The sequence below is a fragment of the Ochotona princeps genome, chromosome X (assembly GCF_030435755.1).
Source record: "Ochotona princeps isolate mOchPri1 chromosome X, mOchPri1.hap1, whole genome shotgun sequence".
NCBI classification, from domain to species: domain Eukaryota; kingdom Metazoa; phylum Chordata; class Mammalia; order Lagomorpha; family Ochotonidae; genus Ochotona; species Ochotona princeps.
Genome location: NC_080865.1, coordinates 9,213,313 through 9,283,305, shown reverse-complemented (window position 1 = coordinate 9,283,305; position 69,993 = coordinate 9,213,313). Strand labels below are relative to the sequence as shown.

Genomic DNA, 69,993 nt, shown 5'->3' with positions numbered 1-69,993 from the left:
GTTCATTGTCATTGGGACACAATGACTGAGAGTGACAGGAGCCAGAGCCTGTAGGGCTTTGTGGGTCCTGGAGAGCTCAGAGCAAGCCAGGAGCGATGCCAGGAGCGATGCCAGGATCTCTCAGGCTACTATGAGTAGGGAGAGGAGCAAGAGTGGAAGCAGGGGGCCTCAGGAGTGGGCCGCTGCAATGGTCAGGAGAAGCTGCAGGTGCTTTGAGAGCCAAGCTGATGAGTTTTATTACTGACTGGGATGCGGGGATGAGGAGAGGACTGACTAGGGGCTGGGTATGAGGATGGAGACTAAAGGTCCCTAATAGGGTTTTTAGCCCAAAGTACTGAAAGGAGCAGATTTGGGAGGGGAGCTGAGTTTGGTTTTAGCCCTGTGGGAGATGGGAGTCTGCTGGATGAAGCTGCAGATTGGGGCAGCCATGTGTGCGGCAGGTAGACATGGCAATACGACTTACCCATGAGGTGCTTTGCAACTGCTGAGGGTTGGCAGCTCTGCCTAGGCAGGCAGTGGCAAGCTGCAGTTGCATCCAGAGCCTTGGCAGGAGGGAACCCCCAAAGTGACATTTTCCAGCTATTCTAAGTGGCAGCATAAGAAGTCACCGGGCCCCCTAACACTGTTCCTCCTACTGCAGTCACTGGTCTCCATGATGTCGATGAGTATATGCAGGCCCAGCTCCTCCTAGCAGTGAGTAACCTTTGCAGTCCCCGCCCTCCTTCGCCCCCGCCCCCCCCCCCCCCCCCGGCTGCCTCCGCCTCCATCTCAGCTATCTGTGCTGCCCACAGGCTCTGAATATTGCCACGCATGTCCTAAAGCCGGGAGGCTGCCTTGTGGCCAAGGTAAGATTCAGGACAGGGATAGGGGATTTTGCGAGCGTCCCCACAGAGTGGAGCATGAGGTCCCTGTGAGCTACCCTCACCACTCCCTCCCTCCCACCCTTCCCCTCTCACCCCTCCCCCAGATATTCCGAGGCCGGGATGTGACACTAGTATACAGTCAGCTACGCATCTTCTTCTCCAGCGTGCTCTGTGCCAAGCCCAGGAGCAGCCGGAACTCCAGCATCGGTCAGTGTAGGGCAAAGCAAGCCAGGGCGGAAGCTGGGTTGGGGAGGTGGGCAGAGGCAATCTCCCAGGGCACAGCCTGCATGGGATGGGGATGGCAGCAGACACCCTCACTCCACATTCCTCCTTCCCCCCACCATACAGAGGCGTTTGCTGTCTGTCAAGGTTATGACCCTCCTGAGGGCTTCAAGCCAGACTTGAGCAAGCCCCTGCTGGACCATGCCTATGGTAAGAGCCAGATCCACGTGCTCCGTCCCTGGGCAAACTCTTGTGTTCCCCCCCCCACACACACACACACACCCAGCTACTCATTCACTTTATCTCACCCATGTACCCCCGAGTCTACCCTTTCTGGATATTTGATCCCAACAGGCTCTTGAACCCAGTTAACTCTCCTTAGGGGTAGTTCTTAAACCTAGTGACAGTTCTCTCCCTCAGAAACACCCAGGGGTTTAGAAACCTCAGCCCTCTATGGAAGGTTTGCCCATGTAGGGTCTTCGTCTCACCCCCTAGTAGAAGGAGATAAGGTCCTGACAACTGACAATAAAATGGCAGGTGGACATAAATTGCCACGAGAAAGCAGCAGATGTTTTTGAAGGGGTAAAAGCTTTCTGATGAGGAGGGATGGGGTGGACTGGTAGACACATGGGGAGGACGTGACACCTGTGACTGGCCCCTGGTGTCCTGACCCTGTATTGAGTTTGTTTGTGCCTATTCCTAAGACCCAGATTTCAACCAATTGGATGGACCTACCCGCATCATTGTACCTTTTGTGACTTGTGGGGACCTGAGCGCCTATGATTCAGACCGGAGTTACCCACTGCACGTGAGTGCCCAATCCAATCGACAGGAATTGGTGGGGATTGGGGACAGGGAGCTGTTCTAGGTTCCCAGGTCCTCATCTTCTTCCCTTGTCTTGCATCCCTTACAGTTACAGGATGGCTCCGAGTACAAGTACACGCCCCCCACCCAGCCCCCTATCTCACCCCCGTACAAGGAGGCCTGCACATTGAAGAAGAAGGGACAGCTGGCCAAGGAGATTCGCTCTCAGGATTGCCCAATCAGCAGAGTGGACACTTTGTCCCAGCCCCTGGCCACTCCTCAGCGCCATACCCTGCTTGCTCCTGAGGTCTGGAAATGGGGTTCTGAGCCCATATTGACTGCTTCCCAGTATGCCTCTGTCTGCCCTGAATCACTTGGTTCTAAGGCCAAAATTCTCTTCCTTGTCTCCCATAGCTGTAGAACTCAGTATATAAAACCAAGCATAGGAATAGAAACATTGGAACCAACTTATATGAATCCCATTTCTTTGTCCTGCGTAGGTAGAAGAGAATGGAATTGAAATTAATTGTTCATATTAAGGTGGGTAAGTTCACCTTTATTTTTTCATCTCTGGGTTTGCATAAGGGTACCTGTGAAGAAAAACATTCAAATATTATCTTGGAGATTTCTCCACCAACTCCTAAGATTACAGTGACCCCAGCTTTGCTAAGCATCTCTTAGGGTGTGCCAGGGACTACTAGGAGCATTTTTTACAAATTGAGGCAACAATTCGTTAAACACCAAGCACATACTGTGGGCCCAGGCATGGTTCCAGGCTTGGAAGTAGAACAAAGGACAAAGCAGACACAAGTCTCAGCTCCGGAGCTGCTGACCTGGGTAAGGGGTCTGTGAAGGTGTGACATCTATGCATTCTTTTAAAAATGTATATTTTATTTTTGATATTATTTACATAGTTGAAAGGGATGCTTGCCCACGTGGGCCTCCAGTGAGGGTTGGGAGGGTTGAGGTACAGAGGAAGCTGAGTGGGACAACAAGTGTTTCAGTTCTGTTCTTTTTTGTCTCCTGTATCTGCTGGGGAGAGAGAGGGAAGGGGCCGCTTCTTGCTGTCAGACTACATCAGCGTGTGGGGAGGGAGGCGATCACTCCATTAACACCTTAGAGACCCTGATATGAGGAAGAGTGTTCTCAATTGAGTGGTTTGGGGGGTTTTTTAAAAGATTTATTTTATTTTTATTGGGAAGTCAGATATACAAAGAGGAGGAGAGACAGAGAGGAAGATCTTCCGTCCATTGATTCACTCCCCAAGGGACTGCAATGACTGGAACTGCGCCAATCCGAAGCCAGGAACCAGGAACCTCTTCCAGGTCTCCCACACAGGTGCAGGGTTCCAAGGCTTTGGGCCGTCCTCAACTGCTTTTCCGGGCTACAAGTAGGCAACTGGATGGGAAGCGGGGCTGCTGGGATTAGAACCAGCACCCATATGGGATCCCAGCGTGTGCAAGGCGAGGACTTTAGCTACTAGGCTACCACACCAGACCCTTTTGAGTGTCTTTGAAAGTTCTGAGACATGATTGGCTTCATGGTACCAGGGTTGAAAAAATCTTGCCAAGGTCTATAGGCTTAGTGCATCCACAGACCCAGACACTTGTTGCAAAGCTTGGCCAGGAGAATTGTCCAACCTATTCTGATTTCATTCTCTTACAAGGCAGTCGATGTGCCTGCTGGCCTAGTTGAGCTGGCTGTCATGTCCCACATGTGCTTCTGGCCGTGCTGTTCACTGCACAAGCATCCATAGTCATCCTTTTGTTAATAGATAAATACACATTTTCCATGAACATCTTCAAGACCACTTGTATGTGTGCATTTCACAATATTCTGCAGCAAAATAAGCTTACCCTTCTTTCTTTTTTTAAAGATGTATTTGATGTTTATTGGAATGGCAGAGTTACAGAGAGAGGGGAAGAGACAGATAAATGTTCTGTCTGCCAGTTCACTCCCCACATGGCCACAATAGCCAGAGTAAGTTGATCAGGAGCCTCTTCCAGGTCTCCCACATGGGTACAGCAGTTCAGGCACTTGAGCCATCCTCCATTGCTTTCCCAGGCATAAGATCAGGGAGCTGAATTGGAGGTAGAGCAGCCAAGACACGAACCTGTGCCCATATAGAATGCTATCGCTACGGGTAGAAGCTTAGCCTACTATGCCAGCATGCTGGCATGACAAGCTTATGTTTCAAATTCATTTTTTGGGGGGCCCAGCATGGTGACCTAACAGCTAAAGTTCTCACCTTACACATGCTGGGATCCCTTATGGTCACTGGTTCTAATCCCTGCAAACCGGCTTCCCATCCAGCTCCCTGCTTGTGGCCTGGGAAAGCAGTCAAGGACGGCCCAAAGCCTTGGGATCCTGCACCCATGTGGGAGACCCGGAAGAAGCTCCTGGCTCCTGGCTTCGGATTGGTTTGGCTCTGGCCATTGCGGCCACTTGGGGAGTGAGTCAACAGATGGAAGATCTTCCTCCTCTCTGTATACCTGACTTTCCAACAAAAATAAATAAATCTTTAAAAATTCAGTTTCCCCCTGAACTTCTTGAAGTACCCTGATACATAATAAGTAAAAGGAGTATGGGATAAGTAAAACAAGGACCAAGGACTCGAGGCAAAGTGTTTGTAGTGTTGTGATTAGTGGTTGAGTAAAGGACTGGAAAGGCTGAGACAAAATTGATGTTGCTAACCGCGCTAGGAAAAAGTACTTATACCCTAGTATATTGTATCCTTAGTATTAAAGAAGTCTTCTAAATCAATAAAGGGAAAAATAGGAAAGTAAGGGGCAAAGTTGGGGCAGGGTAGGTTAAGCCGCCATTTGGGTTAATTACATCCTACATCAGGCAACAGTTTGAGTCTCAGCTGCTCAGGATCCTATCCAGGTCCCTGCTAATATATGTGCCTGGGAAAGCCTTAAGTTGTTTTGTTTTAGATTTATTTATTTTTATTGGAAAGTCAGATATACAGAGAGGAGAAACAGAGAGGAAGATCTTCCATCTACTGATTCACTGCCTAAGTGGCCACAACAGCTAGAGCTAAGCCTCTGCAAAGCCAGGAGCCAGGATCTTCCTCCAGGTCTCCCACACATGAGCAGGGTCCCAAGGCTTTGGGCCGTCCTCGACTGCTTTCCCAGGCCACAAGCAGGGAGCTGGATGGGAAGCCGGGCGGCCAGGACACAAACCAGTGCCCATGTGGGATCCCAGCACGTGTAAGGTGAGAGCTTTAGCCACTAGGCTACCATGCCGGGCCCATATTTTTGTTTTGTTTTGTTTTAAGATTTATTTTATTTATCGGAAAAGCAAGAGTTCCAGAGAGAAGGGGAGACAGAGATGTTACATCTGCTGGTCCACACTGGCCAGGGCTGAGCCAAACCAAAGCCAGCAGCCAGGAACTTTATCTGGGTCTCCCACCTAGGTTCAGGGAAACAAGAACTTGTGTCATTCTCTGCTGCTTTCCCAGGTCACAAGCAGGGAACTGGATCAGAAGTGGAGCAGCTGGGACTCTCAGTGGTGACCATATGGCATGGTGGTGCTTGCAGGCTGCGTCTTAACCCACTATACCACAATGGCAACCCTCTTCCTTGAGTTCTTGTCACCCACATAGAATACCCAGATGGAGCTTCTGGCTCCTGGTTTCAGTCTGGCACAGCCCCAGGTGTTGGCCCTTTGGGGAGGAGTGTGCCACTGGATGAAAGAGCTCTCAGTCTTTGACTCTTCCTTTCACACGAACAGATGAATACTTTTTAAGAAAGATAAGAATGGCCAGTAAGCTGTGAAAAAGCTGCTCAAAGGGGAAATACAAGCTAAAATCAAGTGTTTGGAACGATGTGTAGCCATTAGAATCATCTTACTCACTGCTACAAGTGTAAAGATATAGCCAGTGTGCAAGCTGTTGAATGTTACCTATTAGAGCTCTATGTATGCCCATTCATTCCTGAGAAACGAGCTACAAGGCTCCTAAGCAATGCTGTCTGTGTCTTATGAAATGCCAGAGGATGCTAGAATGTTCTGACTGGTACTATATCCCCTTGAAATCGTAGTATGTGTCGAGACCACACCACAGAGTCAATGAACACCTACCTTATGGGTAGAATAACACCTTGGCATCTTTGCTCATTAAACTGAACACATTTCATGCATTTCTCTTTCTCCACATCGGAGAGAGGACTACAAACTGTTGGCAATTCGGTGAACAAAAGTATTACAGTGAAAGCAAATAAGCATGTATATTTCTGTGGTTTATTACTGTTTCTTTCCCCTTCAGGTAAAAATGAACAGGCTGCCTAATATCAGGGATGCCAGAACTTGAGTTGAAGCTATTTTCAATATCATGTCAGCCATGGGGCCTAAACAGGCAAGCCATGTCATTGGAATCTGCAAGAGCCACCACAGAGACAACAAGGAACAAATCCGAATGTGAGGTGATGAATTCTTGACGGAGGTCCTACCTCTTCTCTAAGCCTCTCCCAGGGATGCCCTAATTATTTCCAGTTTCCCCCCTGAAACCTGAGGGTGTTCACTTGCATAGAAATCAGGGAATCTATATATTCATGCCACATAGTTTCATGAATAACTGATCTTGAACTTGATTCCCAGTACTGAATACTGGCAACAAACCACAATAGAAAACACTGTACCTATGATTTTCTCATGGATGCAAAAATACCCTTTTAATGTAATATTACAGTTGGAGGCATATGGCAATATTGTTTCTGTTTGTCACCACTGTGAATGATAGCAGATTTTTAAAATCCACTGTTTTGATTAAAAAGCCCCAAATGTTACCACACCCCAATTTTTTTCAATTTCATATATAGCAATAATTAAATTTCAGTGTAATGGAATCCCATTTTAATATGGAGGGGTTCTTCAAGAAGTTCATGGAAAGTAGAATTGGAAATAAGTTTCTTTGAGCATAGACATTTTTGAGATTTGTGCATAAGTGAGGAGTCTTCCCCAAAGTTTGTCTGAAATACATTTTATGGGAAAACTGCATAGATTTCAATCTGTAACAAAATAAACTTAATTCCATCTTTTCAGGACCTTTTTTAAATGCCCTGATCTTTGTGTATGTGAGTACTCATATGGACAATGTGCAATTTTTTAAATATTCTGGAAGCAAGCATTTAGCCTGGGGATTGAGACAACCCACACCCTTTATCTGAAGTACCTGGGTTCATTTCCAGCTCCTGATTCTAACATCCTGCCATTACAGACCCCTGGAGGCACCAAGGATGATGGCTCAAATAATTGAGTTCCTGCCACTTGTGTGGGAGACCTGGAATAAGTTCCTGGCTTCCAGCTTTGGCCCCAACGTTGTAGACATTTGGGAGTTCTCTGTCTCAATAAAAAGTAAAATTTTGTTTTGTTATCTTTTTTAAAGATTTATTTCTTTTTATTGAAAAGTCAGATATACAGAGAAAAAGACAGAAAGATCTTCCATCCACTGATTCACTCCCCAAGTAACCACAATGGCTAGAGCTGAGGCAATCTGAAGTCAGGATCTCAGAGCCTCTTCCAGGTCTCCCACACGGATGCAGGGTCCCAAGGCTTTGGGCCATCCTCGACTGCTTTCCCAGGCCACAAGTAGCGAGCTGGATGGGAAGTGGTGCTGCCGGGACACGAACTGGTGCCCACATGGGATCCCAGCACATGCAAGGCAAGGATTTAGCCACTAGGCTATTGTGCCAGGCCCTATTGTGTTAGTTTTTACAAATCCATGAAAGGGTACACAGATCTAAGCAGTTACCAAATAGTTCCCCAGAATTCATTCTCTAGGTGAACAAACCCCTCAGGAGTGTTGGAAAGTCAGTCGAAGTCACCCCTGTTTGCAGTCTTAAAGCGGAACAGCTGAACAAGGAGCTGACAAACTCCCCAGCTAGGCAACGAGAACCAATTTAATCCTGTGTATTCAGAAACATGTTCTCTGGGACTCAGAGGCTTTTTTCTTCACCTGACTGACCCAGGAATTGTCGAACGGCTGTCTGGGTGATCCCTAAAGAATGCATAAGTCTATGACAGCAGGTACCAGTGCCCAGTCCAAAGTGGTGTCACACTCTGAAGGGTATGTTTATAGGGGTGTGGCTATGCCCTAGTCTGGCCACAGCAGTAACAATACCCGCCTGTGCGTCCAGGGCTAAGAATGACCCAAATGTTCATGCAGAAGGCTGTGTGGCCATGCATCCCAAAAGCGGAATCTATACCACTAGGGCTGAGTCCACAAGTGCCTGCATTGAGTCTTTGGGACCCTAGGGATGGCCTTCCTGCAATTTTTATGACTCAGAGAGCCATCAACCCTCCTTCAGTGACCCCACAAGTGTCCACGTCATCAATGTGGACCCACAGGGGTGGCTATAGCCAAGCTTGTGCCAATCCAGGGATGCCCCTGTCTTATTTGCCATCTGTTCCCTATTCGTGTTTTTAGTCCTGTTCTTATCTCCATCTGGGTGACTCCAAATGGTCACATACCTCCATATTAGGTGTCCTCAAGAGTATATCTCCCAGCTTGGTGTGCTTTAAGAGTGCCCACTCTGAATTCTGTGTGATCACACAGACACGGCACCCCAAGGCGACCCCAACATTGTCCACACTGTGACCAGCATGACCCTGGGACTGCTTACCCAAAATGTAGCAACGCATGTGTATAAACGGATTGTCAGAAAGTTCATAGGAAATGTGTTATGAAAAACTAAAGCAAATTTCAAGTATTTTTTCAAATGAAATAAACATCTTTGAATTGCATTTTTCCACAAACTCATTGATGTCATTTCATATATACCCTCATGTGTTTTACCCCAGGATTATAATGTCCACACCCTGGTTCAACGTAGCCCTAGTTTACTCCCAGACTAGTGACATTGGGAATGTATGCCGTGTCATCTGTGTAATCCCAGGAGTGCCCAGACCCCAGACTCTGAGACCTAGAGGGATCCATACAGCAGTCAGAATGACCCAGGAAGGCTGTGGGGAGGAAGTGGTCCAGGCAATGGGGAAAACCTGTGCAAAGGCTCTGAGGCAGGAGTATGCCTGATACAACTGAGAAACAAAGAGGATACCAGTGGGGTAGAAACAGAGTGAGGAGTCATTGGTAGATGAGATCAGGGATGCCCTTTGGAGAGCAGGCCATGGAGCCTGGAGGGGCCTGGAGCCCAGAAGGGCTCTGAGCTGACTTCGGTTGTAACAAGATCCCTTGGGCTTCTGGAAGAGTGTTATGGAACCACTTTTGTTGGTCAAAACTGCTTATGTACTAAAAGAGTGAGTTTCATTGTGTGTTAATTGAATCTTAAAATTTATAACACTATAAAAAGGTACAATACTTTGCAATATAACAAAGAGTTCTATGTCAAGAAAAAGAAGAGGTGGTGGGCACAGTAGTTGACATGCTTCTTAGGACACCTATATCACCTATCGGAATGCCTGGATTCGAGTCTCAGCTCCACTTTGTTTCCCCAGCTAATGAGTATCTGAAATGCAGTAGGGGATAACTCAAGTACCTGGGTCCCTGGCACCCACCTGGAAAACCCAAGTAAAGTTCTGGGTTCCTGCCTTCAGCCTGGTGCAGCCCTGACCACTGTGGGCATTTGAGGAGTGAATCAGAGGATGTAAGATGTTACTGTGTGCCTGTCTCTATGAAATACATTAAAAAAAAAAAACCTAGGGGCTGGTGTGGTGGCTAATCTTCTACCTGTGGTGCTAGCATCCCATATGGGCACCGGTTTGAGTCCTACCTTCTCCACTTCTGATCCAGCTTCCTGCTAATAGCCTGGAAAAAGCAGTGCAAGTACTTGGTTCCTGGCACTCATGTGGGAGACCCAGAAGAAAGATGCTCCTGTCTCCTGGCTTCTGACTGGGCCAGCTCTGGCCATGATGGCCATTTGGGGGAGTAAACCAGCAGAGAGAAGATTTCTCTCTCTCTCTCTCTGCAATTCTGACTTAAAAATAAAATAAAAAGAATCTCTAAAAAAATTAAAGACTGACTTACTTATTTTCAAAAGCCAGAGTTACAGAGAAAGGAAAATTTTTCCATCCACTGGTTCACTTCTCATGGTCACAATAAGCAAGCTTGGGCCAAGTTGAAACCATAAGCCAGGAGCTTTACCTGCTGTGTCTCAATCGCAGCCCTTATTTTTTTTTAAGTGTTTAAAAATATTCCCTAGGAATAAAGTCACAGATCAGTGAATTAGCCTACTATTTGAGTCCTATATCAGAGTGCCTGAAGTCCCCCCTCCACCTCTGATCCAGCTCCCTGCTAATGCAGACTCTAGGAGGCAGTAGATGATAGCTCAATTCTTGCCATCCATGTGGGAGAGTCCAAATGAATATCTGATACTGGTTTTGGCCTGGCCCAACCCTACCTTTCTGGCTGGCTACTGCTGGCATTTGGGAAGTAAACCAGTAGACGGAAGACTCTTTGTTTCTCTCCCTTTAAATAAATAAATGAATGAGTAAATCTTAAAAAAACTGTCTACAAGAGAAGTTCAAGTTGCCTGCCTGTTGTAACTCCTCCCCCCACATACTTTGTGCACAGAATTATATGGGCATATCCCTGAGCAGAAGGTATCAACCTGCCACTTCTCATCCTGCACCCAATAACTGTTGTGTCCGTGGCAGATTAGATTAGGATTTCATCATATTGATACTTAAATATGGAAGCCTTAACCTCCAAGGTGACTTACAGCTTTCCATTGATGTACTCAGCAGGGCTGGTCCCAGGACCCCTCCCCCCTTGGATGCCCAAGTCCACAGATGCTCAAGTTCCTTCTATTACATGGTGTCATATTTACACAAAACCATGCACACTCTCATCTATACTTTAAATCCTGTCTAGATTACCTTTAATGCCCAATACAAGGCAAATGCTGTTTGAATAGTTGTCGTACTGCATTGTTTAGGGAACAAAGACAAGGGGGGGGGGAAGCCTGCAGCATATGTTCAGCACAGGTGCAATTGAAAAGATATTTCCAATCTGTGGCAGGTTGAATCCGAAGATGCAGGATCTGAAGATAAGGAGAACTGACTGTATTGGATATAGGGCCTTTATAGAGGTGATAGGGGTTAGATGAGGTCAAAGGAGTAGGGTCCTAGCTCGACAGGACTAGTGTCCTAAGAAGACAAAGGGGCACCAGAGCTTGCTCTCTCCACGTGTGTGCACAGAGGAAAGACAAGTCACAGAGGAGCCCTCACCAAGGAACTAACCCTGTAAGCACCTTGACCCTAAACTTCCAGCCTTCAGACTGTGAGAAAATAAACGCCTATTGTTTAAGGCCCCCAGACTGCGGTATTTAGTGACGGTAGCATGAGCAACTAACTCTCCCATGTGTGGATTTTATGTGTTTGTGCCCAAAATAAGCATCTTTGAAGTTCATTGTCTATGAAGTTTGTGCAGCACCCTTGTCCGTTGCCTAAGCTTTGGAGTGATTTCAGCAGGCTCATTTTACTGGGTGTGAGGGGAGTGGGCGTTTGAGTGAAGGAAAGACAATGTGTTGTCCCTAGAATGTGTTGAAAGAGTTTCTGGAACTGACAAAGGACATGAGCAGCCCAGAGAAAGCCAGAGATGAAGCCCCCCCCCCCCCCCCCGCCGCCCACACACACATACATACACACCCCTTGAGTGGCCACTGTTTGGGATGGCAGCATCCCATATTGGGATTGAGTCCCAATATGCATTACAAGCTTTTCAATCCAGCTTCCTGTTAATGTATATTACAAGACAGGAGGTGAAGGCTCAAGTACTTGGGCCCCAGCCATCTATATGGGAGATCCAGATAGAGTTCCTGGCTTCTGACTTCAGCCTGTCTCAGCCCTGGCTGTTTTGGACATTTGGGGAATGAACCAGCAGATGGGAAGATAAATCTTTTTTGCTCTCCTTTTTAAGAGATGAAAATAAACATTTTCCACAAAAAAAAATAAGAGAATCCATGGAACCATGTCCATGGGCCATGCTTTGCCACACTGCAGGATGAGTAATGCTTGTGGAGTTTCCAGAACATGAGTGCAGGCCTTGCTTCAGGAGAGTGGGTGGAGTGGGATGATCTCATGCCTGGTGGCAGCCCCAGGGAAACAGTGAGTGTCTGGGTCTTTCTAGATGATACAGGGGCTTTGAGGAAGCTTGGATGAATCATTGGTCCCCGCCTATGCCACAGGAAAGTACTGCCAGATGCAAGGGAAGGGAGCCATGATCAGCCAGGCAGAGCTGCTGGAAGGGCACCTCAAAGAATGGTGACAGGTGGGACTGGTGTCATGGCATAGAAGATTAAGCTACTACCACTGATGCTGGATCCCATATGAGCAACAGTTCGAGTCCTGGCTGCTCCAGTTCTGATCCAGCTCCCTGCTAATGCACCTGGGGAAGCAGCATATGGCCCAACTGCTTGGGCCTTTGTCACCCAGGTGCATTCCAGGCACCTGGCTTTTGCATGACCCAGCCCTAGCCATTGCAGCCATTTGGACAAAGGAGCAATGGCTACAAGTGTTCTCTCTCTCTCTCTCTCTCTCTCTCTCTCTCTCTCTCTCTCTCTCAATGGCTACAAGTAGTGTTCTCTCTCTCTCTCTTTCTCTCTCTCTCTCTCTCTCACACACACACACACACACATACTGCCTTTCAAAACAAAATCTTAAGGTGCCAGCATTGTAACAGTAAGTAAAGCCACTGCCTGTACTACCTACATCTCATTTGAGCACCAGTTTGAGTCCCAGCTGCTCCATGTCTGATCCAGTTTCTGCAAATTAGCAAGTTACAAGTAACAAAGATGATCCAAGTGCTTGGCTCCCTGTAACCACATGAAAGATCTGGAACAAGCTTCTGGCTCCTGGCTTTGACCTGGCCCAGCCCTGACCGTTGTTGCCATTTGGGGAGTTAACCAAGTAGATAGAAGATTCTCTCTTTCTCTCTATGTAACTCTTTTTTTTAATTGTATAAATTTTATTTTTGATAATTTTTACATATTTGTTTAGGGTGGGAAAGGTTAAGGGCTAGAGGAAAGTGGGTGAGACCACTGTTTGACATTCTTTTTTCCTTCCTGTATCTGAGGGGAGGAGAAAGATAAGGGGAGAAGCCACACCCAGCCTCCCAACCATCCCAAAGTCCTCAATGTGAGGCATACGCTGAGGGTCTAGCTCAAGTGGTTTTGATAGTTCAACAGTCGTATATTGCTGCGTATCTTGCCACTCCAATCACGATGAAATCTCTCAAGACTCCACTGCCTGACATACTCCACCTTAGAGTCTCTGTTTGCCCAGATTTTCACTGCCAACACATAGCTGGGGTAGTTGATCGATTTGTTCTGTCCTCCATCCTCTGCCATAGTACCAAGTGTCCTTTGCAGGTTCTGATGGACTGCCATATCCTCCATGTGTGCCTGGATATGTTGTCCACTGCTCTGTCTGAGCCACTGAGGAGGCCCAGCTCTGACACATGCACTTCATGGTCAGACCATGGAACCTGCACTTCTCTTCATGGTTGGGGTTCTGAGATCAGCAGTTCAGTTGGGGGGATTCCCAAAGAAACTTCATATCAGGTGATCCCAGACCTAATTCTTGTGTGTGCACGCCAATACAGGGTCTGGCACAGTTTGTTGCCCAAATTGGCTTACGTGCACACTGTTAGTTGCAATTGCTGGGTCAGTTCTGTGTCTAGCACTGTCTTCCACACAAACCAATGGGCATTGCAGCCAACCCGATCCTGCCTACTGCACACTCGGCCCCCACGCAAACCAGTGGAAGTTGCAGCCTAGTCAGAACAACCCGCAATAACTCCCACCAGGCCCACTCCCTGCTCTGGTTCCCATGCTTGCCAGTATGTATAGCAGATGGTTCTGTCTGTCCCACATCCCATTCAGCTCTTACACATGTCAATAGGCATTGAAGCCCAGTTCAACCCAACCAGCCCTACTATCCTGCCCACACACATACTGGTGGGTGCCATTCTCTGTCTAGCCATGCCTGTCCCAGTCCTGGTTCTCATGCTCACCAGCTGGAGTGGCAGCCCAAGAGGGAGGAGCCCAATGTTTCCCTACTGGGTGCACTCCCACTCCCGGATCTTGCACTCTTCCAGGTGGTACTATAGTTTGGCTCAACAGAGTTTTCCCCCTGTGCCAGCATCTTCCAGCTAATGCTCAGCAAAACCCAACCAACCCTCATCCCCTCTGGCTTATGCACGTACCAGTAGGTACAGTCCACCAAGCCTGGTATGTCCCAGATTCAACTTACATGTAGGCCAACCAGGGGTTGTAGCCCTTCCTGGTCTGGTCTGCCCCCAATCCCAGCTCCCACACTCACCAGTGGGAGTAATGGTGCAACAGGGGAGCCCCCTGCAGCCCCTCTACTGGGTTTACCCGCTCACCCCCGGGTCTCATGTGTGCTAGTTCGGTGCTGTGGCCCAATCTGGCATGGCCCACCTCACTTCAGCATTTGCCAGTGGGTGCCGTAGCCTGGCCCGGCCCACCCCCAATTCCAGCTCACAGTGGGGGGGCACTATAGCCTAGCCAGCCCAGCCAGCCCCCAGTCCCAACCCTAATGTGAACTGGCTGGTATTGAGGCCTGACCTGGCATGACCCACACACCATTCTGGCTCTCAGACTTGCCAGCGGTTGATATGAACTGGCCCAGCCTGGCTTGCCCCAGACCTGAGCCACAGGTAAGCCCATGGGAACCGTAACCTGGCCTGGTCTGGGCTTCTCCCTTTCTTGATTCTTGTACTCACCTGCAGGGACTGTGTCCCAATAGAAGAGTTGCCAAGCTCCTCCATCACAACCTCTCCCAATGCCAGATCTCATGCACACTGGTGGGTCCATGTGCCAGCCCTACTTAGTCCACCTCCTGTCCTACAGGAACAGTGGCCTTTCCTGACCAGCCCTCATCCATTCCGGTTCTTACTATTGGGTGCTACAGCCCAGCCAAGCCTGGTCCATATTCAGACACAGCTCACGCATGGCTCAGCAGGTACAGAGACATAGCCCAGCCCATCCTACACCCATCCTGGTTCTCACGAGCTCCAGTGGGTGCTGGAGTCTAGCCCAGTCTTGCACGCCCCAGACCCAGTCCACACCTGTGCTGAGGGAGACTACATCCATGTCCAGACCAGACCACAGCCCCTACTCTGGCCCCTGTGCTCACCAGTGGAACCCACAACCCAGTCAGGTTGTCCCCTTTGCTCCCCAGCCAGGCCTGATCTTGCACGTGTCAGTGGTTTCTCTGACCCAGCTTAACATAGCCCCTCACCTGTCTTGGCTTTTGCTGTGGATGCTACAACCTGGTCTACCCCAGCTGGCCCCCAGTCCCAACTCACGCTGGCGGGTGTGAAACTTGGCCCTGCTCAGTCTGCTTTCATCCCCAACTCATGCAAACCAGGAGGTGTGGTAGCCTAGCCCGGCATGACCTGCACTCCAGCCTGGTTTCTGCACTTGCCAGTGGGCTATGGTTTGCTCAGCCCTGTCTGCTCTGCCCCTTCCAAAACCAACTCACAAACTTCTGATGGATGGAGCTACCCTGCCCAGTCGTCTCAAGACCCAGGCCTCGACCACATGCCCCTCAGTGTGAGCTATGACCCACTAGGAGAGTTTCCCAGGTTCCCCCATTTGGGCCACTCCCAGACCCAGATGCTAGTGTTGCAGCCTGAACCTGCTCCCCTTGTTCCCAGCCCCAGTACTGGTGAACATCAGTGAGTTCCATGGTCATGCCTAGCTCAACCCATCACCATCCCAACTCTCAAGCTAACCAGCAGGACTTGTAATTCCATAGGGTTGGACCCACATATCCCCCCACAGACTCCAACCTCAGTCCTGTTTCTCTTGCGTGCTGATTGGTGTCATGGCCCAGCCTAATGTGACCTGTCCCCTGATCCGACACTCACTGTCAGGTACTGGGATCTAGCCCTGCCAGACAGGCCCCCAGCCATAGCTTGCGTGTGCACTGGCATGTGGTAGTCAGCCATATTCCATGCTAACAAGCCCAACCCAGGACTCCCATGTGGGCTGGTGCATCAGTCTGACCCATAAAGATCTTCAGGTCTCTCGCCTCCAAACCCCAGGTCTCACTCAGTCCCCTTGCTTACCTACAAGTACAGTGTCTCTGTTGTTGGGTGTCCCTCAGGATTCATTTCTCACCTACACATACAGTGGCCTTATGGATGTCCCATGGATGTCCCGAGGCAGTAATTCCATACCCCCAAGACTCCAGAGCTCACCACAAGGCAGCCAGTAGGCAAAACCCTGCACTAGTTGGCGCTCTGGCTGCCCACAAGCCCAGAACCTGCCCCCACCTAGCACAGATGGAATAGGAGCCAGGATCCCTAGCAGGAAGTCTGGACCAGCATGGGTTCCCCCAGCCACTCAACACCCACACTGCTGCTTAGGCTTACCTGCACTCCACCCACCAAGATGGTGGCTGTGAGCGGAACCATGGTCCTGAGCATGCCCAGAGCCGTCCAAGATCTATTTCCCAGCATGGTCTCTGTGGATGGAGGAAATTCTTGGACCTTGAGCCTGGACAAGCCCAGGATCCTACCACTGCCTAGCAGTGGATGGGGAGCCAGGATCCCCAGCAGGAAGCCTGGGCTGGCAAGGGTACCCCCAACCACAGCCACGTGGCTGGGGGATCCAGACACCCGCACTGCTCAAACTTACCTGGACCTAACTCTGTCTTTCAAATAAAATTTAAAGGGGCCGGGCATGATAGCCTAGCAACTAAAGTCCTTGCCTTGCACGCACCCGGGATCCCATAAGGACACCGTTCTAATCCCAGCAGCCCCGCTTCCCATCCAGCTCCCTGCTTGTGGCCTGGGAAAGCAGTCAAGGACGGCCCATAGGTTTGGGACCCTGCACCCTTGTGGGAGACCTGGAGGAGTTTCCTAGTTCCCGGCTTCGGATTGGCGCAGCACCGGCTGTTGTGGCCACTTGGGGAGTGAATCAACAGACAGAAGATCTTCCTCTCTCTCTTCTCTCTGTATATCTGATTTTCCAATAAAAATAAAATAAATCTTTATTACAATATATTTTGAGTTGTCTTAAATTCTTGAGTTTCAGAGTGTCCAAAGTAAACTTCACTCACCTTACTTTTTAAAATTTCCACGTAAAATATAAAGATTATAGTGTGAAAATGTATTAGAGAGGGTACTTGTGGAAAATATATTCTTAAAAATAACTATGCTTTTTACTTCTTTAATAAGATTTACTTATTTATTAAAAAAGAGTTAGAGAGAGAGGGAGAGAGACAAAGAAAGCAATCTCCTATTAGCTGATTCTTCCACCAGATAGCCACAACATCCAACGCTGGGCCAAGTCAAACCCAGGAACCAGGAGACGCATCCGTGTCTCCCACATGGGTGACAGTGGCCTGTGTAAGTGCTTTGGCCAACCCCCACTGCATTCTCCAGGCAAGTAGTAGGCAGTTGGATGTGGAGCACCCAGGACACAGGAGGGCACTCATATTTGATACCAGCATTGCAGGCAGCAGCTTCATCCACTTTGCCACAATGTAGGCCCCAGGAAAGAGATTTAGATGATGCTTATGTGTTCATGTACTGTGTGCTTACGTTTGTGTGTGCACATGTCTATGTGTGCACATTGACAACACATTTGTAGGCATACATGGCATAAGTGTGTACATTCAGATTTTGCTGTTTTAGATACAGATGTGATCAAATGTGCATATGTGCCACACAAGCCTAAGTGTGAGATGGCAGAGTTCAGATGTGCTCAGCAACCACATGGATGCTGGCACCCTGCTGAGAGTGTTTGTAGATATATATGAGGCTGTGCCTATGTGGAAATCCACATGCAAATCCATATGGCCATGGATGCTAGCCTATTTGTAGTCTGTACATGTGTGTTCCAGGTGCACACATGACTAATGTTTGAGTGTACCGCTGTAGCCCAGGCTAATGTGTCTAATGTCTATGCGTGCATATTCTTTGGTACCCATGCCAGATGCATAAACAGGTCTGGGCCTGGATAGCCACACACCAGATCCTGTGCACAGAGCCTGTGCACAGGCATGTATATGTGCGTGTCTAACAGGGAGTTCCATCAATTTGAACCCGTGCATCTGTGCATTGGGACCCTGGAGTGCCCTTGAATACTTGTGTGAATGTGTCTGTGTGTGTGTGTGCAGAAACACAAGTGTCCAAGCCTGTGGCATCAGTACATAGTTGCCACTGGGCACTGTGCATACATGTGTGCATGAGTACAGCTGTGCCCATGGGTTCAGATCTATGTAGTTAGGTACATGCATCCATGGGTGCCCATAAACATGTGTCTGTATGTGTACATGGGTACATATTTGCCTACAGGCCTAGGTCTGGGTGCATGTGTACATATACTCTGTGTGAATGTGTATGTGTGTGGAAATGTGATGAGGTATGCTCCTGGACCTTTGGTGTCTGCACACATATACTTCTGGGTGCTCATGCATGTGTGTGCACCAGTTCAAGTATGCCTAGAAGCCTAGGTCTGTGTGTATCTGCATGTGTAACTCTTGGGTCATATATGTGCGTGAGTGTATTGTGCGGCTTCACACATGGCCATGAGCCTGTTCTGGGCATGTATGTATATGTGCCCCTAGAGGCTCATGCATGGGTATGCTTGTGTGTTCAGCTGTACCCATGGCTTGGATCATGGTGTCTGTGCACATACACTCTTGGAGGACCATGTATTGCACATGGGCATGCATGCGTGAGCTATACCTGGCTAGTGGTCATAAGCGAAACAAAGGAGTGAGCTTCCTCTAGGAACTGAGATTTCAGCAGAGCCAAGGGGGTAAAACTCTGGAATAATTTTGCTTTTCTCAAACTTTGTTATGTAGGACAAAGCTAGAATGGGGAAAGCACCATTCAGCCCTCTCCCCTTGAATTGCCCACTAGCTGAGCTCTGTGGACACCTAAAGACAAAGTAACTGGACTCCAGCAGGCTAGAAAGGCTCAGAAGCCTGGGAATAAGAAAGCAGCTGGATCTGGCTCTCTTATCCCTTACTGAGGCCAAGTGCCCAGGCCTAGGAGAAGCCCAGAGATTTATAGCAGTTTGTCCCTGGGGACAGCTGCTATCAGTCGCTGGGATAACTTAGGTTTAAACAGCTGCTTAGGATTCCACAAACAGCTGGGGCCCAGGATAAGCTGGGTTTCAGAACTGTCCCTTGTCAAATGGCCTGCCTGTCTGCAGCCCCAGCCCAGGCTGAAAGAACAGCCTGCGTGCTGACAAGATTGGGCCCCACCTTCTGCTCCCTTGACACTTCCAAGTCCTCACACTTTGTCCCCAGTAGCAAAGCCTGGTATTAGGCTGAGGGAGCCAGGCCTCCAGGCCTGTCAGTTCTCAGGGAAAGCAGGGACTGGTGACGTCATATGCATGGCCTGGGAGGCTCACCTGCACTGCTAAAGCTGGTACCCCACCCACCAAAATGGGCACAACAAAGAAGGCACTGGGACCCCCAGCTCTCTTCCTGGCCTGGCTGAGGAAGGCTGAATATTTCTGAATTCCACATCTAGTCCAAAGAGAGAGCAAGTCTGGAGAAGACAAAGGGCTCTCCCCTCTAGGCTCTGCACCACCCCCACCAACACACATACACACACAAAAAGCCCTCTTCCCATCCAACTCCCTGTTTGTGGCCTGGGAAAGCAGTCAAGGAGGGTCCAAAGCCTTAGGTTCCTGCACCCGCATAGGAGACCCAGAAGAGCTTCCTGGCTCCTGGCTCTGGATCAACACAGCTCCAGCCATTGCGACCGCTTGGGGAGTGAATCAATGAACAGAAGATCTTCCACTCTGTCTCTCCTCTCTATGTATCTGCCTTTCCAATAAAAATGAATAAATAAATATTTTAGAACGTTTTTAAAAAGCCCTTGATGCCAAGAATGTCTTGGTGGGGCTGCTGCTGTGGTATAGCAGGCAAAGGTGCTACCAAAGGCACCAACAATCCCTATGGGCACTGGTTTGAGTCCCGACTGCTCCACATCAGATCCAGCCCCCTGCTAATGGCCTGGGAAAGCAGTGGAAAGATGGTCCAAATGCTTCAGTCCCCGACATCTTCAGGAAAACCTGGAAGAAACTCCTGGCTTCTGGCTTCAGCCTGACCAAGCCCAAGCCATTGTGGCCATTTAGGGATTGAATTAGTGAGTGGAAAATCTGTCTCTTTTTCTCCTTCTCTGTGCATTTCAAATAAATAAGATAATCTTTAAAGAAAAATTAAAAGAATTTCCTGTGTCATCCATATCTCACCCCTCCCAGTTCAAACCAGTAGTGTTCCTCCAGTCTCTCCAGGAGATCAGGCATCAGTGGACTGGTGGACCACTGTGTGGGCTCTGCCCCAACAAAGGACCCCTAGATAAGACAGACAGGTGAAGACAGAAATTCAGCCAGGGCCTCTCCAACATTCCTGGCTCCTGGTTGGGAGCTGAATGCATCAGGAGGAAGAGGCAGGCACCCTTAGCAAAGGTTCCCAAAGGCACTCCATGAGCAGGTGACACCCTTCAGCATCCAGATCCTTCAAAGCAAAGGAAGCCTAGAAAAAATGCCCAATGAACATAGCTCAAGGGATCAGCAGTCCCCAGCCCCAGGGATGTCTCTCAGCTAGAAAAGTGTTCAACCCTTGGGCAGAGCTACAACACTGGTTATTCTGCATGTGAACTGGGTTACAGGAAGAGACAGGCTGGACTGAGCAACCATATCCACTGATGCATGCATTAACCAGAGTAAGTGCAGGCTGGTCGGCAAGTGCTGGGAATGGGGGCAAGTCTTTTCAGGCTAGACTGCAGTACCATCTGGAAAGTACAAGATCCAGGGCTGGGAGTGGGTCTAGTAGGGAGTGGGCACATCTCTGATTGGCTGCAGCTCCCACCAGTGACCATGAGAACCAGGGCTTGGGGTGGATTTGGCTGAACAGGTGGTAGCATTTGCCAACATAAGTGTAGGCTGGATAGTGCTGTTGGTTGGGCTAAGCTAAACTGCAGCACCCACTGGTGTGTACAAAAGCCGAATGGGATGCGGGACAGATCAGACCAATCTGCTGCACATACTGGCATGCACAGGAACCAGGGCTGGGGGCAGGAATGGTGGGGGTTTTGGGGGGTTGCTCTGACTATGCTGCAGTTCCCACCAGTGTATATGAGGGCCAAGCGTATGATCAGTAGCAGTAGGCGAGGCTGCAACATCCATTGGTTTGCATTTGAGATGGGGCTGGAGACAGAACTGACCAGACAACTGCAACCACCAGTGTGTGTATAAGTTGACGTATGGATAAACAGCCGGACCCTGCACTGGCTGGCATTCACAGGAGTCAGGTTGAGGTCACCTCTGGTGATATTTCTTTGGGGACACAACCCACACACACACACACTGGACCACTGGACTCAAAACTTCAATAATGGGGAAGATTACAGGATCTGTGCTCTGACTGTGGAATGCATGTGTCAGAATAGGCTTCCTCGATTGCTTAAGATGGTGCAGTGGACAGCATGCCCAGATGCACATGGGATTCATGACAGCTCACTGAGGCCTGCAGGGGACGTCTGGTACAATGGCCAAGGATGGAAGGCAGAACAAACTGGACAACTCTCCCAACCAAGCATTGACAACAAGTACCTTGGCAAATGGATACTCTAAGGTGGACTGCATCAACCAATGGATCTTGGAAGGATTTCCTCAACCTTAGAGCAACAAAATCAAAAGTATCTCAGAACTATTGAAACCACCTGAAGCAATACCCTCTGAACATGCTCCACATCGGGGATCCTAGGACGACACCGAGTGTTCATCCTCCATCCCTGGGTACCCACAGATACAGGAAAAAAAGAAAATTGGAAGCAATTGTCTCATCTACTTTTCCTCATTCCTCGACCCTTCCCGCCCTACTCAGTGGTCTACATGGGCATGCATCCTTCTCAACTATGTAAACATTATAAAAAATAAAATAAATTTCTTTTTAAAAAAGTGCTCAACTGGGCCCGGCGGTGTGGCCTAGCAACTGAAGTCCTCGCCTTGAACGTGCCAGGATCCCATATGGGCGCCGGTCCTAATCCCAAGAGCTCCACTACCCGTCCAGCTCCCTGCTTGTGGCCTGGGAAAGCAGTTGAGGACAGCCCAAAGCCTTGGGACCCTGCACCCACGTGGGAGACCCAGAAGAGGTTCCCGGCTTCGGATCAGCACAGCACCAGCCGTTGCGCTCACTTGGGGAGTGAATCATCAGACAGAAGATCTTTCTCTCTGTCTCTCCTCCTCTCTGTATATCTGACTTTGTAATAAAATAAATAAATCTTTAAAAAAAAGTGCTCAACCCTACAGACTGCCAGGGGAAAATGTGTTAGGCTTTCCAATGTGTGAAACCACTGCCAGGAGTCCTTGAAGTGGAACCCAGTTTGGAGGTGGGGGCGACTAGTAGACCCCTATTGCTTATCTAATGGTCTAGGAGCTCTACGTATATTTACGAAGAGACCAAAACCACACATGCAGGAGCCAAGTGAGGTGAGTCTATATTAGTGGGATTTAGCCCACTGTTACAAAAGCACCTCCTTGGGAAGGAAGATAAGCACATTGGGAAGGAAGGAGCCTGATTTTGGCTTATGGGCTTGTGAGTTTCACAGTGCACTATGAAACAGAACACATGGTTTAGCCTTCTGGGAAAGCTGGAAGACAGAAATGGCAGAGAGTGGGTGCAGGAGCAAGCCAAGGGTGAGCCTGGCAGCAGACAGCCAGTCGCTAACCCAACTTAGGCTTACATTGTCTTGAGAACTAGCCCATCTCCCTAAGGACCTCACACTTAAGCCTACCTCCCAGATAACATAACTGGATTAAGTCTCCACCCCATTGACCATTAACTTAGGACTTGGGGACTCAGCTTGTCACATGTGGGGCTATGGGGGCACCATGAACAGCATCACCAAAAACAAACAGACAAACAAAAAAAGGGGGAGTGGGGTGGGCTGATGTTGTGGCGCAATAGGTTAAGCTACCACACGGGACACCTCATTCCCTACCCAAGTGCTGGTTTGAGTTCTGACTACTCTGGGACTTCCAGTTAATGTATCCTGGGAGGTAGTGATGACTGAATCGCTCAACCCTGTCACTTATGTGAAAAATCCAGATAGAGTTCCTGGCTCCTCACTTAAGCCTAGCCCACCCTAACTGTTGTGGGCATTTGGGGAATGCACCAATAGATCAAAGGTTCCGTGTGTGTTTGTGTTCATGTGTTCTGTTTCCCTCTCCCACCCTTGAAACAGATGAAAGGCAAGTGGAACTTGCTTGCTATTATTGAAGATGGTATTTAGTAGAAGAAGGAAGGAATTCTGAGTTACTAAGAAGCAAGGTAGATCACCCCTGAGTCACTGAGTAAAATCACCAGCAGCCTTAGCTCCTCCACCATTTGGAGGTCCTCAGTTTCACAGGGTAGAGTTACCCCATCTCCCCATCTCTCTTAATCACCAGAAATTTTGCCCCCCCATCCCTATGGCGCATTGAAAGGTCATTTGTTCTAGACTTTCTATGACTTCCAGAGGCTGCTGGATCGTGGCACAGACTGTCTAGTACAGGCAAAGCCTCAGTGGGAATGACTTAACCTTCTGCTGGAATTCCAGACAGCATAGTAAAAGGCATCCTGCATCAGAACGACAGCCTGATTCTACTCCCAAGGCCAGTTTTCTGCAAATATACACCCTGGGAAGGAGCAGATGATGGCACAAGGGCTTGAGTTCCTGCCACCCACATAACCTGGAAGACCCAGCCCTACCTGGTCTGGTTCAGTCCCAGTCATTGTAGGCATCTTGGGCTTGAACCAGCAGACAGAGATCTCTGTTTGTCTCTAAAAAATGGGGATCTCTGGGGGAGACTTGCAAGTATGAATCAGATCCAGCAGCACAGAGGCAGCCTGGGAGCCAAGAGCAGCCTCCTCCAGATCTTGTGTCTGCATTCACAGCAGATGGCTCTCCCAGGCCCATCTGAGCTCCTGGCTGTGTGGATCCCTTTCTCAGAGGGATCTGTCTGTCCTCCCCGCCCCGCCACCTCCCATCAGCCTCACAGTTCCTCTCAGCTCCCAAACTGTTGCGTAGGTGTGTGTTCATCAAGCATCAGCTTCTAACACTGGTTTGTGGAAAGGACAGTGGCAGCAGGGGGTGGGGGTGGCAGTGTCGGGTCTTTCTGGCCCATTAAAGAGCTCTGTGTGGGAGAGTCTGAGGGAAGGACGTGAGGCAGCAGAGGGACAGGTAAGAATGTTAGAGGTGTCCTTCCCCTACAATTCATCCACTGAAACATTCACCTAGCCTTGCATCCACTCCTCCATCCTTTACTCACCTACCCGCTGTCCATTCATTTGCCTGTCTACCCACACACATATTTATGCACCCACAGAGCTCATGATTGCCAGAGATTCAGTCACTGCTCCTTCCCTGCCCTTGCAAACCTTGAATTTGGTTAGAGAAACATCCATGGGCACATTCACCACACGATTCAGTTATCCATGCTAGGAATCGTTCCAAGGAGCACTCGACTGTGACAATGACACCTTAACTGAATGTTGACAGATCTGTCTGCTGGGGCACTGGAAGGGGAGTAGCTGGAAGGAGGGGCATTCGAGAGGGGACAATATGAGTAAGTCTTGGGAAAATGAGTGGACGGGCCCGGCACGATAGCATAGTGGTTAAAGTCCTCGCCTTACACGCACCAGGATCCCATATGGGCACCAGTTCGTGTCTCAGCTGCTCCACTTCCCGTCCAGCTCCCTGCTTGTGGCCTGGGAAAGCAGCCGAGGACAGCCCAAAGCCTTGGGACCCTGTGCCTGCGTGGGAGACCCAGAAGAAGCTCCTGGCTCCTGGCTTCAGATTGGCTCAGCTCCAGCCATTGCGGCTGCTTGTCTGAATCATCAGACGGAAGATCTTCCTCTCTGTCTCTCCTCCTCTCTGAGTATCTGACTTTCCAACAAAAATAAATAAATCTTAAAAAGAAAAGAAAATGAGTGGGGTATAAGCATAGGGGTGTATGGAAGCCCCATACAATGAAAGACACTAGAAAGTTCAGCAGTGTCTTTAGTCTCTTGCCTTGGGAACCAGTGGATCATTTTTGAACTAAAGAACCAGTACCCAGAGGGTGTCACCAGAGGCCTGGGATGAAAAGACACATAAATAAACTGCTAGTCTACAATTTTTAAAAAAAAAAAAAAAAGGACTCTAACTAGCCTCCTTTCCCCAGAAAGGATGCCATTTATAGGAACTGTCCCCAAGACAGGTGATCAGCTACATGGTTAGATGGCTAATGGGCAAGCAGATGCAATCCTGTCTAGTCAATACCGCATGCTCTGGGGACATGTGCCAGGGATGTCACATGGTCAGGGCATCAGGCACATATGGGTAGCCCTTCAGAAGGGTAATGTCAGGACGCACAGCCAAGTTACCAGGGAGAGGAATACCAGAAGGTCAAGCTGGGACCCAAAGAATTTCTGTTAGGGGCCAGGTTTAAGATGACACTTGCAGCACTGACATCCCATATCTGAGGGCCCATTTGAGTCACAGCTGTTCCACTTCCAATCCATCCGCCTTTTATACGCCTAGGAAGGCAACAGATGGACTGGGCACTCGGACCCCTGCAACCCATCTGACAGACCTAGAAGCAGTTCCTGGTTCCCAGTTTCTGCCTGGCTGAGTCCTGGTTTTTGTGGACGTTTGGAGAGTAAGCCAGCAGATGGAAGTTCTCCACAGCCCCTGTCACCTCACCTTTCTTTTTTTCTTAAGATTTTTTTTTTATTACAAAGTCAGATATACAGAGGAGGAAAGAGGAGGAAGATCTTCCATCTGCTGGTTCACTCCCCAAGTGGCTGCAACGGCCGGGGAGTTAAGCTGATCTGAAGCCCGGAGCCAGGAGCTGCTTCCAGGTCTCCCATGTGAGTGCAGGAACCCAAGGCTTTGGGCCATCCTCGACTGCTTTCCCAGGCCACAAGCAGGGAGCTGGATGGGAAGTGGAGCTCTTAGGATTAGAACCGGCGCCCATATGGGATCCTGGTCCGTACAAAGCAAGGACTTTCACTGCTAGGTTATCATGCCATGCCCCACCTCACATTCAAATAAACACATATATAAATCTTTTTTAGAAAAATAATTTCCTGCTGGACTACAACACCCGTTGGTTCACGAGGAAGACAGGGCTGGAAACAGAACGGACCCAGCAATTGCAACGACCAGCATGTGCATAAGCTGATTGGGGAGACGGACGGTGTTGGACTCTGTACTAGCAAACTCACACAAGAACCAGGTCTGGGATCATCTCAGATGAAGTTTCTTTGGAGATCCCTCCAACTGAACTGCTGATCTCAGAACCCCAACCATGAAGAGACTGTCAGCCAGTGGACTCTGAATAGGTTTCATCACAATTGGAATGACGAGACTGGCAGCAATTCAGAACTGATGAACTATCAAAACTGCTTGAGCAGGACCCTCAGAGCGTGCCTCCCATTGGGGATCTGGGATGGGTGGGAGGTTGGGTGGGGCTTTTCCCTTTGTTACTCCCCTCGCCCCAGATACAGGGTAAAATGATAATATTAGTGTGGAAACAATGGTACTACCAACTTTCACCCTGTAGCCCTTGACCCTTTGTACCCTAATCAACTAAGTAAGATTATTAAAAAATAAAAAAGAAAAAAGGAAGAAAAATAATTTCCTTGAAGGTAGTGATCTCTGGATTTTTATTCTAGGAAGCCATCCCAGACCTGTGTCGGGAGTGCTGGCTGCTATTAGTGCTGCTGGACAGAGTTCTTTCCCAGAGAGTGGCAGTCAGGGGAACAATTGGGAATGTGTCCTAGGAATGGCTTGCCTGAAAGGGGACAGGGATCAGTGGCCAAGCCAATCCCTGTTCCCGGCACTACCTGTCTTCCAGAAGTCAGGTCTGAACAACAAAAGCCCTCAGCCTTGCACATAGCAGGACATAAAGTTGGTGCAGTCAAATCTTGAAGCATCATAGGTGCTCACCTAGGGTGAGATATGGATGCTCCTGGAGGCCCTGGCTTGCTAGATCCTGTGCAGAGGACCCAGCTGAGAGAAGAGGAAAAGCGATGTGCAGGTGAGAGGCCAAAGCCAAGGGCAACAGGCTAAGTGCCCACCTGCAAAACTGCAGAGTCCTGTAGCAACCCCATTCCAAGCACTTTCCAAGCACAGAGAAGCCAGCAGCACCAACCCTGCCCAGCCTCACAACACCTGCTAGTCAGCTGGTTGATGATAGAGTACTGCTGTAGCCAGCACTTGCCAGACAGCACCTGAAAGTCCGGCCCAGGTTCACTCTCTAGTGGTGAGACAGACACTGCTGTGTGATAAGGTCTGTAGACCCTATCTGTTCGAGACAAGGTGGTGGGGACTTGAAAGAACTCACTTCATCTGTCTAGACCTCAGTTAGTCCAACCATTTAGTGACACTACTGACCTTTATAGGCTCAAAACCACTTAATCAGGAATTTGTGAACTGGGGGAATTCATAAATGGGGTTCTAAAGATCCCTTGAACTTGCAACCATTTCTGTAAGTGCTGTCCAAGCCCACCAGCCAAAGAGCGTATCTGTAGTTGAACAAGTTGGGTTTCTTGCTCATTGCCCCAAAAGGAAGCACACACGGTACAGAGCAAACAGTTGGTACAGCAGTTAAGCCACCTGTTGGAACACCCACATCCCATATCAAAGTGCCTGCCTTCAAGTCCCAGTTCTGCTCTCCATTCTGTCTTCATGCTGACATGCACCCTGTCAGGCAATGGCAATGATTCAAATGGTTAGATCCCTGCTACCTAGGTGGAGTTCCTGGCTCCCAGCTTCATCCTGCCAGACATTTGAGTGTGAACTAGGGCTGGGAGATATCTCTCTCTCTCTCATTGAACATAAACACCCACTCACACACACACACTACAAAGGGTGATAAAACCGTAGGCTTTGCACTTGCATTATGTGATTGGAGGAGGATTTTAGGAAGCAGCACTTGGCTCTGGACAGGAAATGGGAGGGGGTTTAAGTCTATGCAAGGTTGTCTCAAACTCTTATCTCAAAGGAGGGCATTTATGAGTGGAGGCTAAGGCTATAAAAGCTAAATGATAAATAAATAAATTTTTTTAAAAGCAGCATTTTAGTCAGGTTAGGGGGACTATTTGATCATCTTTCTGACTTGAAAACATTCATGTGCCTGTGCTCAGCCAAGATATCGTAGGGTTTGTTTTCTTTGTTTTGTTTTGTTTGTTTGTTTGTTTGTTTCCATCCGTAAGGGTCACAGAGTAGCCTTATCTATTGTGGATGCTTTGTGAACTTGCTCAAGTTCAACAGGACACCAAGTCCTCCTAGTACACGCCACTCAGAGGTCAGGTTTCTCTTTCTCAGTGGGTGCCTAGGGAGGAGCTGGAGATCCCACAGAGACATAAACACGTCATCTCTACAATGGCCGGTAGCACACACAGACTATGGGCCAGATATCTGTCTGCAGATGGCCCCCCTCAGATTGCTAAGAACATCTAAGCCTCTGTAAAATGGGTAGCTCCCACGGCAGCTTGCAGTCCAGCATGGGAGGTTATAGCCACTAGCAGAGCTTCCAGTAATGGGGAAATTATAAATCTCTCTACAAAACACAGTTTTTGTAGGCCCAGTGCAATAGCCTACCAACTGAGTCCTCGTCTTTAATCTGTCAGGATCCCGAATCATGCCAGTTCATGTCCCAGCTGCTCCACTTCCCATCCAGCTCCCTGCTTGTGGCCTGGGAAAGCAGTAGAAGACTGCCCAAGGCCTTAGGACCCTGCACCCATGTGGGAGACCCAGAAAAAGCTCCTGGCTCCTGGCTTTGGATCACTTCAGTTCTGGTTGTTGTGTTCACTTGGGGAGTGAACCACTGGATGGAGGATCTCTCTTTCTGTTATCTCCTTCTCTCTGTATAACTGCCTATCTAATAAGGAAATAAAATATTTTTTAAAAAGAATTCTAATATATATGTATTAATATATAAACAGTCTTTGTGAAATTCGATCCCTCAATCTTAAAAACCAACACAGACTATTGGATGGCAGCAAGAAAGGCTGCCTCATTTCTTTTGTGAAAAGGAGATTTTCTTATGTGCTTTTTGAAGCATCCTTTGTACAATCTCAGTAGAGAGGGATTTTTTTCATCCAACAAAACTGCATTTCTCAATTGTCCCATCAATCCCACTCCCAGAAGAGAAGAGGCACTTCCACAGAAGTGAAAACACATGTGCACAAAGTGACTGCATGGTTCATAACCGGACAATACCAGAAACAACAGCAGCTCCTATGCACACCCAGTGGTTGAATAAACGGTGGTACGTGCTCACGGTGGAATTCTATGCAGTTACAAAATGACTGAGGATGAAATCCATAAGCTTGGGAGGAGTGATTTCCAGGGCACTCTGTTGAGTGAAAAAGCAACAATGGCTGCTCCACTTCCCTCCAGCTCCCTGCTAATGGCCTGGGAAAGCAGTGGAGGATGATCCAAGCCCTTGGGCCCATATACCCACATGGGAGACCTGGAAGAAGCTCCTGGCTCCTGGTTTCAGATCAACTCAGCTCCAGTCATGGCAGCCACTGTGGAGTGAACAAGCAGACAGAAGATCTTTCTCTCTGTCTCTCCTGCTCTCTGTAAATCTGCCTTTCCAATAAATAAATCAATAAATCTTTAAAATTTTTTCAAAGTAGCCAAAAAGATGGAAGCAACTTATGTGTCCATGATGAATGAGTGGATCAACAAAATGTGAGCTATACATACATGAAATGTAACTTAACCTTGAACACAAAAGACACACCACAATGCAGATGAACCTTCCACCTTACCATGGAAGATACACTAGGCTCCAAAGGCGAAATAAAAGATGACTCCACTTTTTAGGGGGTGGGTAACTTTCTGAGAGTGATTAGATTCATTTAGAGGAGCTGTGTAATGGAGACCAGCATACCGAGAAGTGAAGATACACCGCAGCATGCATCTCTACTCCTGAATAAAAGAGGACTCCCAGTGAAACTGCTAAATACATCTTCACAATAAGATGCTGGACTTTCTACCATCGTCTATACCTACAGTAGATTTCTACAATAGCAGGATACACTTAAATAGCAGAATGATGGACTTGTGACTGTTATTAAAGGATTATACTATTGTAATAATACAGGGGAAAATCGGGGGGGTGAGTAGGGAGGAGCGAAAGGAAGGAGAAATACCTGAGCCTATGAAACTATCATAAATTTAAAAAAAAAAGAAAAATAAATAAGCCTAATATCATTGTCCCCCCACCAAAAGAAAGAAAATAGAATAGAAATTGCCAGGGGGAGGGGGAGGGGAGGAAAGAGGGGATTAGTGTTTAACGGATATGGAGCTTCAGCTGAGAGAGATGAAACTCAGTTTTGGAGCTGAATGGTGGTATTTGCTGTACAACCATGGCACTGTGATTAATGCCACTGAACTAACTGGATGCCTAAAAATGGCTAAGACGGTACATTTCACATCATGTGAGTTGCACCACAATTTTTAAAAATCTGCTCAGTGAAAAGAAAGACACAAAAGACCACATATTGTGTGATTCCATTTATAGGGAATGTCCAGAATAGCTAAATCTCTGGAGACAGAAAGCAATTAGTGGGAAATGTGGTTGACTGCTCAAGGGCACGAGTTTTCCTTTGTGGTGATGGAAATGTCCTAAAATTAGATCGGGCTGATTTTGACACAGGTCTGTAAATATACTACTATTGTATGGTGCACCTAGCATTGTTTTTAACCTGCAAATTAAAATAAGGATTTGTGAGTCCTACGCAGAGGAAAGAAGGAAGGGAGGGAGAGGAAAAGGAAGGGACAGAGGGAGAAAGAGGATAGACGTTAAAAAAATGTTAAGACTGTTCAACCCACCTGGGCAATAAGTAGCTGGACTCTATGCTTGGTATACATTTGCAAGGAAAGAATCTTGATTGAATTTGAACTGTAATACTGCACCAAGGTGGAGGAAGCCACCAGGGGGGAGGGGCGTGGGGAGGGGTGGGGGGATTCCCAGAGCCTATGAAACTGTCACATAATGCAAAATAATTAATAAAAAAAATAAAAAAATAAAAGATATTTGTTCACATCTTTTAAACTTTCTTAATCTTCATTTACAGAATATGGTAGTTAAAAGTAATGATTACAAGATTTTTGCTTTAACATTAGTCACAATAGATCCAAATTTATAAGAAATGTCCCTGTTACATGTTAAAGCCTTTTATTATTATTAACTCTTATTTTTAAATGTTCAATAAAAGTGAGCTACTTTATCTCATTTTTTCTCTGGTATTTTTTTCCTCTATGTACTTCATCTTCTTGATTGTATCACAGAAGTTGTTATACATGGTTTGAAGTTTTTCCTCCTCATAAAATGTTGAGACTAAAAAAATGACATTTTGCTTTCAATTTATTTTCCCAACATGTGATAAATTCTAAAATATGAACTTTTCTTGAACAAGTTCTGTACTAAATAAAATGTAAAATCTAAAAAAAAAAAAAAATACTGCATCAAGGTGGAGGAAGCCACCAGGGGGGAGGGGAGGGGGAGGGGTGGGGGGATTCCCAGAGCCTATGAAACTGTCACATAATGCAAAATAATTAATAAAAAAAATTAGTAAGACGAAGAAGGGGACTAGGACTGGTGCGGTGGTACAGTAAGCTAATCCTCTACTCTGTGGCACTGGCATCCTATACAGGCACAGGTTTGAGCCTCACCTGCTCCACTTCTCATCCAGCTTTCTGTTTACGGCAGGGGAAAGCAGCAGAGAATGGCCCAAGGCCTTGGACCCCTATGCCATGTGGGAGACCTGGAAGAGGCTCCTGGTTTTGAATCGGCTCAGCTCTGGTCATTGCAGCCATTTGGGGAATAGATCAATGGGTGGAAGATACTAACTAGCGACATTAAAAATAGATATCATAGAGCCTGGTAAGGTAGCCTAATGGCTGAAGTGCTTACCTTGCAACCACCAGGATCCCATATGGGCGCCGGTTCGTGTCTCAGCTGCTCCACTTCCCATCCAGCTCCCTGCTTGTGGCCTGGAAAAGCAGTCGAGGATGGCCCAAAGCCTTGGGACCCTGTGCCTGCATGGGAGATCCAGAAGAAGCTCCTGGCTCCTGGCTTCAGATTGGCTCAGCTCCAGTCATTGTGACCATCTGGGGAATGAATCAGAGGATGAAAGATCTTTGTCTCTCTGTAAATCTGACTTTCCAATATAAATAAATAAATCTTTTTTTAAAGATAGATATCATTGTTGTAAATTGTTGTTGAAGTTGTGTTGTGGCTTTTCATTGGAGGGAATGATATTCTACCAGCTCTGCTTTCAGACCAGGGATGGTCTCCCAAGGAAACTGCTGAATTTATCTGGACAATAAGAGGCTGGCCTCTCTGCATGGTGGATGCTCGCAATGAAGGAATCATGACTGGATATGACTGTACTACTGCAACAATATGGAGGAATTCAATATGGGGGGGGAGGACATGGGGAGAGATTTAGGGAATCCCAGAGCCTATGAAACTGTGTCATAAAACAAAATAAATTAAACACACACATACACACACACAAATAGATATCATTGGGCCTGGCACCGTGGTCTAGCAGCTAAAGTCCTCTCCTGAACACACCGGGATCCCATATGGACACCAGTTCTAATCCCGGCAGCTCCACTTCCCATCCAGCTCCCTGCTTGTGGCCTGGGAAAGCAGTTAAGGACAGCCCAAAGCTTTGGGACCTTGCACCCACGTGGGAGACCTGGAAGAGGATCTGGGCTCCTGGCTTCAGATCGGTCCAGCTCCAGCTGTTGTGGTCACTTGGGGAGTGAATCATCGGACGGAAGATACTTCTGTCTGTCTCTCCTCCTCTCTGTATATATCTGACTTTGCAATAAAAAGTAAATATATCTTTTTTTTAAAAAATAGATATCATTTGGCCACAATACGAGTAGTAACTACCCCTCAGCTGTAGGCAACTGCTGAGGTTGCCTTGTGTCACATTGCTGGGAGAAAAAGCAGCCAGTAGCTGGTGGGTATTCTGGGCCTGGTTAATGCCAAATTTATGTTAACTATATCAGTGTCCCTGCATAGCAGCTTATTCTCTCTTTCTTAAAGATATGTAAAGAAGGTGGGAACACCAGGCTGGAATATACCACCCCAGCCCCTAGGTTGAGGGGCTGCAGATTGCCCAGGGAAAGGGGTCTGGGGGCATATTAGAGTAGGGGCAGCTGAGGGCATATTTGACAGCAGAGAAATGACTTCTAGGGTCTTCCAAGGACTGGACCACTGCATTCATAGGTAGGCAAGCGAGCTGAGACACAGTGGTTTAGAGGGGGGAAGCTGGAGGGCATGTCCGGGTCATGCCAAGATATCCACCCTCGTGGGAGATCTGGGCCGGGTTAAATAGCATTGCCTGCCGTCTGCTGGTGCACACAAAAGCTACAGCTAGGGGGGGATGCCTGGCTGAACCAGGTAACAGTACCCATCCTTGAGGGTCGGAGCAGAGGGTGGGCCACAGCACCCACCAGAAAGTGAGAGAATAGAATCTGGGGACAGATTCTGCAGGGGACTTGTGGATTCCCCTCTGTAGGACAGACTACAGTACCCATAGGTTTACGTGGACAGCTGGGGTGGTGTTGGGCCTAGCCAGGATGAACCACAGAACTCACCTGACACAGGAGCTGGAGCTGAGAGGCAGCTGGGCTAGGTCAGGCTACAGGACCCACAGGTACCCTGTGGGTAATGATGCAGCACCCATTGGCATGTGTTTGGGCTGTGTCTGGGATCGGGCCAGACTGGATTAGGCTGCAGCACTTACTGGCACTCACAAAAGCCCGAATGGGTTTGGGACCACCTGCACTAGATCACAGCACCTCTCGGGCCACATGACAGCCGACTCTCAGGTTGGGTCAGACTGGGGTAAGTTGTAGAACCTATCAATCAGAACCGGAATGGGTGTAGGCCAGTCAGGCTAGCCCGCAGTACCCACCAGTTAGTGCCAAGCACCCACCGATACACAGGAGATCCACGGCTGGGAATGGACTTGGTAGGGGAACTCGGGGAATTCCCCTGCTAGGCTGCAGCTCCTGCTAGCGAACCAAGAACCAGACCTAAGGGCAAACCAGGCCAGGCTTGGTTGCAGCACTCATCACCATATGTGAGCCAGCTCTGTGGGTGGGCTGGAGGTGGCCAATCCACAGCACACACTGGCACAAGTGAGAGCCAAGATGAGGTACAGGCCAGGCTAAGTTAGACCACAATTCCTACCAGTTTGCATGAGAGCTGAGGCTGGGCCAGAGTGGGCTAGGTTGTTGCACCTACTGGTGAGAGCTGGAGCTGGGGGTAGGCCAGGCTAAACCAAGTTGTAGAACCTGCTGGCTACAGCATATAGACTGAGGGCGAGCCATCTCAGACTGGGCCACAGCATCCCCTGGAATGCGTAAGACCTTGGGCTGGAAGTCGGCCTGATAGAACTTCGGGGACTCCCTTGCTGGGCTGCTGTTTCCACAGGTGAGTGTGAGAGCTGGTATTTAGGGTGAGCCAGGCTAGGCTATGCTAAGCTGTCACATCCCCTGGCATTCATGAAAGCAAGAATGTTTGCAGGTCTTCTGGGCTAGACCACAGCACCAGCTGGCAAGTGCCAGGACTGGGTGTGAGTCATGTTGGGCTGAACTGCAGTACTCTCTGACAGGCACAAGATCCAGAGCTGAGAACATGCCTGGAAGGGGAACTGTGGCCGTTCCCCCTGCTACTAGGCTATACCCATTGCTGGTGAGCACAAGAACTAGGACAGGGGCTAGGCCAGGTTGGACAAGGCAGTGGCACCTGCTCACATACATGTGGGCCAGGTCTGGGGACAGTCGGGCTAAACTAAGCCACAGCACCCATGGGTGTGCCCAATAGCTGAATGGGATGTGAGCTGAGCCAGGCTAGGGCTGCAGCAAAGACTGGCACATGCAAAAAACCCAAGCTGGGAATGGGCCTGGTGGGGGTTAATGAGGATCACCCCCAACTAGGCCATGGCACTCACTGGTATACATGAGGACTCTGTCTGTAGCAGGCTGTCTGGGCGAGGCCACAGTACCTGTCAGTTTCCCGTGATATATGGGGCTGGGGTAGAACTGACTAGGCAACTGCACCTATTGATATGTGTGTGGGATAGTGCAGGTGACAGACTGAGCCTGATTCTACACTGGTTGGTGCATGTAAGAGCCAAGTCTAAGGTTACCCCAGGTGAGGTTTCTTGGGGGACTCCCCAACTGGATAGCTAAACTCAGAGCCCTTGCCACCCCAAAAAATCACAAGATGTATTGTTCAACCTTGGGGTGCATGTATTGGGACTGGATCTCCTCAGTTGTTGATGCCTGTGCAGTGGACAGCATGCCCAGATGCACATGGGGACGTGACCAGCGCATGTAGGCCAGCAGGGGACGTTTAACTGCCTTGTGAGAGAATGGCAACCGAACAGGTTAGTTGACTCTCCTGGCCAAGCTAGCAGCCTGTTCCTGGGTCTATAGATGCACTAAGGTGGACTTTATCAACCAATAGATCTTGGAAAATTTTTCTCAACCCCGAAGCAATCAAACCAACAATGTCTCAGAATTACCAAAACTATTCAAGTAACACCCTCAGAACATTCATCCCCACTTCAGGGTCTCTAAGGCTGACATCATTCAATGACCATACCCTATTCCCATGTTCTGATGTAGTTTGACAGTAAAAAGTGTCCCCCTCCACCTCCTACCCTGCAGACACATGAGGAAAAAAAATACCTAAAACATTTGTCCCACCTACTTCCCTCTATATCTATTCAGAGGCCCACACGGGCATGCATCCCTCTCAACTATGTAAACAATGTTCAAAAGAACAAATTTTTGTAAATTTTTAAGAGAATAGTAATTGCTTCTGACAAGAATCAGCAGTGGAGGACCCAGCATTGAGATGCAGTAGATTCAGTCACTGTCTATGACATCAGCGTCCTATACGGGCCCTGGTTTGACCCCCGGTTGCTCTACTCCGGATTTGTACTTGGAACTCGGCACCCATACGGGATTTCAGGCTACTGACTTTAGTCTGGCCCAGCCCTAGCTGTTGCAACCATTCAGGGGAGTAAAACAGTGGATGGAAAATCTCTTTCTCTCTCTATCACTCCAAACTTCAAATAAATAAACAAATTTAAAAAAAAAATACTTACCTGGCAGGGGAGATGCCATGATCATGAAGGTGGTTTTCCCAGGGCGAGGCTTATCCATAGCACTGGGGATGTGCTGACCCCTGCGATTTCCCCAAATGTGGGAAACTCGACTGCACAATTTGTGGTATTGAGGGACTGTGTTTGTGCTCTTCCCTAAAAACAAAACAAAACAACAAAACAAAACAACAACAACAAAAACACAGATGAGTGTTATCCATAGCCTGCAATGCCAGTATCCCATTTGAGGACTGATATGAGTCCCAACCATTCCACTTCTGATCCAGCTTCTCTTAATGCACGTAGGAAAACAGAAGAAAATTACCCAAGTGATTGGACCCCCTAACACACACGCGGGACACTCAGATGAAGTTTCAGGCTGTTTGTTTTGACTTGGCCTAGCCCTGGCTGCTTTTGCCAATTGGAAAGTTAATCAGTATGAAAGATTTCTCACTGTGCCCCTCCTCAACCTAGTAACTCTGACTTTCAAATAAGTAAAATATATATATATATGTACATATATATAAAGAGATTTATTTATTTGTTTGTTTGTTTGAAAGACTGATTTTACAGGAACAAAAGGAGAGACAGAAAGATCATCCATCTGCTGGTTTACTCTCCACATGGTCACAGCAGCCAGAGCTGGGCTGAATAGAGGCCAGGAACCAGGAGCTTCTTCCAGGTCTCCCACATGGCTGCAGGGTCCCAAGGCTTTGGACCGTCCTCCACTGCTTTCCCAGACCACAAGCAGGGAGCTGGATGGGAAGTGAAATAGCTAGGACATGAGCCTGTGTTGATATGAAATGCTGATACTGCAGGTAGAAGATTAACCCGCAATGCCACTGTACTGGCCCCATAAAAATCTTAAGAAAAAAAAAAGACACCAATGCATGCTAAATTGTGAGTGAAATTTTGAGGAGAAAAAAAACAAAATTACATAGTCGCAAAGTCTGAAAATTGTTCAAAAGTTTCATCGATGGGCCCGGCGCAGCAGCCTAGTGGGTAAAGTCCTCGCCTTGAACACGCTGGAATCCCATATGGTCACTGGTTCTAATCCCAACGGCCCTGCTTCTTGTTCAGCTCCCTGCTTGTGGGAAAGCAGTCGAGGATAGCCCAAAACCTTGAGACCCTGCACCCACGTGGGAGACCTGGAAGAAGCTCCTGGCTCCTGGCTTCAGATCTGCTCAGCACAGCTCCTGCCTTTGCAGCCGCTTAGGGGGTGTGAATCATCAGATGGAGGATCATCTTCTTTGTCTCCCCTCCTCTCTGTATATCTGACTTTCTAATAAAATATTTTAAAAGCTTCATATAGATGCAAATAAGAATTTATTTTGGTGAAAAAATTTGGAATTAATGCAGCTTGTTCACGATTTGCATTCTCTATGAGTGTTTTTAAAAAAACACTGATTTGCGTGGATTTCAAGTTATTTGCATGAAAATAAACTTCTCTTTTAATGATAGATTTCCACAAGTTTTTCAAAAGTACCCTCAAATCTCTCTACAACATACTTACAAATTACAAAGGGAAATTAGCCTATGTTGGGGCTTTGTGCCTCCAGATACACTGAGAAACAGCCAGCGTCACTTGTGTGGAATTCCTGCCAAGAATGCATGATACAATCCTAATCATGAGGAGACATCAGACAAACCCCAATCGAAGGGCATTCTTCCAAAGAACAGGCCTGTGCTTTTAAAACAACATCAAGATGGTGAAAGTTAAGGGAAAATTGAGACTTTGTTCCAGATAGAGGAAGATTGAGCAGATCTGATAAGGCAGGTGCACCTCCTGACAAGGGCTTCCCCAAGCCTCCAGAAGGACACTCCAGCAACATACGGGGATGGCTGGAGTCAAGAAAGCAGAGAGCGAATACAGGAGAGGAAGTAGAGGAATTGGAACCCTCAGACTCTTACAGGTAGGAATGTAACAAAACGTCTTTGCTTTTAAGAAATTCATGGCAAAGTGTTTCAGTTCAAGGGCCATCCACCCTCAAGCAATTCTAAAACAAATTACAGGGCCTGGCGCGATAGCGCAGTAGTTAAAGTCCTCGCCTTACACGCGCCGGGATCCCATATGGGCACCTGTTCTAATCCCAGCTGCCTGCTTCCCATCCAGCTCCCTGCCTGTGGTCTGGGAAAGCAGTCCATGGCCCAAAGCTTTGGGACCCTGCACCCACATAGGAGACCAGGAGGAAGTTCCTGGCTCCTGGCTTCAGATCAACTCAGCTCCAGTCATTCCGCCTGCTTGGGGAGTGAACCATCGGACAGAAGACCTTCCTCTCTGTCTCTCCTCCTCTCTGTATATCTGCCTTTCCAATAAAAAGAATAAATCTTAAATAATAATAATAATAAAACAAATTACATAGCTCACAAATAAAGAAAAATATTACATAGCTCAGAAAAAAATTCTTAAGTGTAAAACTATGTATTTGGCAGTGGGAACTTCGAAAAACTCATGGAAAATTGGCTTTATCCTTTAATTCCATCTTCCATGAATCTTGAAAATCTCCTGTGTATGTGTGGGTTTGTGTAGTGTGGTGCCTGCGGCATGGTGTGTGTGCGCGCATGTGCAGGGAAAGAAAGTGCTAGTGATGCAGAGAAATAATAAATATGTTATTATCATGAGGCTCAGCATCTTTTTTTGCTAGTATTGAAAACTGAAAGGTGAGATCTCATTGCCTTAATTTGCATTTTTTTAATGATGAAGAGACTAAAACGCCAGGAAGCAATTACCCAGAATGATCGCAAAGGCGATCGGATTTGAAAGTTACTGAGTGCCCACTTTCCACGAAGCTCCAGTTAGAAATAGGAAACATCTCATTTGGGAGATGTGAAATAGTACCTTACATTTGTTTTAATTTTACATTTCCTTGATAACCGGTATCTTTTCATAAATTATACATATGTATGCATTAGTCATTTCAGATACCTTCTGTTTTTTGTTTGTTTGTTTGTTTGTTTGTTTTAAATGGTCATTGTGGCCATTTGGGGAGTAAACCAACAGACGGAAAATCTTAGTCCTCTGCCTGCAGCACCAACATTCCATATGGGCACTGATTCATGTCCAGGTTGCCCTGCTTCCCGTCCAGCTCCCTGCCTCTGGCCTGGGAAAGTAGTAGAGGATGGCCCAAAGCCTTGGGGCCCTGCACCCACATGTAAGAGCTGGAAGAAGCTCCTGGCTGCAACGTTTGAATCACCTCTGCTCTGGGCATTGCAGCTATTTGGGAAGTGAACTAGAGGATGGAAGATCATCCTCTGTCTCTTCTCTTTCTGAAAAAAATCTGCCTTTCAAATCAAAATAATTTCTTTTACAAAATGAAAAAGACAAGGACTACAGTAGCTATGGTAAGCAGGTACAAATAGAGAATTATTCACAAAAGAAGGTATCTGGGTCCTGCTCCTTTAAAAAAAAAAAAGATTAATTTATCTTTATCAGAAAGGCAAATTCATAGGGAGACAATAGGACAAAGATCTTCCTTACACTGGTTTACTCCCAAATGGGCACAACGGTCAGAGCTGAGCAAATCTGAAATCAGAAGCCAGGAGCTTCTTCCAGGTCTCCCACATGGGTGCAGAATCCCAAGGCTTTGGGCAGTCCAGAACTGCTTTCACAGACCACAAGCAGGGAGCTAGAAGGGAAGCGGAGTAGCTGGGACATGACCTAGCACCCATTTGGGATCCTGGCGCTCACAGGTGCAGGATTAACCAGTTGAGCTATTGCATCACTCTCCCTGCTTTTTCTTATTAACTCGTAAATTTTCTGTATATGTCCCAGAACTTAACACCCCTTTGTTAACACACATCAAAAGCCTAGACAGAAACAATTGTTTACAAAGCTTAACAGCAACATAGTGAAGATCTTCTCATTGCCTTAAAAAAATTTATTTATTTTTATTGGAAAGGCAGATTTACAGAAAAAAAGGAAAGACAAAGATTTTACATCCACTGGTTCACTCCCCCAAACAGCCTTAACTGCTGGAGCTGGGGCAATTTGAAGCCAGGAGCCAGGAGTTTCTTCCTTGTCTCCCACATGGGTGCAGGGTCCCAAAGCATTGGGCCGTCCTCTGCTGCTTTCCCAGGCCACAAGCAGGGAGCTGGAAGAGAAGTGAAGCAGCCAGGACACAAATCGGTGCCCATATGAGATGTCCTTGCTGGCAGGTGCAAGATTAGCCTGTTGGACCACCATGTCAGCCCCAGTTGCCTTAAAAAAAAAACAAAGGTCCATTTATTTGAAAGAGTTTCAGAGAAAGGGAGAAAAACAGGGAGTGAAACAACCTTCCACCTGCTGTTGTACGCCCCAGGTGGCTGCAATGGCCAGGGTTGAGGCAAGGCAAAGCCAAGAGCTTCATTTGGGTCTCCCAGGTGGGTGGCAGGAGCCCAAGTACTTGGGTCATTTCCACTGTTTTTTTTCAGGCCATTAGCTGCAAAAAAGTAGAGCAGCCAGGACACAAACAGGTTCCTACATGCGATGCCAACGCCAAAGGTGGCAACTTTATCTACTATGCCAGACCTTAGTTGTATTTCGCTTTCTTTAACTTTTATTATATAACTCTTTTGGTTATCTTTTTCTTTTTCTTTTCTTTCTTTTTTTTTTTCAGAGAAAAACAAACGGAATCAAATTTCCCACCTCCTTGTTTATTCCCAAAAAATTCACAGTGATAGATTGGGCTGAGCTGAAGTTCTAACCGGGAATTCGATGCAGGTCTCCCAATGTGGGTGGCAGGGATCCAGTTTCCTGAGCCATCACCTGCTGCCTCCAGAGTGTATATTAAGCAGGAACCTAGAATCCCCACTAGAGCCAGGACTCCAACCGAACCCAGACACTCAGGAGTCCCCACTGGCACCTTAACTGCTCGATCAAATGCCCACCCTGGATCTGCCAGTTTTACATGCCAGGTTGCAACTAAGAGAAATATTTCTGGTCTACATGGATCCTATCGGAGAGCATTTGAGGACAGCGAAAAGAATGATCTACTACATAACATGCCTGGCCTGTAGTCGCTGCTGAGTGAGGGGATAAGTGTGTAGCTGACCTATGTCATGATCTACATAGCATGTGCAGTATTTTTCATCTTTGATACACGAGCATGAAACCAAAGTCCATGCTACAGTTTGTTAATATCTACATATCCAGGACTCTATCCATTTGCTCTCCACCTGCCGGCCCACAGTGTTTCGAAGCCAAGAGCTGCTAATCCCATTCTTTTGTTTAACAGCTCAGCCATGCCGGTCGGCTGGTGTTTATCTGATCTCAACCCGCTTGCCTTTGCTCGCTGAGTCAGGGTGGAAGTCCACCTAACCTGGGGCTTGCTTCTTGCTTCCACATCAAAACTAAGAATGCAGTAAGTGCTCAAGAAGTGTGCCTGCGGGGGGGGGGGGGAGGGAACAGAAACCGCAGAAGAGCAGACGTAGACAGTAGGCGATGCATCCATGTTGAGCTCCATGCAGAATTCTGAAAGTGCTTTATAAACGCTCCCTGAGTACTGCAAAGCAGCCTTCCGGTGTCCCCCTCCCACCAGCAATACCTAACTAATTGCTGGGGTCACCTTCATTGCAGGGTCGAGTCCGTTGGGGAATTAAGTAGACAAATCAATTGAAGATAAGCCAAGTGCTCACAGCCACCCCCCCCCCGGGGGGTAAGCGTAGGCGCCTAATTTTGCTCCTAGGTGACACCCAGTAACTGCCTATACATGTTTCGGGCCCCTCCCTGGGGTGTGGACGCTTGGAAATTCCTTTAGTTCCCTCCAAAGATGACCTGCGTGGATTTTCCCCATCTCTGAGATCGGGACGCAACCGTGCAGAGAGGACTCGCACGGGTGAGCATTCGGGGGCCACGAGACTGGGGGCCCCCCATTCTTCCCATCAGGACGTGCAAGGTGGAGTCCCAATTTGGCCCTTTGGAACAGACAGAAAGCCTCCCGACGCAGACGCTTCGGGGCTGCAAGAGCCACAGGCCGGAAAAGTGCGGGCGCGCAGGCTGCGCGCGCCGCCGTCCTCCCGCGCCCCGTGCCCCGCGCCCCTCAACCGGCCGCTCCTTTCCCCCCACCCCCGTGCCTCACGCCCCCCCTCCTCCCGGACCCCGCCCCGCTCCCGCTTTCCCATTGGCAGAACCCGCCGCCTGGCCGCCCCGGGATTTAAAGGGCCCGCTCGCCGCGCCGCCCTGGGAGCCGCTGCTGGTCCCGGCCTTGCGGCCTGCGGGGGAGGCTGCCCGGAGGAGGTGGCGACGGTGGCAACGACGGCGCATCTCTGGCCCCCTGAAATACCATTGCCTTCCTGCCAGGTAAGACTCCAGAAGTGTGCGCATGAGTCCCCGGCTCCCGTCCCTCAGCCGGCCTCGCCGCGCGCCTAGCAGAAGCCAGTGTCCTGGGACCCCCGTCCCTATCACCTTTCCGACTCCCTCCCCCACCCAGTCTATATCCCCTACCACCACCTCCACTTCCCTGCAGTCCCCCAGCTTAGGCAGGGCTTTGTTGGCCGCCTCTCGCCGGGTGGGGGGGTATGATGGGGAGCGCGGGGGATACAGGACAGCCCCCACATCCATACAAGAAGGGATGCACACGGCTCCCAAGTGTCACAGAATCCCCCTGTCTGCCCTCCTCACAGAGCTACTCCACCTTGGAAGCCGGGAAGCCCTCCCCCAGCCCGCCCCCAGCCCCCTTTGCCATACGGGCCTAGAATGTACACCATCGGATCATCCTCGGCCAGGACTGTTCACCGCGATCCCGAGACCCGGCTCCTGCATTCCCCGCGAGTCGCCGCTGTGTGTGTGCGTCCACAACACTCCCCCACCCCTGGCCTCCGCACACAGACACACACGCACGCACGGTCAGTGGCTTAGTCCGATGTACCTGCCGCTCACGACTTCCCGCAGCCCCTCAGTACCATCTGTGGGTTGCACAACCGCAAACGGAAATCTTTAAAAGCGCTCCAGTTCGTCTCTTAGGCACCATCTGCCCGTGGACATCCTGCTCCCTCCGTGCCCTCCTCCTTCCCCCCTTTGGCAGATCTATCCTTCTGTCCATCCATCCGTGGGGGTCCGCCATGGCCACCTTCAGCCGCCAGGAATTTTTCCAGCAGCTACTGCAGGGCTGTCTCCTACCTACGGTCCAGCAGGGCCTTGATCAGATCTGGCTGCTCCTTGCCATCTGCCTCGCCTGCCGCCTCCTCTGGAGGCTTGGTAAGTGCCTGCCACACCATGTGTGTGCCACCGGGCTAGACTCTGGCACACCTGCCACGTTCATCCAGGCCAAGCCACACCTTACCCTGCCGCGTCCAACCAGACCAGAGCAGGTGCCGACATGCCTGGCTCTACCACATCCCGCGAAGCCCTGTTCCAACACACCACGTCCTGCTATCCGCCACGGCCACCCCCGCCACCACAGCACGCCAAGCCACATCCTGCCATACCAGGCCATGCCCTTCCGGGTTCCTGGGATGCTGAGAAGCTCATGGGGATCCTGAGGCGTAAGATCCCACACTGTGGATGATGCAGGGCTACGGACTCCCAAAGTATCCCCAACAGGATTTGGAGATTCTGACAAATTGCAGTCCTCCTGTTTTTCGGTTTCCAGGATGTTGGTAATCTAAATTTCTGTAATCAGGGCAGGATGAAAGTTCTAGATTCTCGGATGCTGGGATGTTTCGGCAATCATAAGCAGGCCTGTAGCCAAGTAAGATTTCAAGTCCCCGAGGTTCCTTCAGGAGGCTGCGATTTTCTGAAAAATCTGAGATTCAAAGGTTCTGTACTTTGTTTTTATTTCATTTGAAATGGGTTTTGTAATCCCCTCCCCTCCCCCAGTTTATTATTTTGAAATATTTCAAAGCTCCTGAAAGCTTGAAAAAACTAGTACACTGATCACTCACATACCTCATCACATTCTGCAACGGTCAGCATCTTGTCACATTAGTTTGTTCTGTCTGTCTGTCTTTCTGCCTATCTATCTTCTTCTTGGATCACTTGGATCACCTGCTAACATCAACACTTCATCCCAGACCCTTCAGTCTGTGGTTCTCAAGAATAAGGACACTCCCTGCCACCAAGCACAGCCCTGGCTGTCACCCCCTACGAAATGTAGTGTGAAGGCAGTAATATTATGCGGCATAAACCAAGGGGTGTACTCTTCCCCCCTGGTCTCTCAAATGTCCTTTCAAGGAGCCCGGCCATGGTCTGCCACCAGCACTTCTGGCCCCTCCAGTCAGACCAAGCTCCCACCTCTTCTAGGCCTTCACCCCAGCTGTGCCCTCTGCCCAGGCCATCCTCCCCTACCTAGCAGGCCACCAACCTTCCCTTTCTTGTTCTCTCTCTCGCCCTCTCTCTCTCTTTCCCTCTTTCCCTCTCTCTCTCTCTCTCCCCCCTCTCCCCCGAAGGGTTGCCATCCTACCTGAAGCATGCAAGCACCGTGGCAGGCGGGTTCTTCAGCCTCTACCACTTCTTCCAGCTGCACATGGTTTGGGTCGTGCTGCTCAGCCTGCTGTGCTACCTCGTGCTGTTCCTCTGCCGCCATTCTTCCCATCGCGGCGTCTTCCTCTCCGTCACCATCCTCATCTACCTACTCATGGGGTACGGGTGTACAGCCTCAATCCTCACACTGTTGGGGGCAAGGGTGCGTGTGGTCCCCAGGGCTCCCTCATGGAGTTGCTCAGTACAGGAGTGGGGTGGGGCCTGGGGAAGGCAGGGCATTGATGTTCACAGGGGAAGCAAGGGAATCTAGGAGGATTGTTCTATGAGGAGGCATACATAGCATAGGGCAAAGATGAGCAATATGCTGTGCAGAATGTTCCAGAAGAAGGGAGACTAGAAGACTTGTCCTTTCACAAGTCTGCACAGGTCACACAGGGCCTGGGCTTCCCCTGGAGCTGGGAGTTTGGGAGGATTATTGCTCTTGAATTTGTGTGAGGTCCAAGACGGCAGAATGCCCCCAAGCACCTTGGTCTCCCCATTGTGTGGTCTCAGAGGCCACGAGGTTCATGGGACCAAGACCAAAAGGTTATTATTTTTCCTCAGTGAGATGCACATGGTGGACACAGTGACATGGCACAAGATGCGAGGTAAGTGGGCTGGCCACTCTCACTTGCCCCGGCCCTTCTGCCCGCTCCCCACCTTCCCCTTGCTCCCAGCCTGTTTCTTTGTTCCCCTTCCTTCCTCATCCACGCACCCCACTGGACATGGGGGCATCACATCCCCTTTCCATCTGTGTGTCTTTTCATCATGCTTTGTCATCCTGAGTCTATCTGGCCCATCTCACATATGACCCTGATCTCCCAGCTAAGGGTGCCTTCCTGTCCAGAGCCTTCTTGCCCACCGACCTGACAATGTGCCCTGGTATCTATCATTGGACCCCCTTTCACCCCCACCCTTGCTGACCTGCTCTCTGCCCATTCACTTGACCATGGGTGCCACACATAGGGGCCCAGATGATCGTGGCCATGAAGGCGGTGTCTCTGGGCTTCGACCTGGACCGGGGCGAGGTGGGTGCAGTGCCCTCGCCCGTGGAGTTCATGGGCTACCTCTACTTCGTGGGCACCATCGTCTTTGGTCCCTGGATATCCTTCCACAGCTACCTACAGGCTGTCCAAGGCCGCCCACTGGTGAGGTTCCTTGGGTAGGGAGGGCAGGGGAGAAGGACAAGTGGTCAGGGACTGTGGGAACCACCATGGGGACAATACTTATAGAGCCTTTGATTCGCCCTGCAGAGCCGCCGGTGGCTGCAGAAGGTAGCCCGAAGCCTGGCGCTGGCCCTGCTGTGCCTTGTCTTGTCTACTTGTGTGGGTCCCTACCTCTTTCCATACTTCATTCCCCTTGATGGCGATCGTCTCCTTCGCAAGTGAGCACAGCCTTTGAGGTCCCTGCCCAGCAGGGATAGGGATTGGGTAGGGGACCTGGGGTCTCCCCAACTCTGAGCCTGTCTCTTAATGCTTCTGTCTGTCTTCTGTTACTACAGCAAGAAACGCAAAGCCAGGTAAATGAGGACAGGTGCCTGAGGGCGCGTGGAGCTGTCTGGGGGAATGGGGCCAGTGCCTACGACCGATGGCTTCATGGAAGTCTGAGTCTTCTCTGTCTGTCTGTCTGTCTATCTCTCCATGACTAGATTGAGACTGAATGCCTCTCTGTGGCTTGTCTTTCTGACCAAGTTTGCCTCTGTGACTTCAGGTTTGACTGGTTCTCTGACACATAGTGGTCTCAGAGCTGGCTGTCCACCTGTTCAGCTATTTTGCCATAAAAACAGTGATGTGGCTGTAACAGGGAGGACAACAATGTGTTGGTTTCTGGCTAACCTGTCAATGAATCTGGCTAGAGGCAGAGACATGTAGCAGGTGGTCTATCCATTGGTGACTGATGCCTGAATCTAGGACTCTACATCCTGGTGGGTGGAAAGGTGCCATTGTCAATGAAGGGGTGGGTGGCCGTTATTGGATGTGATGAATCAGGGTGGACAATTCTGGTATGTCTATGACTCACGCTGGGAATGGTCTGACTGTGGCTTGTTGAGTAAGTGATTGGGCTATGTGTGTGCCTTCTCTGAACACTTGCTGTTGCCCAGCTAAGGGATGTCATGGCCAACTAAGTCCCTGTATCCACTGATCAGCACAATCAATTGCCTGCCTCTGGTTTGATTCCAGAACTGGATCTAAATGCTTGATTCCATAACCCCTTCCCCTACTCATGGCTGCTGATTATATATGATACTGAATGAGTGAGTCCCCAAAAGGTCAAGAGACTTTACCAGTGTCACCCAGTAGTACAGCATTCAGCCATGAAACCTAGGACTAATTTCTGAACCTGTGCTTTTCACAGGAGCAACATGTTGCCTGTTTTGCCACCATATGTGATTGTAAAACCAACAGTGTGTGTGTGTGTGTGTGTGTGTGTGTGTGTGTGTGTGTGTGTGTGTGTCTGTCTATTGGTGTTACAATATCTCTGTGCTTACTACAGGGTTTTCTGTCTTCTGGTCACTGACTCAGCTCTGGTAGCTGCCAAGGTCTTTGTGTCTGGCTGTGTGGCTATTGGAGGGCTCAGGGATACAAGATTGGGCCTGGCCAGAGGTGGGGCTGGCTGACTGGCTGGCCTTGCAAGGCGGCAGGGTCATGTTGTTTATAGGACTGCAAATGCTAGCTGCTTGGCAGTGTGTGTCTGCGTGTGATTCTCATAGTCTACCCCTTTGGTCACCACATTTCTGTCTGTCTTGTCTATGGTTGACTTAGGTCAACTACCAGGGTCTCTCTGACTCTCTTATTCTTTCTTCTCTGCTGCCTTCCTGACCCATGGGGACCCTAGGGGCACCTTGGTAAGGTGAGTCTACAGAGCAGGACTGGGGATGCTGCCACGTGGTGGGGGGTGAGGGAGATCACTCCAGGGTCTGGGCATCATGAATCCCTCTCCTGCCTCTTCCTCCCCAGGTGGCTGCGAGCCTATGAAAGTGCTGTCTCCTTCCACTTCAGCAACTATTTTGTGGGCTTTCTGTCCGAGGGCACAGCCACGTTGGCAGGGTCCGGCTTCAGCGAGCACAAGGATCATCTGGAATGGTGGGGGAGCACTTGGGGAGGATCCCTTTATCTACTCCCTCCCCAGGGTACTGCCTGCCTAGTGCACCTGCAGGGAGGTGGGATGGAGGACCTCCTGGGGGAAGGGACAGCCCCAGCAAAGGTGATGATCACATGGGTTGAGATATCAACTGGGGTTGGCACGTGTCATTGGCCCACAGGGACCTGACGGTGTCCAAGCCACTAAATGTGGAGCTACCACGGTCCATGGTGGAGGTTGTCACAAGCTGGAACCTGCCTATGTCTTACTGGCTAAATAACTGTGAGTCGCCAAGTCACCACTCCAGGGGAGCTGGTAACCTAGGTCCTTTCATACTTTGAATGAGCACCTACTGTATACCAGCCACTGGAAATGCCACAGCTATGAAAACACCTCTCCCCTGGCAAAGCTTACATTTTGGGGTGGTGGAGGTGTGGCAAGAACAGATCATAAATCAGAGAAAAAGGAACACAGGTCATTCAGGTGTCAATGGATACTATAATAAAATACTAATAATAGAGCAGGTAAAGATGATCTAGGAGTGCAGGCAGTGTTGCAATTTTAAATGCATAAGCTAGGGGCATATCCCACAACATACTAGACAAAGATTCTAGGAAGGTGAGGGAGCAAGGGGATGCAGCTATGGTGGGAAGAATGCCAAATGGCAGGCTCAGCAGATGTAAAGGCCCTGCGATAAGAGTCTGCTTGGGGTGTGTGTGTGTGTGTGTGTGTGTGTGTGTGTGTGTGTGTGTGCTTGTGCGTGCGGGCAGAACAGCAAGATCATTAGAGCAGGCATATAGTGAGCAAGGAGGGCCAGGGCTCAGAGAGGCAGTGCCTGAGGGAGAGCCTTGTGGCCCACCCAGAGGACAGGGGCTGTTTTCTCTGAGAGCCATATGAGCTGGTTCAGAAGCAGTGGGGAAGCCTGTGCAGGATTCCAGCCCAGTGCCGCTGCTGACCACTGCTGACTGAAGACGCAGTATGCCCAAAGAGAAGTTAGGGCAGCTCCGCAGCAAATGGACTAGAGGCAGCATATTGCCTTGGAGTCTAGATGTGGGAGCAGAGGAGGCCTATAGATGCAGGGTACTGATTCCACAGTTTTTGCCCTGAGGCAGTAGGAAAGTAGCAATTAACCCGGGACTGAATTTGCAAGGAGCTGTTTGGGAGGGAAAGCTCCCTCAAGGCAAAAGGGCTTTATTCCTGGGGTCTCTCCCTCTCTCCTTTCACTGCCTGCCAGAGACCCTCTGGGAAGGGCCCAGGGAATCGCAGGGAAATGTCCACCCGATCTTTCCTTGCAGATGTTTTCAAGAACGCTCTCCGCCTGGGGACCTTCTCAGCGGTGCTGGTCACCTATGCAGCCAGCGCCCTCCTGCACGTGAGCGGGGCAAAGTGGGATCAGGGCAAAAGCTGGGCGGAGCAGGGGGATAGGGAGTGGGAGGGGTGGGCTTCCTCCTCATTCACCTCATTAGCACCTCCCCCATCCTACCCCGGAACCTCCTCCCCCACCATCCCCTACCACCAGGGCTTCAGCTTTCACCTGGCCGCCGTACTGTTGTCGCTGGCTTTTATCACTTACGTGGAGCACGGTGAGTACGTACGGGGATGGGGAATGACGACCGCAGGGTCGAGGTGGGCTCTGTATGGGTATGTGGGTGGGGTGTGTCTGCAGTCGCCAACCTCTGCGGCTAACTTGAACCCCTCCTTTCCCTTCCTCTACCACGCAGTCCTTCGGAAGCGCCTGGCTCGGATCCTCAGTGCCTGTGTGTTGTCTAAGCGGTGCCGGCCTGACTGTTCACACCAGCATCGCTTGGTGAGGAGGACTCAGCTCCAGCAACCACATGCCCCCCACACCCCTCTCAATAACCTTCCTTCTGCTTCCATTTTGTGTCTGTCTCAAACCGCTTCCTCTCCTGGTGCCCAATAAAACCCCATAGCTTCACCTCTCTTCAGGGGGCTTCCGTGTCACTCACAGGCATTTATGGGGCACCTGCTGATCAAAAGTAAAGTTTTTGCTTAGTTGAGCAAAGCTAAGACAAAATACATAAATACATGTAAGAAAGGGGGTGGGGATTGGAGGGCTTCCACTTCACAGAAGTCAAGGGCAAAAGTTTAGTTTGTTGGCAAAGATGATCAGATTTCCCTGGCTTGGGATCCGTACTCCGTTCTGCCAACTCTTTGCTAAGGCAGACCCCTGGTGGCAGCAGTGATGGCCTGAAAACTTGGGCCCCTGCCACCAGTGGGAGATCTGGATGGGGTTCTGGCTCCTGGTTTCAGGCCAACGCAGTCAGCCCCAGCCCTGGCTGTTGCAGGCATTTGAGGAGCAAACTAGCAGATAGGATCTGCTATCTTGCCATCTGCCTCTGCTCTTCTCCTCCCCCTCTTCAGTAAGTCAGTAAGTAAATAAATTAATAGGGAGGTCAGTTTGGGAGGCCTCCCTGGTGATGTGACTTCTGAGTGGTGTCACGCTGGAAAGGGCAACCCAGGGAACAGGAGCAGTGCAAAGGTGCAAGGTGAAAACGGGCCTGGAAGACTTTGAAGAACAGCGAGGGGAATCCCTGAAGCTTGAGCAGAGCCAGAGGGGACAACGGTTGGGAGGCATGAGCCTTCTAGGTCATTTGGGAATTTGTTTGTTTTGTCCTTCCTGTTCATCATAAACAATAGCATAATTTCCCGTTTGTCTCACACAATTGATCATAATTGATCCCCATGAATCCCCAGATCCTGGTAGGCCCCTGCTCCTACCCCCAACCCCACCAGCATACTTGCATATCCCCCTCCCCCCAAGCCTGACCCTGTTACTCTCATTGGTAACAGCCTTTCATGCTTGGGGACCTCTGAGCATCCCTCATAGGGATGCTTCCTCAAAGCTTCTCCTATACCTCTGCGGATTTACCCTGGACATCCTCATTCCTGAAACTCACTGTATCCTGTACACGTGTGTGTGCATGTGCATGCATATGTGCACATGTGTGTCCTTGGTGAAGGGCAGTACATCATTCAGCTGCCAAGTGTATCCATCTGTCCTCCACAGGGCCTGAGGGTACGAGCCTTAAACTTGCTTTTTGGGGCCCTGGCCATCTTCCACCTGGCCTACCTGGGCTCCCTGTTTGATGTTGATGTGGACGACACCACAGAGGAGCAGGTGAGGTGGGGCTGTGGGTAAGGGGATGTTCCAGGAATGGTGCTACCTGGTCTTGAGCAGCATGAAGGTGAAGATGGGGAGACAGAGGCTGCAGCTCCTGGAATTGGGTCTCTCAGCCAGTGCACCTGCTTCGTCCTTTCCTGCTGCCCCTCTTGTTGAATCACCCTGCTGGATGCTCTGTTTTGGAGAGATGGGTAAAAATCTGCTTACTTGTCACTGTTATACAATTTATTCTACAGAGATGGAGTAAAGCTCATGGAAGATGCATACAATTTAAAAAGTATACATGGGTTTCAAAACCTTTCTTCACTAAAGGAAATATGCCTTTTAATTCCATTCTGTGAACTTTTTGAAGTATCCTCATATTTTATTTCATTTTTGTTTAGGTGGAATTGGCAAGATTTCTTTTTTTTAAAGATTTTATTTATTTTTATTTCAAAGTCAGATATACAGAGAGGAGGAGAGACAGAGAGAATGATCTTCTGTCTGATGATTCACTCCCCAAGTGACTGCAATGGCTGGTGCTATGCCGATCCAAGGCCAGGAGCCAGGAACTTCCTCCTGGTCTCCCACGCAGGTGCAGGGTCCCAAGGCTTTGGACCGTCCTCGACTGCTTTCCCAGGCCACAAGCAGGGAGCTGGATGGGAAGTGGAGCTGCCGGGATTAGAACCGGCGCCCATATGGGATCCTGGAGTGTTCAACGCAAGGACTTTAACCACTAGGTCACCGCGCCAGGCCCTCTTTCTTTTTTAAAAAAAAAATATATATATTTTACTTAGTTTGAATGTGCAAATTCTGGATTCTGCTGCTTTAAAGTTTTACTTTATCATTTTACTTTAAAGTCTATTTGCTATTTCTGCTCTTCCAGCATGCAAGTTGCAGATTTTTCCTCCATTTTAGAGTAAGAACAGTTTGATTGAAAACTGCAATTTTAGCTTACCTGAATTTTGATTCAGGTCGTAGGCACAGAATCCAAGTCTTATTTCTCTTCAGATAAAAATTTTATCCCATTTTTATTAAGATAGTTAGAAATAGATAATGCCTGTCACATGGTTCAAAAAGCATAGAATATTCCAGACATTCAGGGAAAAGTTCTGCTCCCCACACTCTATCCTCTGCCCTTTTTGTAGGTAATCACTTTTATTCATTTTTATAAAAATACCCTTCCAAAGTTTAAACATATCAAGCAGAAACAAAAATATGTTAAAGTCCCTCTTCTTGTTTTTTATAGGGGGTAACAAAGGTGACACATGTATGATACTGTCCTGCAATTCTTACAAATCTCCCATAGCAGCTGATAGAGCGTCTGCATTCATTTTTTTCCCACTGTGAGAATATAACACAGTTTAAGTTGTCCCTTAGTGGTGGACACTAAGTGGGAGGCCAGTCTTTTCCTATTGCAAATTCCCTTGAAAAACATGTGATCAGGCTTGTGTGTTCTCCAACACAGGATGGCTCTCAAACATCCTGGATGTGTGTGCCAGTTCTGCAGGAGGAAGACTATGAGTGAGGCTGAGCATCTTGGTTAAGAGCCTTTTGTTTGTTCATTAGTGGGATGGTCTACTAGCCTTCTGTGGTAATTATTAGCTTAAAAAAAATGAACTCTGGTAGCTCCTTATATATTAGGGAGTTTGCAGTTCAGAGAGTAAGATTGCCTTGTTTTTTTTTTTTTTCTTGTTTTCATTTTTGTCTTGTTTTTAAAATGTTTTTTTGTTAGAGCAAAAACTATGCATGATCACCTTTGAGATGTACCCAAGCCCTTCTATGGAACCTCACCTAGGCTGCTTTGCAGTCACCGAAATGTCCTTGGAGAGAATGGGTCATCATAAGATGCTGTTTGTCCTTGCTGAGTGAGACCATCACCTCTTTCTTTCCCACAGGGCTACGGCATGACATACACTGTCCACAAGTGGTCAGAGCTCAGCTGGGCCAGTCACTGGGTCACTTTCGGATGCTGGATCTTCTACCGTCTCATAGGCTGAGGCATAGGATCCTCTTGGCCCCCTCCCCCCAAGACCCCTTCTCCTCAGGGTGTCAGCTCTGATGAGGAAATGAGGGAAGGCCGTCTCTACTCCCTTGATCTCACTCTATCCGTGATCCCCAACATCTCTACACACACACACACACACATACACCATTCCCATGCCTGTCAATCCCCACCCTACCACAGGGCGGGCAGGGGGTGGGCCCTGCTGGGGCCTAGGGGTGGGGGGATAGTTAGGAAAGCAGAGAAGGGGAGATCCAGGGCCTCCCCGCCTACCTTCTCCCTTTTTATATTGTTTGTTATTGTCAAATAAAAGTAGGAAATACCAGTGGGCTCTTTCTTCACTGTTCAGAGGGAAATCGGAATAAGGAAAGGGGTGTAGCATGGATCAAGGGTGGGAACTGAAAGTCATGAAGAGACAACGTACTGTGATTGGTTCATGCCTCATTTGTGATGGTTCATGATTGGAAGGCGGGCCTGCAGAAAAGTCCTGGTCCTATTTGATTTGAGTGGAGGGGAGACAGACTGCACAGGTGGGTATCAGAGGAGCCTGATATTAACTGAGCTGACAAATCGAGGGCTCCCCCTTTGGACTGACCGCTCTCACCAGACAGCAAGGAAGGAAAGCAAAACATTGTTTAGGATTGCGCCTTGCAGGTGCTAAACTGATGGTAGTTCTAGGGTGGGTCTGGATTCTGACTCTGCTCCCTCTGGGTGCCCACTGGTTTAGGATTATGGCATTCTGCTTGATTCCTTAGAATTGGCATAGTTGAATCTCCGTGCCAATTGGCCAGCAGGGCTGAAGGACTTGGAATCTGATTGGTTTTCTGAGGCTGACTGCTGCTATCCTTACAGAGTTCTGAGCGCTGAACGGCGTGAAGGAGGTGGGGAGGGGGTGCAGGGTACAGGATGTGTGTGATCTGCCTGTAATATTAAGATTCCGTGGTTTAGTCTGGGAACGCAGGGGGTGTTTGGTGTAAGAAACAAAGGCAGAGTTGAAAGAACTGAGCCAGACAGATTGACCAGCCCACTAGGCATGGCCCCGCCTCCATCCCCGCTCCTGACTGGGTCTCAGCCAACGACAAAAATGGCACCATGCTAGAGGACGGGGCCAAACTGCCCACAGAGAGCTCCCATTGGCTGGGAGCCGCACCTGCCGTCTTTCTCGCCTCTCCATTGGCCTGCTCTATTGGGCGGGGGAACCCTTGAAGGGAAGGACAGCCCGGAGGAGCAACGCCACGGAGCCAGCAAGCTAGCAGAGAGGAGAGAGCTGGAACTGCCACTGCCGTCGCGGGGCTGGGTGAGTGCTCTCCGGCCAACTCACTCCTCCTTTCCCTAATACTCGATCGCCAGACCCTTTCCCCGCCACCACGCCTTGCGCCTGCGCGAGATGCAGCTGCTGCGTGGTTGTCTGAACGACGGTGGGTCCGCCTTCTTATTGAGCCGCTGGACCCCAGGGTTCTAGTTCTGATTGGTGGACTCCCTAGTTGGCGGTCCTTTTTCTGTTTACTACAACTGCCCACGAGACCCTAGACTCTGGGGAAAGCTCCGGCTTTCTGAGCTGGCGCTGGACTAAGGGTCTTCGTGAGTTCCAGTCATTCCTTTCGCTTTCGTTGTCCAGCTGCAGTTTCCAGGACTAAAAGCGGGGGAATAGTTTCGCATGGGAAGATGCTAGGCCCTGATACCTCCTATGGGACCAGGCTAGCTTCCTTTGACTCGCGCCAAACCAATACTAGACCTGATGACTGACTGTGACTCTCCCAACCGACTGTGACCAATGAACCCCGGAATTAAGTCTCGGTGTCCTGTGAGCACTGCGATCTGGGCCCAATCCTGAGTCGCCCCCCCAACCCCCAATCTCCTCCCAGCCCCAAGTCTGACTCCAGATGGCTAGGATTTGATCTTGGTCTTCAAACCAACTCTGGTTTGTATATCCGCTTCCAGACTGGGGCCTCTTGAAGCTGGGACCTCTTGGGGTCAGGCCTCCAATTTCCTGTGGTGGATTTTGTTTATTTTTTGTAAAATTATTTAACTGAAAGTTATTTTTTAATGGTTTTTCTTTAGTTATCACTATACTTTTTTTGGAAACTTTTTAAATATTATGTATTTTTACTTATCTGAAAGGCAGAGAGGGAGAGAGATACCTTCTATCTGCTGGTTCACTCCCTAAATACCAGCAACCAGCAACAGTCAGGGCTGGGCCAGGCCAAAGCCAGGAGCCAGAAACTCCATCCAGATTTCTCACATGGGTGGCAGGGAGCCAGGTACGTGGGCCATCACCTGCTGCCTCCCAGGGTGTGCATCAGCAGGAAGCAGAACCCATGCACTGTCCTGAAGCATGCAGGTGTCTTGGCCACTGAGCCAAAGAGCTGCAACAAGCTTTCAACCTTTCTGTGGCCTTTTATTTTAGTCATGTTCTCCAAACAGCATATAATTAGGTTATTTTCAATCCAGCCTGTCTATTAGTTAATGCCTAAATTCAGTCCATTGGCATTTCTATTGTAATGTTATGCAGCTTTGATTTTATAATCTCATTTTGTGATTTCTGTTTGTCCAGGTTATTCCTGTTCCTTTTGTCTGCAACCTATTTATCCACACAAAGCCTGCGAAGCATCATGACCCCCAACAGTGGCCCCTTGCATCCATATTGGCCTCGGCACCTGAGGCTGGACAACTTTGTGCCTAATGACCGCCCTACCTGGCATATCCTGGCTGGCCTCTTCTCTGTCTCAGGGGTCCTGGTTGTGATCACATGGCTGCTGTCAGCCCGGGCTGCTGTCGTGCCCCTGGGGACTTGGCGGCGACTATCCCTGTGCTGGTTTGCAGTGTGTGCGTTCATTCACTTGGTGATTGAAGGCTGGTTCAGTCTCTATCATGAGATTCTCCTTGGAGATCAAGCCTTCTTATCACAACTGTGTGAGTCCTGGGTTCTTTCATATGCAGTGGGAGGGAAATTTCTAGGTGGGAGTCATCTTGGTTGTTTACCCACCCACCCTATTTCCTTCTGCTAGTTTATTTGGAAAACTGGTTGCACATAATAGTCACACAGTTCAAAAAAAAACAAAAACCAGTTGTATTTATGATACATATGCATCACATCTACAAGAGGTTTGCATCCACAATTCCTGGTTTATAGTTCTCCAAGGCAAGTGAGAGAAAGGCAGACTGCACATGGAATGTAGTAAGCTTCTTTCACTCCAGAGGTGTCTCTCCCCATGCCCTCAGAAATGGAATGCTGTAGCATCTGGACAGGCCTTGCTGGGGCTCCCCACCAGACTTATTAGCAATCATGCATAAGTAATGTCACCTCCATTTTATATATATATATAAAGACAAGGTCCAAATAACTGACCACATTTTATATATATATGACAAGGTCCAAATAACACCCACATAGAAGGGTGGGCCCTAATGAAGGCATGATGACCCATACACTTCTTTTATTCCTTGCCTTATGCGTCTCTTCATCCACATCCTTTGTGATAAACTAGAAAATGTGTGTGTTCTGAGGTTTTGTGAGCCATTCAATCATATTCATCAAGTCTAAGAAATGAGTCATGCAAACTCCAGTTCATGGCCTGGGGGCTTAAGGGAATTGAACCTTCTACCTGAGGGGGCAGAGGGGGGTGGTGGTTCTGCATTGAATGGGAGTAGAGGACGCCCAGTTGCAGGTTCAGTGCTGCAACACAGCCAGCTTGCTGGTGGAGAACAATCTACAACTTATGAGGTCACAGAAGTCGTTTTTTTTTTTTTGATACTTTTAAGATTTAGTTTTATTTTTCTTGGAAAGTCAGGTATACAGACAGGAGGAAAGACAAAGAGGAAGTTCTTCTGCCCGATGATTTCATTCCCCAAGCCCGCAACGGCCAAACCTGAACCAATCTGGAGCCAGGAGTCTCTTCCAGGTCTCCCACGTGGGTGCAGAGTCCCAAGACTTTGGGCCATCCTGAACTGCTTTCCCAGACTACAGGCAGGGAGCTGGATGGGAAATGGGGTCGCCGGGATTAGAACCAGGCCCTAGGGTCACAGAAGTCTTACGTGTTGATCCTTATAGTGTGAGAACATAGGAAGCAAAGTGTGGATGTCTATTTGACTCAACAGGTATTGATGGGAAGTTGTCCCAGTCTTAGGTTGTTAGAAACAATATTCCTTTCTGGCCTCCTGAGTAACATGGCTGGGAATATTTTAGCCAAGTTTTTGAATGGACATCTGCATTCATTCTTTCTGGGCAAATGTGAAGGTATTTTAAAAAGTCCATGGAAAACGAAATTAAAATTTATTGGTTGCAAGCATTTGCTTTTTAAAATCCATGCATTAATGTTTTAGCTCCCTGCTAATGCACCTGGGGAAGCAACAGAAGATAGCCAAATGCTTTGCTCCCTGCACCCATGTGGGAGACCTGGAGGAAGCTCCTGGCTCCAGGTTTCATATCAGACCCACTCCTGTCATTGTGGCCATTTGGGGAGTAAGCTGGTGGATGCAAGATCTCCCTCTGTTACATGGAGAGAGAGATCTTCCCATCTGCTGGTTCACTCCCAAATGGCCACAACAGCTATGGCTAGAGCAGCCCAAAGCCAGGAGACCAGAGCTCCTTCCAAGTCTCCCATGTTGTTTTAGGGAGTCAAGCACTTGGATCATCTGCTGCTGCTTTCCCAGGTACATTACCAGGGAGCTAGATTAGAAATGGAGCAGCCAGGGCCCAGTATGGTGGCCTAGTAGCTAAAGTCCTCGCCTTGAAAGCGCTGGGATCCCATATGGGCACTGGTTCTGATCCCGGCAGCCCCACTTCCCATCCAGCTTCCTGCTTGTGGCCTGGGAGGGCAGTTGAGGACAGCCCAAAGCCTTGGGACCCTGCACCTGCATGGGAGAGCTGGAGAAAGTTCCTGGCTCCTGGTTCCTGGCTTCGGATCTGACGTAGCACCGGCTGTTGCAATCACTTGGAGAGTGAATCATCAGATAGAAGATCTTCCTCTCTGTATATGTGACTTTGCTATAAAAATAAAATAAATCTTTAAAAAAGGAAAAAAATTGAACAACTAGAACATGAACCAGCACCTATATGGGATGCTGGTGCCATAGGCAACAGCTTTATGCTACAATGTTAACCCCAGTTGTACCTTTTTCCATTTCCACCAGCAGCATAGTCAAGTTTTAGTTCCTCCATATTCTCACCCAGTGTTTCTTAAATTTTAGTGGGTATGAGTGGTGGTATCTCATCATGGTTGCAAGTTGCTCTTACCATTTGAGGGCCTTTTGTGTATTTATCAGCCATTTGGAAATCCTGTTTTGTGAAGTCTCCTGCCTAATTTCATTTGGGGTAGTCTTTTTCTTATCTATTCTCTGCTCCCTCTTTGGTTCACTCGTCTGTTCACCTGTTTCCCCTTTCTTGTTGGTTATTTCATTCACTCGGTTATTCACTCTTATGCCACAATCACAGCAGTACTATTTTGTGTCGGGCTTGGCACACAAGGGAACTTTTAAAAATGCATGGAAAAAGGATTAAAAAGATAAGTTCATTTTGGTGCAAACAAGCTTTGTATCAACAAGAGATAGAGAGTTAGGGGAAATGCATATTATGAGCCAGCTGAATAGATTTCAAAATTTGTTTACAGCAAAAATAGACTTAACTTTTCATTCTATTTTTTCCACAAACCTTGTCACATACCTCCACATTCACCTCTAGAATCCAGAAGAGCAGCCCCATTTCACAGATGAGGAAACCAAGGTTCAGTGAATTAGAAAGGCAGTATTCTCACAGGGGTCTTTAGCTCCCATAAATGTGAGCTCCTTTTTTACTGTGTTTACCCTTCACGTGTCTATCTTGTTTACTCCAGGGAAAGAATATGCCAAAGGAGACAGCCGATACATCCTGTAAGTGTTTGACTCTATTCTCAGGGGTTGCCTTGATTCAGGGTGGTGGGGAGTCAGGGAGCACTCCTGGCTTGCGCTCATGCCCATATCCCCCACTCCCATCCTTTCTCCTGCAGGGGTGACAACTTTACCGTGTGCATGGAGACCATCACGGCTTTCCTGTGGGGACCACTCAGCATATGGGTAGTGATTGCCTTTCTCCGCCAGCACCCACTCCGCTTCATCCTCCAGCTTGTGGTGTCTGTGGGTGAGGAGATGGTCTTCAAAGGGTGTGAGGAGTGGGGGAAGGGGGAAACCAGGAGCACAGGTGCATCCCTGCAGGGGGGAATCTTTCAATTCTGCCCATGGCGGGCGGGAAAGGTCAGTTGAAAAGGCAAACTCCCCAGGGCTCTGGAACAGCCCTGTGCTTGCAGCTCTAGCAGGACAATTCTGGTCTCTTCCACTCCAATGCCATCTCCAGTGAAGCTTCCAGAAGCCCCACATCCTCCAGGATCAGGACTCTGAGCTTCCTTCATCTGAGATTCAGTCTTGTGTTCTTCAACTGTTCACTCCCCTTAGTCCTGCTAAGAAGAGTTATCTTTAGTCCTGGAGTCCTGGACTGTCTTAAATTCCTGGATTTTTTGGAAAAGATTTATTCATTTGACTTGAAAGTCAGTATTGCAGAAAGAGAGAGGGACAGAGAGATCTTCTATCCTCTGGTCCACTCCTCAAATGGCTACATGGCCAGAGCTGGGCTGGTCCAAAGCCGGGAGCCCAGGAGCTTCTTCCAGGTCTCTGACAGGGGTACAGGGCTCAAGGACTTGGGCCATCCTCTGCTGCTTTCCCAGTCAATTAGCAGGGAACTGGATTGGAAAGTAGAGCAGCTAGGACACAAACTGGTGCCCACATGGGACACTGGTGCTGCAGGTAGAGGAATAGTCTGCTATGTCACAGCACTAATGCTCCAAATTCTTTCAGTTCTGGAGATGTGAGCGCTTTCTCTCTCTCTCTCTCTCTCTCTCTTTCTATGAGCTCTCTTAAATGCAGAAATGCTCAGCTATCTGATTTCTGGGATCATCACAGTTTTGCTTTCTCAACTTTTCAGCTCAATCCCTTTAGAATCCCTGGTTCTTTGAATTTGGGATCCTGGGTCCTGAGACTTTGAACGACAACTTGGAAAATGCCCTGGAATAGAGAGCTGGGTGAGGCAGTAGCATCCTCTTTCTCACGGGGACTGCATCTCCTCCTCTTGCCTCCCACAGGCCAGGTCTACGGGGACGTGCTGTACTTCCTGACGGAACACCGTGATGGATTCCAGCATGGGGAGATGGGCCACCCTCTCTACTTTTGGTTTTATTTTGTCTTCCTCAATGGCCTGTGGTTGGTGTTGCCCGGATTCCTCGTGCTTGATTCGGTGAAGCATCTCATGCGTGCTCAGAGCTCATTGGACGCCAAGGCCACAAGAGCCAAGGGCAAGCAGAACTAGCCAGCCATGGTCCCTAGCGTGTGATGTGGGCTGATGAGGTACTTGCTGGCCACCAGAAGAGTCTAATCCTGCTCTCACAGGTTGGGATGGACAGAGCTAATGAATCTCTCACACTCAGGCTGATGGGTGGGTATAGAAAGGACCAGAGACACGGAAGGTATGGGCTACAGGGAGCTATTGCCAGGAGCTTCTGGAGCAAACGTTCAAGAGAAAGATAAGAGGCCTGTGACGGTGGCAGTTTTTAAATCGGGAAATAAAATATATTCATTCTAACACTGAGAGATCTGGAATTACTAATCCCATCAATGTCCCATGACTAACCCCCCAGACCTCTCCATAATTCATTCTAGAGACTCCTGTCATTATATAGATCTGCCATCTGTGACCTCACAAAATGTCATTCACTACACTGACCCCACAGGCTCCCATTCTTTACCTAGTAGACTCCATAATGCACCACACAGACTTCCCCTTCAAGGCTACCCCACGTCTCTACCCAGAGTCCCCTTGTATTGACGAGCTCAAGCTGCCCTAACAGAATGCCACCAGGCTTCTGGAGGCTGCACAAAATGCTGGCAGCTTTGGCTCCTTCTGAGGCTCCTCTTTGGCCTACAGGGGGCTGCCTTCTCCCAGTAACCTCATGTGGTCTTTTCTTTGGGCACCCAATCTGGTATCTATATGCAGATTGTTTCTGATAAGGGCACCAGGTATTTGGATTAGGGCGTTGTTGGTCTCATTTTAACTTAATCCACCTTTTCCAGTAAGGTCCCATGTCCAAATGTAATCATATTGTATGGTCCTGAGGCTTAGGGCTTCACTGTATGAAGGTGGGCAAGACACAGTTCAGTCTGTAGCATTCTTGTTACAATTGGAATACATGTACCTGGATCCTAGCAACCCAAAACTCTTACTGCTTTCCAGCATTAGCTTTAAATCCCAATTCTCTACTAAATATCATCTAAATCAAGCATGGGTGAGACTTGAGATATGATTCATCCCGAGACAAAAATTCCTTTCTGGCTGTGAAGCTGTGACATGAGTTGTCTGTTTCCAAAATAAAGTGGTAAGACAAGTGCAAGACTGATATTTGCATTCCAGAAAGGAAAAAATTGGGAATCACAAGTCCCCAGTAAGGGGCAGACCTAACAGGGTACACTCCGGTACATTAGGGCTAGAGAACAATCCCCTGTAAAGGCCGAATGAACTGTTCTGTCTGTGGGCTCACCAAGTCGGGAGACATCAACTTCTGGGTCCCCTGGGACAGCGGCCTGGCCCACTGATGCTGCAGCAGAGATGGCCTCACCTTGGGGATCACTCTTTAGTGTTCCTGAAGAGAAATGCATATAAGCTCTGTCATCCTGTACTGTAAGATCTCATGTGATCAGGGACTTTTCATGATTTTGTCCCATCACTGTCCCCTTTAGTCCAAGTCAGCATTGTTTCTGCTGCTATGATCCCACCTGTATGCCTGGCGTGTGCTGACACTGCTGATCAGTTCAACAGGCCATGATTGTTTTATGGTATCACTGTCCAGTCACATCCTGGGATATTCTCCCCAGAACATGCTTTCTCCATGTTTTGTAACACTGAGTAGGCCAAATGGTTTTTTGAATCTTCATATTCTAGTTGGTTCCTGTCTACAGCTCTCTTTTTCAATGTGACTGTCTCCTGAGAAATCAGGCTACATCCCACATCTTCACTCCTTTGCTTAGAAATTGCCTCAGCTAAAGATCCAAGTTCATCACTTACAAATTTGACCTTCCACAAAAAACTAGAACACAATCGAGTTTTTTCCTTCTCTAGTTTCCACTCACATGATCCTCATTTCCAGCTGAAACTTTCCATGGATGGTGCCTTGCTGTCTGCTTATGTGGTGGGGGGTTGAACTGTGGCTTCACATTTCCCTGTATGGCCACTAATCCTATTCATAAGGCTCCACCCTGTCTAATCATCTAATCACTTCCCCAAGCCCTCACACCCTGATACCACCACAATGGGAGCTTCCACCTAGGAATTTTGACAGGATACAAACATCCAGACCATGGAAACAAAACAGGATTTTTTTTTTTTGTTTGTTCTAAGATTTATTTATTTTTGGCCCCGTGCAGTGGCCTAGCGGCTTAAGTCTTCACCTTGAACGCGCCGGGATCCCATATGGGCACCGGTTCTAATCCTGCAGCCCTGTTTCCCATCCAGCTCCCCGCTTGTGGCCTGGGAAAGCAGTCGAGGACGACCCATAGCCTTGCGACCCTGAGCCCACGTGAGAGACCTGGAAGAAGTTCCTGGATCCTGGCTTGGATCAGCACAGCACTGGCCGTTGCGGTCACTTGGGGAGTGAAACATCGGATGGAAGATCTTCCTGTCTTTCCTCCTCTCTGTATATCTGACTTTGTGATAAAAATAAAATCTCTTTAGAAAAAGATTTATTTTATTGGAAAGGCAAATTTACAGAAAGAAGCGAGACATCTTCCATCCACTAGTTCACTCCCCAAATGCCAAAATGGCCAGAGCTGAGCCAATCTGAAGCCAGGAGCCAGGAGCTCCCTCTGGATTGTCCATGCGGGTGCAGCTGCTCAAAGCTTTGGGCCACCCTCCACTGCTTTCCCAGGCCAGAAGCAGGGAGCTACATGGCAAGTGGAGCAGCTGGGATACAAACCAGTGCCCATATGGGATCCCAGCACATGTAAGGCAGGACTTTAGCCACTAGGCTACCACTCCAAGCCCTTAATTATTTTTTTAAGATGTATTTATTTTTATTGGAGAGGCAGATTTACAGAGAGAGGGAAAGATAGAAAGAGCAGCCATCTGCTGGGTTCACCTCCCCAAATGCCACAACAACCAGAGCTGAGCCAATCCAATGCTGGGAGCCAGGAGCTTCTTCCAGGTCTCTGATGTGAGTGTAGGGACCCAAGGCTTTGTGCCATCCTCTACTACTTTTCCAGCCTAGAAGCACAGAGCTAGAAGTGGAGTGGAACAGCTGGGACAAGAACTGGTGCCCACAATATAGACTTTTTCTTTTTTTAAGATTTATTTTTATGGGAAAGACAGATATACAGAGAAGAGGAGAAACAGAGGAAGATCTTACATTCACTGATTCACTCCCCAAGCAGCCACATGGCTGGAGCTGAGTGAATCGAAAGCCAGGTGCCAGGAGCTTCTTCCAGGTCTCCCACATGGGTGCAGGGCCCCAGGGCTTTGGGCTATCTTCTATTGCTTTCCCAGGCATCAGCAGGGAGCTGGATGGGAAGTGGAGCCACCAGGACACAATCCGGAGCCAATATGGAATCTCGGCATGTGCAAGGCAAGGACTTTAGCCACTAAGCTGCCACGCCAGGCTCAATATAGGCTTTTTCTAATATGCAGCTCAAAACTCCTCTAGATTCTACCATTACCCAGTTCCAAAGCTACATCCACATATTTTAGTATCTGTTTTAGCAGCAACTATCTTCTTACTACCTACTTCCTACTAGCATTAGTTTACTAAGGCTTCCATAATATAGGGCCACAGACAAGATTAAAAAAAAAAAAACAGTTTAACCTCGTTCTGGAGTCTAAAAGTCCAAATTCAAGGTGTGAGCAGGTGTGTTTCTCCTTGAGACCACCTGTCCTCAGCTTGCAGTTAAGATACCTCCCTGTGTCCTCACATGGTCTTCCCTCTGTTAATGCACATGACTGTATCCTATTAGGGACATTAGACACTTCTGATTAGAATAGCCTTGTTTTAACTTGATTATCTCTTTAAAATGCATATCACCAAGTAAAGCCACATTGTGAGGTACTAAGGTTTTGGGCTTCAATAGAATTTTTTCGTGGGGGGTGGGGGTGGGGATATAGTTCAGTCCATAACACTCCTCTTTACTCATCCCAGTTACACCCCAATACTTACCTCACAGACCTTCCTTCCATCCTTCAACCTGCAGCCTACAAGCACATCCCCCAAAGATTCCCATCATGTATCCTGATTACTCACTTCACAGGTCCCTCATCCCTAGTCCTGCGGATGCCCATCTCACTCCCAGCTCCCAGCATCAGTCCCACATACACATGTCACTCCACAGGCTACACATCCATTCATCTCACAGACCGCCCCCCCCACTCATCCAAGAGACCCCATCCCTGCATCGTCTGGCTATTGTTCACTTCACATTCACCCATCACTGACCCTACGGAGCTCTGTCACTCACCACACTGACCTCATCACTCATCCCACACATGCCTTGTCACAGACACCCCCCACACACACACACCTCACACCACAAAGCCTTGCTACAAACACCTTATATGCTAGAGTATCAGTGCCTCTATAGATTCCTATGTTTACCCTACTGACCGCTATCATTCACCCCATAACCATACATAATCCACCCCCACAGAACCCCATCATTCATGTATGGATCTTTCACCCGGCAGACTCTATAGATCATTTGTCCCACAAGCTCCCTCATTGGTCCTATGGAATCCTGCTCCTCACCTTTCTATACCCCATCATTTATCCAACAGACTCCTCAACAACATCACTCACAGAGCTCCATCATGCCGTGGACAGCCTTACAATCCCGCAGAGGTCACCTCTCAGCTTACTGTCCCTGATCACACCTAACAGAAGGCCCACTACTAACCCCACACACCTCTCATCCCTTGCATTAATCAGCAGGGGCTTCAGTCACAAAGTGCCACAGAGCAGGTAGTTTAACAGGAATTTATTCTCTCAGAGTTCTGCGAGAAAGCCGGAAGTCTGAGGTCAAGCTTTCTTCCGAGGCCTCTCCCCTTGGCTTATGGATAGCTAGCTGACGTCCCACTGGGTCCTTACACGGCATGCACCCCTTGAGTCTTCTTCATATAAGAACATTGGTGTCCTTAGATGAGGGTTCTACCATTCTAACTTCATTTTACCTCAATTATCTCCTTAAAGACCCTTCCTCAAATATGTCACATGGGACACTAATGCTTAAACATGTGAATTGGTGGGGGGCACAAATCAACTCATAACATTCCCTATCACTGACTACATATGCCTTATCAATTACCCCACAGGTTCTACATGCCATATCTCACAGAGCTCCCAACACTGACCTCATACACACACATATACCTTATCACTCAACTTCTTAGATCCTGAAAAGTTCCCCCACATTCTATCACTTACCTCACCATTAACTTCGAAGATACTCATCATCACTTTCACTCACCCCATGAATGAAAACTCCATAACTGACCCCACAGACCTCCATCATTCACAACACAGACCTCTTCATTCACCCTACTAACCCCATACTACTCACCCCCTAAATCTTCATTCCCTCCAAAAAAACCCAAAACTTATTCCATAGTCTCCCCATCACTCATCCTTACCAATCTTCATCACTGACCCCACAGACCCACTACTCATCCTCTTCATTCATCAGTAACCCTACAAACTCCCCATCATTCATGCCACAGAGCTGCTCAATCACTTAACCCAAGGATTCCATGTCTCAGCTCAGTCATCCACCATTCACCACCTACACCTCATTGCCCATCTGCAGACACCACCATCCACCACTCTGACCATTGATTAGTTACTCCAAAGACGTCTATTCACTTCAGATTCCATTATTCTCCCCATAGATTTCCCCGTCACTGGCACCACAGATGCCCCTCACTCACCAAACCAACCTTCATCACTGATTCTGAAGACCCCACTACTCACCCCAGCCTCTGACACTAATGTTATGGACCCTCAGTTATAAAATCAATTGGCTACTTGAGTTTTGAAGACATGGCAAAGAATGAGTAACATGACAAATCCACAGACTGGATTTAGATGACTTGTAGAGCATGACTTCAAATTCTGTATTTGAAAAGTAGAAAGACAGAGAGCTAACACCCTCTGCTTCACACTCCAAATGCCTGCAATGGGCCACATCAGGGCCAAAGTAACAGGCCAGGAACTCAACTCAAGTCTACATTTGTAACAGGAATCCAATTACTTAAATCATCACTGCTTCCAGGGCCTGTATTTGCAGGAAGCTAGAGTCAGCAGCTGGAACCAGGCATCAAACCCAACTACTCTGACAGCAGATACAGACATCTCAACCATTTTTAAACTCCAGTATAAATTCTGACTCTGATCTCAAGCCTGTAGTATAGCATTGGAGAGATGTCTCGTTGTTAACACCAAATTCTTATCTGCTCTCCCCTTATTTCTTATCATCACTCACTTCATAGTTTATTTTACTTAAAGGCATACTAACCTACTTGCTCTTCCTCAAACATGCTGAACATAGCCCTGCCTTCTGCTCACTACATTGCCTATTTTCTGTGCTGCTTACTACTCCTTTGACCTTGAGCTTGTTTCTTCCTGGTCTTCATTGCTCTCATATAAAAAACTAAAAACCAATCATACCTCATAGGATTTTTATGCAGACTGAACAAATGAATATAGGTACACATTCTAGCATGTGCTTTATATTTGTTAAATGGAACAAGGAATAATCAAATGAAAAAAATCTCCCGGACTATGGCAAAGATCTCTGTTTTTATCTTCTTGCTTCCAGTATCTTCTTTTTAAAAGATTTATTTATTTTTATTGGAAAGGTAGATTAGATGTATAGACAGCAGAGACAGAAAGAACTAACATCTGCTGCTTTACCCCCCAAATGGTCGAAATGGCCAGAGCTGAGCCAATCCAAAGCCAGGAATAAGGAGCTTCTTCTAGTTCTCCACAATGGGTGCTGGGTCCCAAGGCTTTGGGTCACCCTCTATTGCTTTCCCAAGCCATAAGCAGGCTGCTGGATGGGAAGTGGAGTAGCCAAGAAACAAATCAGCGCCTTTAGGAGATGCTGGCGCAGCAGAGTGGAAGATTAGTATGTTGAGCCACTGCGCCTGCTGGCCCTTCAGCATCTTTCTATCCAAGGCTCTGTCCACAACCAAGGCAGAGGCATCTGACCACATCATATGCCTGTTTAAAACCTGTACCAGACTGGTATCAGGATAAACTCTAAACTACAGGCTAATGATTTGTTCATTGCATCCTGTGACACCTTAAAAAGAGAAGCCAATTCTCAAATCTAAATCCAGCAGTGCCATAATTACTTTTGACTCTGTACATATGGCATGAAGACAGATATCCCAATAACCCTCTTCTGACCTTTCTGCCCCTGTTCTAACATTCAAAGAAAATTCACTATTATTTCATACTTTCCAAAAAACTAGAGATGTGTATTTAATATTAGTACCAAGAAAACAAAGTTTGAAAGATATTAAAATGGAATTTCTTATTTCTCTACAAAGTCAACCACAAGAACAGCATTATGATGGCTGCAGTTTGGTCAAAAAGATAGCAAAGTTTCTCTGAGCTTCACATTATATTTTGACAGTGCATAGGTTTTATTTTAAATCTTTTTCATTTATTTTAAAGTTAGGGCCCGGCGTCGTGGCCTAGCAGCTAAAGTCCTTGCTTTGAATGCGCTGGGATCCCATATGAGTGCTGGTTTTAATCCCGGCTGCTCCACTTCCCATCCAGCTCCCTGCCTGTGGCCTGGGAAAGCAGTCGAGGATGGTCCAAAGCCTTGGGACCCTGCACCAGCGTGGGAGACCTGGAAGAAGCTCCTGGCTCCTGGCTTTGGATCAACTCAGCTCTGGCCATTGCAGCCACTTGGGGAGTGAATCATCAGACAGAAGATCTTCCTCTCTCTCTTCCTCTCTGTATATCTGACTTAGCAATAAAAATAAATAAATTAAAAGGGGGGGGGGATTGGCTAAAAAAAAGAAAAGAAAAGAAAGAGTTACAGAGAATTCTCTCAACCACTGGTTTATTCCCCAAATGGGTACAATGGCTGAAACTGAGCTGATCCTACAAAGTCAGGAGCCTGGAACTACTTCCGGGTCACCCACATGGGTGCAGGGCCCTGGGAACTTGGACCCATCCTCCACTTCTCTCAAGCCACAATCAGAAAGCTGGAATGGGAAGTGGGGCAGCCAGAACATGGACCCAGGACTCAAACCAGTGCAGTTGGCAGCTTGGCCTGATGTAGACCTGTCATCTCCACAGGCCACAGTTTACCTCACTGACTGAACTTCAGACAAAGAATGCTATTTGGAAGAACGTGCTTAGGAGAAGCTAGACTGCTATAGGTTACAAACCTGGGATTTCTGTTGATTTAGGGACTGACTCAAAAGACTTACTGCTTGCGAATAACTTCCTCAAAATAGCAACTACCCTCCGCACCACTCAGCAACCAACTACGTACAACTCAAGCACAAGCTGACCTAGCCTAAATTCATTCAAAACAATGTGAGTAATGAACAGAGCCTATCAGAAATTGTTCAAAACAAGTCACTATACTTCACCTCATTGTATCTGTCTTCCCCTTTATTTTTTTAAAAATTTATTTAATTTTTATTGGAAAGTCAGATATACAGATAGACAGGAAGAGAGACAGAAAGGAAGATCTTCCATCTGATGATTCACTCCCTAAGCAGCCACAATAGCTGGAGCTGAGCCAATCCAAAGCCAGGGGCCAGGGTGGGTGCAGGGTCTGGGCTGTCTTTGCTTTCCCAGGCCACAAGCAGGGAGCTGGATGGGAACCAGAGCCATTGGGATTAGAACCAGTGCCCATATGGGATTCCAGTGTGTGCAAGGTGAGGACTTTAGCCGCTAGACTACTGCACTGGTCCCCCTTTTTCCTTTAAAAATCAAATCCTTTTGACCCTTGAATGAATGCTTGCTTGGGTTGTCACTGAGCATTTGTCTCCCAATTTATAAATCTATTCTGTACTTGAATAAAACTTGTCTTTCCTCCCATTTGAACCTAACCTATGATTCTTGGGTAACAAAGTCCACGCATCTGATGACCCTTGGTAGAAACAGTATTTGTAAAGTCAACTTGTATTTTGTCCAAACCACATTTGTTTAATGTTGTGCAATGAAATGGGAGGAATGTCTTTTAATATTTTGCAATAAAAAGTTTCTCAGCAGTCTAAGATATGTTCAAAAATTCAGCAAATTTGTGTGTGTATGCGTATTTGAAAGGTATGGCGAAAGAGGGAGAAGAGATAAAGATCTGCCACCCACTGGTTCACTCCCCAAATGCTGGCCCGGCAAGGTGTGGGCTAGGCTGAAGCCAGGGGCCACAAGCTCCACCGAGGTCTCCAAGGTAGGTGCTAGGGACCCGACTACTTGGACCCTCATCCACTGGCTCCCCGGCTGCACTAAGCAGAAGCAGCTGGGACTGAAAGCATCCCTGTGATACAGGATGTGGGTGTCCCAAGCAGAGCTGCAATATCCATGCCCATTGTACAGACATTTCATGAACACACACGGTTTTAGTAATAGAACTGACTTCAGGGCCCGGCGGTGTGGCCTAGTGGCTAAAGTCCTTGCCTTGAATGCCCCAGGATCCCATATGGGTGCTGGTTCTAATACTGGCAGCCCTGCTTCCCATCCAGCTCCCTGCTTGTGGCCTGGGAAAGCAGTCAAGGACGGCCCAAAGCCTTGGGACCCTGCATCCCCATGGGAGACCCAGAAGAGGTTCCTGGTTCCCGGCTTCGGATCGGCGCAACACTGGCTGTTGTGCTCACTTGGGCAGTGAATCATCAGACAGAAGATCTTCCTCTCTGTCTCTCCTCCTCTCTGTAGATCTGACTTTGTAATAAAAGTAAATAAATCTTAAAAAAAAAAAAAAAGAACTGACTTCAACTTCAATGTTAGAACATTAAATAAGACAAAAACCTCCTGAGAGCATAAAAATTACTTTGGGGAGGGTACATTAATTAAGTATAATATGCATATACACAGTGCCAGAATCTGACCAGAGTAATGGTTCAACTGGCTAATCCTCTCCCCCCTTAAACGTCAGGGTACTATGTGGGTGCCAGTTGTGTCCTGGCTGATCCACTTCCCATCCAGCTCCCTGCCTGTGGCCTGGGAAAGCAGTTGAGGATGGTCCAAAGCCTTGGGACCCTGCAGCCGCGTGGGAGACCTGGAGGAGGCTCCTGGCTCCTGTCTTC

General features: G+C 48.4%; 3 protein-coding genes and 1 non-coding gene across 9 annotated transcripts in view; all 4 read left to right on the top strand.

Annotated features, from left to right (window-relative positions):
* Positions 1 to 7,201, top strand: part of FTSJ1 (FtsJ RNA 2'-O-methyltransferase 1) — a 10,102-nt gene extending 2,901 nt beyond the window's left edge. For 2 of the 3 annotated variants that reach the window (XM_058658863.1, XM_012927782.3), the window contains 8 exons: positions 641 to 693; positions 792 to 845; positions 968 to 1,070; positions 1,212 to 1,295; positions 1,790 to 1,893; positions 1,999 to 2,196; positions 2,390 to 2,429; positions 6,157 to 7,201. In XM_058658863.1, the coding sequence (XP_058514846.1) occupies positions 641 to 693; positions 792 to 845; positions 968 to 1,070; positions 1,212 to 1,295; positions 1,790 to 1,893; positions 1,999 to 2,196; positions 2,390 to 2,428 (635 nt within the window). In that variant the 3' untranslated portion in view covers position 2,429; positions 6,157 to 7,201. Of the gene's footprint in view, positions 1 to 640; positions 694 to 791; positions 846 to 967; positions 1,071 to 1,211; positions 1,296 to 1,789; positions 1,894 to 1,998; positions 2,197 to 2,389; positions 2,432 to 6,156 lie in introns of those variants that run through there. The other variant, XM_058658864.1, reaches the window with a different exon arrangement.
* A 28,820-nt stretch (positions 7,202 to 36,021) lies between these two features.
* LOC118760439 (U1 spliceosomal RNA) lies at positions 36,022 to 36,185 on the top strand. The gene has a single exon (XR_004996786.2). It is a non-coding gene; the product is annotated as a U1 spliceosomal RNA (small nuclear RNA).
* A 6,787-nt stretch (positions 36,186 to 42,972) lies between these two features.
* PORCN (porcupine O-acyltransferase) lies at positions 42,973 to 53,002 on the top strand. Of its 4 annotated transcripts, none has more exons than XM_004587887.4 (14): positions 42,973 to 43,200; positions 44,391 to 44,583; positions 45,028 to 45,071; positions 45,430 to 45,611; positions 45,717 to 45,847; positions 45,965 to 45,982; positions 47,299 to 47,313; positions 47,421 to 47,546; positions 47,726 to 47,826; positions 48,840 to 48,916; positions 49,064 to 49,127; positions 49,266 to 49,351; positions 50,573 to 50,683; positions 52,564 to 53,002. In XM_004587887.4, exons 1-14 carry the CDS (start codon positions 43,065 to 43,067, stop codon positions 52,663 to 52,665), a joined length of 1,386 nt encoding a protein of 461 aa, XP_004587944.1. In that variant the 5' UTR covers positions 42,973 to 43,064; the 3' UTR covers positions 52,666 to 53,002. The 4 variants fall into 4 exon arrangements, with proteins under 4 accessions (XP_004587944.1, XP_004587946.1, XP_058514233.1 ...); XM_058658252.1 differs by having other exon boundaries at positions 43,075 to 43,200; positions 44,462 to 44,583; positions 52,564 to 52,989; XM_004587889.2 differs by lacking the exon at positions 45,965 to 45,982.
* Positions 53,003 to 53,948: 946 nt separating this feature from the next.
* On the top strand, positions 53,949 to 60,282 carry EBP (EBP cholestenol delta-isomerase). Its single transcript, XM_004587892.3, has 5 exons — positions 53,949 to 53,967; positions 55,225 to 55,583; positions 58,502 to 58,538; positions 58,655 to 58,785; positions 59,780 to 60,282. The coding sequence occupies exons 2-5, from the start codon at positions 55,283 to 55,285 to the stop codon at positions 60,001 to 60,003; spliced, it is 693 nt and encodes a 230-aa protein (XP_004587949.1). The 5' UTR covers positions 53,949 to 53,967; positions 55,225 to 55,282; the 3' UTR covers positions 60,004 to 60,282.
* The last annotated feature ends 9,711 nt before the right edge of the window (positions 60,283 to 69,993 follow it).

Excerpts from the sequence above, each read along its gene's own strand:
- PORCN (XM_004587887.4), top strand. The coding sequence starts at position 43,065 with ATGGCCACCTTCAGCCGCCAGGAATTTTTCCAGCAGCTACTGCAGGGC. Across the intron at positions 43,201-44,390 it reads CCGCCTCCTCTGGAGGCTTG|GGTTGCCATCCTACCTGAAG; the intron begins GTAAGTGCCTGC and ends TCTCCCCCGAAG. Across the intron at positions 50,684-52,563 it reads ACGACACCACAGAGGAGCAG|GGCTACGGCATGACATACAC; the intron begins GTGAGGTGGGGC and ends TCTTTCCCACAG.
- EBP (XM_004587892.3), top strand. The coding sequence starts at position 55,283 with ATGACCCCCAACAGTGGCCCCTTGCATCCATATTGGCCTCGGCACCTG. Across the intron at positions 58,539-58,654 it reads GGAGACAGCCGATACATCCT|GGGTGACAACTTTACCGTGT; the intron begins GTAAGTGTTTGA and ends TTTCTCCTGCAG. Across the intron at positions 58,786-59,779 it reads CCAGCTTGTGGTGTCTGTGG|GCCAGGTCTACGGGGACGTG; the intron begins GTGAGGAGATGG and ends TGCCTCCCACAG.